At 34.5% G+C, this 63,624-nt stretch overlaps 1 protein-coding gene across 1 annotated transcript; it reads left to right on the top strand.

The window, feature by feature from the left end:
* The first annotated feature begins 30,372 nt into the window (after window positions 1-30,372).
* On the top strand, window positions 30,373-30,897 carry LOC139871500 (uncharacterized). The gene has a single exon (XM_071859203.1). The coding sequence runs from the start codon at window positions 30,373-30,375 to the stop codon at window positions 30,895-30,897; it is 525 nt and encodes a 174-aa protein (XP_071715304.1).
* The last annotated feature ends 32,727 nt before the right edge of the window (window positions 30,898-63,624 follow it).

A 63,624-nucleotide genomic window follows, 5' to 3' on the forward strand; every position in this document is an offset into this window, starting at 1 on the left:
TTATTATTATTATTATTACTATTACTACTACTATTACTTTAACATATTATTATTATTATTTAAAAGATTTAAATATAAAGTTAAACATCATAAAAATAAAAAAACAATTAATTGTATAAATCAGCCCAACTAATATAGAATAAAAGAAAGCTCGATTATTATTATTTTCTAGTAAAGCTCAATTATTTTAAAAAAATCAACTACACATCTTCTTATATGTAAAAGAAAAGTCTTTCATTAAGTCATTTTTTGTCGAAAGAAGATTAGATATTGACATTTAAAATACGTTCATAACCAAGATTTTCAGTCATTGATTTTGGCTGATGATGTCACAATTATCTTTCTCTTCAAATCAACTATCTATTTAAATTTTCAATAGTACATTTGAATTTCAACCATTATATAACGCTCGAGGTCTGCCTCTATTTTTGGTCACAATTTACAGTGAAATTGTTAAAAAGTACAATTTCATCCTCTAATTTCAATAAACATTATTAAGTTGGCAATGAGATCGGTCAGTTGAGACCGCCAGATAGTCGGTTTTACCCCTTTTTTCTATAAACATGATCTATATCCATAGATTTTATATCTATTATAAATAAGCTATAAAACATATTAAGTCTCTTATCATTTCTAATGTCTTCTAATTTTTTGGTGTCTTTTACTTTACTTTGAACATTGAACCTGAAATATACTTAGTAAATCTGTAAGCTCAAAACTTTGTGAGCACGTGCATTTTTCTATTAAAATATCACATACACTATCATGACATGCTCTTTCATATATAAATACGTAGCATGATCTCTACGTTAACGTGTCACCGCGTCGTAACAATTTCTCTATATTTGGATCTAATTTTATAGATATGGATCCGGTTCACTAAACAACTTTAGATCAACAAGTAACTTTAGATTCATATGTAAAATTATCAATATACTTTAGGGACCAATCACATAACTTTGTCAATAATTAATTTGATATTCTTTATGTGATAAATTAAACATTTAATGTCACTTTTTCTATTGAAAAATGAAATAAAAAAAAACACTTTATAATCTATTTTTCTTTATTTATTATAATCATAATAAATAAATAAATAGTTAAGTCATTGTATGTATCAAGTAGGAACAAATATATGTAAGTGTGGTATAAAGCTACTCATAAGTACCACTACAACAAATGAGCCTTTTCCAGACGACATTTTGCGACGACATGTCGTCTGGAAAGCCCTATCCCGACGACATGTCATCGCTTATGTGTCGTCCCTAAAGCCTCGTCGCGAAAAGGTTTTCCCGACGCCTATTTTACGTCTATCCCGACGACGATGGGACCCACTTTGACTGACATAGTCAAAGATCAAGTGGCTCCTTTCGCGACGACTTTTTGCGACGGCATGTCGTCAGACATGAAAAAGTCAATTGTTGACTGATTTTGACATTTTTGGTCAAAATCAACTTTCGCGACGACCCTTTTGCGACGACATGTCGTCTGGAAAGCCTGTATTAATTTTTTTTACAGCAGCTTCAAAAAAGCTGCTGTCCAGCCGAATTCGTCACACAAAATACAATTTCTGCCCAGATGTTCAAAACAAAAAACATACCATAATATAATAAATATAAATAAATGTAAATGATAAACATTTAAAATAAAATCACAAATTTCCTGCGATTACCACGATGGCTATTCATTACACACATTATTTACATGATCATCATCATGTTTGGGAGTTACAAAATACGATAGCGGCAGAATTAGCAAAAGCTATACACAAAAACTATACTCAAAAACTATAAGGTTGTTATAATTGAGTGCCTTTAACTACATAGCAAAAAATATACACTCAACCGGTTGTAAGTTGCTAGCAGCTATAGCTAACCTCGCTTCCTCTTTGTTCATGCACCTCCTTTGGCGGAATCCTGGGGAAGTGGTCAAAGTACAACATGTATGTTCAATAATATAACATAAGAATAAAATATATTGTTGTACAAAACGAAAACATAACCAAAATCAATGATTTCATAAGATAAGGAAATTGTTACAAATGAAATAAGGATGAACTCATTACCATATCTGCCTCCTATGCTCGAATGTCTTTTTATCAGTTAACAAAGCTACACAATGAGGCACAAAAAAAGAAACTACTAATCTTACACAACGAATGAATATGAAGAAATCACACAATCAGCTGTAAAAAAATTGATTAACAACTTTGTGCTTCTCAACGTTATCAGTTAAACGCTTTAAAGGGCTGCAATTGTTTTATCATAAAAATAAAACAAAATGTTTCAGTTTGAAGTAAAAACTTACTTTGAATGGTAGCAGGCCGAAGATAGTCTGCTTTATCGTCATCTTTATCATAAAATAAAATCTATCCATTAAACCAATAAACAAAATGAATCTTAAAATCTGAAACAACAATCTTCAACAAAAAAAAGGTGGACAATATATCATAAGTAAAATCTTTGTAAAATATCAAAATTACCTTTTCTTTCAATGGCATGCTTCCGTTCTGTTTTCATGCCATAAACATCTTAACCAAATATTTCAATCTTTCTAGTTCATAAACCTGCACATTTGAACATACCCACTTATAATTAACAGTGAAGAGATTACATGTGTGAACAACAATTATGAAACAACTATAAATGATAAACACAAACACTCATAAATCTGCAAAATCTAACAATTCTCTAACTTTAATCTATAATAAATTAACTAAACACAATTCCTAACTTTAATCTATAACAAATTAACTAAATAAAGACCTAACTTCATAGATCTAACAATTAAACACATCCCCTAACTTTAATCTTTAATAAATTTACTAAACACAAATCCTAACTTCATAAATCATCACAAAACCGCAAGAAACAAGTTAAAGCATATGGATTAAGCCTCAATTGCAAAAAAAAATTCGGATTGAGCAACAATATCTCAAAAAGAAAAATAATAAAGAAAAGAAAACGATAGAAAAATCATACCTTGGAGCGGATTAGAGGAGAAATTGGTGGTGGAAAGCTAAAAAATTGAAGAAACCTTCGAATTTTGATGAAAACCGCCGAAGTGTTAGAGGATTTGTAGGTTTTTGTTTGTGTGAAGTGAAGGAGCAGAAGGCAGTAAAGGGGATTTGATTCCAGTACTTTTCCCGACGACCCTTTCCCGACGACAAGTCGTCTGGATCGGAAATTTAATGAATTGAATTTCGTTGACCGGGCATCTAGAGGGAAACGAAAATTACCTGGAGGGAAACGAAAATTTATTGTACCTTCTATCCAGACGACATGTCGTCGGGATAGAGCTAACTAATTATAAATTAATTTTAAATAATATAAATTAAAGATATACTCCGTATAAAATATAAATAATATATAAATATAAAATAAATATTTTAAACTAATTATATTTAAAATTATATTATTATTATTATTATATATTATTATATAATAATCATTTATATAAAACCTATATATATATATATATATATATATATATATATATATATATATGATTTTGTGGTTAAATTTTTCATATATTTCGTCGTACAATTTCCCGTTACATCGTTGTTGTCGTTAAATTTTATTGACATTTCGTCATTATATTAAACCGTCACATATCATCATTATATCGGGATTACGTATAGGGTTTAGGGATCACTGCTAAATTACACCATCACTTTCCACTGTTACATTACACCATTAATTACACTCCACTATTACATCGAGTTTACGGTTTAGAGATCACTATTACATTCTACCGGTATATCGTGTTTAGGGTTTAGAGATCACCCTTACATTACACCGTAACATTATATCATTATATTACACTCCTACATTAATACTCTATCATTACATTACATGGGCTTTAAAGTTAAGGTTCATTGTTACATTACACCATCACATATCACCATCACATTACAACGTGGACATTCTACCATTACATTACACCGTAACTTCCTACCATTGCATTACACCTTCACTTTCTACCATTACATAACACCGTTACATTCTACTATTATATTACACCATCACATTCCACTACTACATTCCACCGTTATACTACACCATAACTTCTACCGTTACATTACACTGTAACATTCTACCATTACATTACACAAAATCATTACACCATTACATTACACAGTCACATTCTACCGTTACATTACACAGTCACATTCTACCATTACATTACACCGTTACATTCTACCATTATATTACACCGTTACATTATACTATTAATTTAATAACCATTACATTACGCATTACACCGTAATATTATACCATTATATTACACCGTTACATTCTACCATTACATTACACCGTTACATTACACCGTTAATTTAATAACCATTACATTACACATTACACCGCAATATTATACTATTATATTACACTCCTACATTAATACTCTATCATTACATTATCTTACATTGGGTTTAAGGTTAGGGTTGACTTTTACATTGCACAATCACATACCACCATTACATTACTACGTGGACATTCTTCCATTACATTACACTGTAACTTTCTACCATTGCATTACACCTTCACTTTCTACCACTGTATTACACCGTTATATTCCACTTTTATATTACACTGACACATTCATGACTACTACATTCCACCGTTATACTACACCATCACATTCTATCATTACATTACACCGTTACATTCCACTGTTATATTACACCGTCATATTCCACTACTACATTCCACCGTTATACTACACCATAACTTCTACTGTTACATTACACCGTAACATTCTACCATTACATTACACCATTACATTACACAGTCACATTGTACCATTACATTACACATTTACATTCTACCATTACATTACATCGTTACATTCTACCATTACATTACACCGTTAATTTAATAACCATTACATTACACATTATACCGCAATATTATACCATTATATTACACTCCTACATTGATACTCTATCATTACATTACATTGGGTTTAAGATTAGGGTTCATTGTTACATTACACCATCACATACCACCATTACATTACAATGTGAATATTTTGACCATTACATTACACCGCAACTTCCTACCATTGCATTATACCTTCATTTTCTACCATTACATTACACCCTTACATTCCACTGTTATATTGCACTGTCACATTGTACCATTACAATACGCAGTCATATTCTACCATTACATTACAGCGTTACATTACATCGTTAAATTCCACATGTAACTTCTATCATTACATTACACGATTACATTTTGTCATTACCTTTCGTCGAGATTAGTATCCTTTTGGCGGGTAACTTTTCGTTGAAAATCTTTGGTTGAATATTCTTGGCGCGAATATTTTTGGAGGGAAACAAATGGCTTGATTTTTTGGTGCCAAAATCCAACAAATTCGATCTATTTATACAACTGCAACCCTCACCATTTACATCTACTCAATTTGTAATGGTAGAATGAAAAATAATTTTCCTTTTCTTAATTCATAATGATGAACTACTGTGGATGTGGCGAACATGCAATTATCCGAACATCTTGTGTCCCGTAACCAAATTTCTTTTTTCTAAATGTTGTTTTAAATTAATTTATCTTCATTAAAAAGGAAAAAAAATGAATTGGATCAATGCCGACGACATGTCGTCGGTAAGTTGGGCGGGAATTATTTTCCTGGTAAGCGCCAAAACATAAAAAGGAAAAATAAAAAATGGTTGGCATTCCCGACGACATGTCGTCTGGAATGGTTGGCGGGAAATTTTTTTTATGTTTGCCGCCAAGACATAAAATTGAAAAAGAAATCGGTATATTAATAGCGACGACTTTCCGACGACATGTCGTCGGGATAGGTCGGTCAACAAAAAACTACGAAAAGTCTGACAAAGAAGTGAATTTTTTGTCGTTTTGCGGTATTAATCCCAACGACACATGTCGTCGGGAAAAGTGTCGTCGGGAATGTTCACTTTTCTTGTAGTGTACAAACACTATGTTTTCAAATCTAAAAAAACACATGAGAACTTATAAACTTTTTGATTTATTTATAGGTCGCGATAAGTAACCACATTATGGGATCCAAAATCATGAACATCAGTTATTTATATATGAAAGAACTGATTCACCTGACATTCATAATAGCTAATACTACTCACTATAACTACTTAGGGTTTTAATTAATCAATCGTTGGGTTATCGGCGCGTGATAAACTCTTTCGTCCCCACGTTGGGCGAACATTTTGGTGTGGCATACACCAACAACCATGTTTTATGCAGATGCCGATCCCAAAACAAGGATCGTTGCATTCTGGGTCGCTGTGACAACGCGCTCTGAACTTCGAAGAATAAGGAGGAGCGTCTGAAACGGCAACAAAATCCCAATCACAGTCTTCATTTTCATGACACTCAACTGAAGGTAGAGTGGCCGAAGGTACAACAATGTTAACAAGACCTGTACGTCAAAATTATAAAACAAATGTCATAATCAACCATTGGTTTTTTTTAATTGATAATCAACCCGACCTTATATATAAATACATATAACGGACTTATCAACATATAAAAGATATGAATTACCTGAAATAAAGATTAGAAGAAACACAAAGATTGCTCGTACCATTCTTAATATTTGGCAATTTTATTAAATTTATGTTTATTGTGTATGAAGATTGCATGTGTTAAGATGAGTATATATATACTAGTATATTGAATATGAAAGTTTGCTCTCATTAAATGCATATTTATTGAATTGGGTATTTATTCAAAGAACTACTATAGTTAGTGACATTATGATATATAAACATCTATCTACCTAACTATATATATCTTCAATCTTCTATACATAATAAGCATCTATCTACCTATCTCTATCAATTATCTACCTAGGGATGACAATAAATCAAATATGGATCAGGTGTTCTCATATTCATTATTATATTTATTTAATTTTTTAAATTCGTATTCATTTAAATATAATTTATCCATCCATATCTATATCCTTATGTGTTAGATTAAGCTAGTTAACCGATATCAATTGGATGTTAAATAATTTTGAGATATTCCTATTATAAATAAAGTAATCAAAGTATTTAAAACAATTAAGGGTGTGCTTGGTTAGGGATTTTAGGAGGTAAGTAATGATAATTATAATCATTGATATAGCTTGATTAACTATAATGCAATTTATCATTATAGAGTATGGTGGTTGATCATATAAATACATATGTATATGTTTATTTTTAGTGCGAAAATCCACTTAAAGGTAAAGATACAAGACACGTAAACCGCGGTAAATCTTAATGAATGAGGTAGGATTACGCGAAATATTAAAGAGTGCGTAGGGTTCTCGCAGTACTTGTGCGGAATGCCTAAGTGCCCGCACATCTTACTTTCGCGTAAGTCCCAAACCTATAAATAGGGAGCTTGGCCTGTCATTTGAGTTTGTTGATTCTGGAAGAATTGCTCTAGCCATATTGATCTCTCTCGTGAATTTGCCCGAGACTTGATCTTTATTGGTTAAGGTAATTTACGAAGACCGGGACATGGTTGTTGATCGTTTAGCACTTTACGAAATATGACAATAAGGTCCCAAAACCATAATCGACATCCATTATACCCCCTCATTGCACTCAATACTTGATTAGCCTTAATTGGATAATCTAGGATTGATCAATTGGCGCCATCCGTGGGACGCGAATAGAATTGAAATGAGAAATTCATGTTCGTTTTAGTCGAGCTATTAAACTCATTTTCCAATTCTAATCGTGTTATTTTCTTTATTACATTGCAGGAAAACATAATTTCTCTAATAAAAGTTGTGAGCTACGCAAAATGACGAAGCAACGAAAGTTTTTAGCTACCAAAAAGGTGGTAAATGAGTGGAATATGAATTTGAAGGTGCATAAAGTATGCAAAGCTTTTCTGAATAAAAATTCGCAAAAAGAGCTGCAAAAGTGCATGATACGAAAACAATAAGCACAATACACAAGAAGAAAGGTTTTAAAAAGCGAAAAGCAGCAGAAATGCTTGAAAAATGGCAACTCGCGCCCATTACTTTCCCATTTGAGCAAAACCGCGACATGTATGACACACCTCTAGTTATATCATGTAAAATCGCGAATACTGGAATAACAATTATGAAAATACATGTGGACACTGGTAGTAGTATAGATTTGATATACGAGCAGTATTTTCATCAATTACCGGAATGTATTAAGGAAGAATTGAAGCCAACCACAATATCTTTGTCAGGTGAAACTAACAAGGCAAGCGCAGTTAGACTTTTATGTCATACGCGCTGCCTCACGTTATAACATGTTATTGGGAAGATCTGCTTTGCGTAGGCTTGGCATAGTGCCATCTACAATACATGGAATGGTTAAATTTACTACGTACAAGGGTGTGGCAACAATAAACTCTATGGCTATGCAGTCAATTTGTGCGGCTATAAGCACGCAAGATGCCGGTGTTGCGCACAAGATTGCAGAAGATGACATGGTTGTTGTGAACACTAGTTACCCAGATCAAAAAGTAAAAATCGACATCGAGTTAGATGAAGAAATAAGAAAAAAAGATTGTGCAAATGCTTGTTGCGTACAAGGACGTGTTCGCTTGGAGTGAGCATGACATGACTGGAGTTTCGCGTAATGTCGCAGAGCATCGATTAAATGTTAATCCTGCACTAAAACCCATTGTGCAAAAGCATAGAGGAATGGCTCCTGATCGCATAAAATGGTTGAGTGCGGAAGTGGCCAAGTTAGTCAATGCAGGCATTTTGCGTGAAGTAAAGTATCAAACATGGGTTGCAAACCCAGTATTGGTAAAAAAAAGCCTGATGGTTCATGGAGGATGTGCATAGAGTTTAAAGACATAAACAAAGCTTGTCCAAAAGACAACTACCCGCTTCCTGAAATAGATCTCAAAGTGGAATCCTTGCATGCTTATCCTTATAAATGTTTTTTGGATGCCGCAAAAGGATATCATCAAATACCAATGGCGCTAGAAGACGAAGATAAAACCGCATTCCATACTGGAAAAGGCATTTATTGTTATATTAAAATGCCTTTTGGCCTCAAGAATGCGAGAGCAACTTATCAGCGATTAATTGATAAAGCGTTTAAGGGCCAAATAGGCCATAACCTTGAGGCGTATGTTGATGATCTTGTTATAAAAAGCAAAACGCAAGAAAATATTTTGCTTGATATGAAGGAGACATTTGAAAATTTGCGAAAGATCAATATGAAGTTGAATCCGTCTAAATGCAGTTTTGGGGAAAGGGAAGGCAAATTTCTAGGGTACTATGTAACTGAGCAAGGCATACAAGAAAATCCTAAGAAAATCGCCGCAATTGAAAACATGACCGCGCCTAAAACAGTTAAAGAAGTACAAAGTTTAATTGGAAAGATTGCGGCTTTAGCCAGATTCCTTTCAAAGGCTGCGGAAAGGCAGTTACCTTTCTTTCGCACACTTAAAGGGTGTTTGAAACAGAAGAACTTTGTATGGACAGAAGAGGCAGACAAGGCATTTCAAGAATTGAAGCAATTGCTTGCTACGTTACCTACATTGATTGCGCCTGTGGATGGTGAAATATTATACCTTTATATTTCGATTGCGAATGAGGCAGTTGGTTCAGTACTTATCGCGGAAAGGAATAAAGTTCAGAAGCCAGTTTATTTTGTTAGCAAGGCACTTGCGGGAAGTGAAATAAACTATGCGCCAATTGAAAATTTTTTATACGCGTTAGTTTTGACATCAAGAAGGTTGTGTAGATACTTTCAAGGTCATCCAATACATGTTTTAACTGATTTGCCCGTTAAACATGTTTTGAGCACACCTGCGATATCAGGAAGACTCGCAAAATGGGCGATCGAGCTTGGAGCATTTGAAATATCATATTTACCGCGTACATCGATAAAAGGTCAGGTTTTAGCAGATTACCTTGCAGAAATGACGGGTGAACTGGAGGTTATCCATGAAAGAACGCAATTAAAACCACTTCAACACGAAATCTGGGATTTGTATACAGATGGTGCATCGTGTATTGAAGGTGCAGGTGCGGGATTGGTATTGGCAGGTCTGAGTAGATAAGAGCACACATACGCGCTAGCTTTAATTTTGATGTGACAAATAAAGAGGCTGAATATGAAGCACTGCTTGCAGGATTAAATATGGCGCATAAAATGCATATCTCGCAGTTGCGCGCATATGTTGATTCGTAGTTAGTGGCAAATCAATTCAATGGCTCTTTTGAAGCTCACGAGTTGTCTATGCGGAAGTATTTAAAACTTGTGCAAGAGTCCGCAGAAAAATTTGAATTTTTCGAGTTATCACAAGTATCAAGAAGTCAAAACAAAAAGGCGGATGCGTTAAGCAAGCTTGCTGCATTAACATTTTCGCACTTTCAAAAGTAGGTTTGGGTAGAAGAACTTCCCAATAAGTCCATTGATGGAAGTTTGGTTGTTGCGGCTATAGAAGAAGTTGAACCAAATTGGATGGATCCTATTGTGAATTATTTACGAAATAGTGCATTACCAGAAGATAAAAAGGAAGCTCGATTGGTACGCTAAAGATCACCTATGTATGTGATTGAAAATGATGTGTTATATCACAAATCATATCTGGGACCATTAATGCGGTGTGCAGGACCCGCGGAGGCTGCAACAATTGTTGAATAAGTACATAGTAGATCCTGCGCTCTTCATTCAGGTTATAAAACTATTGTAGCGAAAATAATGCGAATGAGTTACTTTTGGCCTACCCTATACCGCGATGTTGCACAAATTGTTAAAAGGTGCAAAAATTGTCAAAGGAACGCACCGCAGAACAGAAAACCAAGACATGATATGATTCCAATTGATTCGCCATGGCCATTTTATAAATGGGCCATTGATATTGTGAGACCATTTCCACCAGGTGCAGGGAATGTAAAGTTTCTGATTGTAGCAATTGATTATTTCACTAAATGGGTGGAAGCAAAAGCTTTACGTACAATAACTGGCGTACAAGTGCGGAATTTTGTATGGGAATACATTGTGTGCAGATTTGGCATTCTGCGAGAACTTGTAAGTGATAATGGGGCGCAGATTGCAAAAGATCCATTTCTAAGCTGGTGTGCGGTGTAGTGACCCGAACTTTTCCATGTTTATATATATTAAATGAAATTGATATTTATATGATTAAGTGTTTCCAACATGTTAAGCAATCAAACTTGTTAAGACTTGATTAATTGAAATAGGTTTTATATAGACAATTGACCGCCCAAGTTGACCGGTGATTCACGAACGTTAAAACTTGTAAAAACTATATGATGTCATATATATTGATATATATATATATATATATATATATATATATATATATATATATATATGTATATATATATATATATATATATATGTATATATATATATATATATATATATATATATATATATATATAGTTAACATGGTATTATGATAAGTAAACATATCATTAAGTATATTAACAATGAACTACATATGTAAAAACAAGACTACTAACTTAAGGATTTCGAAACGAGGCATATATGTAACGATTATCGTTGTAACGACATTTAATTGTATATATATCATATTAAGATATATTAATACATCATGATATCATGATAATGTAATAATTTAACATCTCTTTAGATATAATAACCAATGGGTTAACAACATTTAACATGATCGTTAACCTAAAGGTTTCAAAACAACACTTACATGTAACGACTAACGATGACTTAACGACTCAGTTAAAATGTATATACATGTAGTGTTTTAATATGTATTTATACACTTTTGAAAGACTTCAAGACACTTATCAAAGTACTTTTACTTAACAAAAATGCTTACAATTACATCCTCATTCATTTTCATCAACAATTCTACTCGTATGCACTCGTATTCGTACTCATACAATACCTAGCTTCTAAATGTATTTACTATTGGTATATACACTCCAATAATCAGCTCTTAGCAGCCCATGTGAGTCACCTAACCATGTGGGAACCATCATTTAATATCTAGCATGAAATATCTCACAAAATAACAAACTTATGGAGCCTATATGGAGACCCATTTTTCACGTGAACTACACCTACCACAAACACATTTCCATTTCAATTTTTATGCATCAAACTACTCTCTCTCAAGTGTTCTTCCTTTGTTCTAAGTGTTCTTCATCATCTTCAACAAAATCTAGCTCAATCTAGTTCATAAATCCATACATAAATCAAGTTATAAAACAACTACTCAAGAACACACCAACAACACTTCCAAGTTTGCTAGCTTACTTCCAATCTTGCAAATCCACTTTGAGTGATCATCCAACCTCAAGAAATCTTTCTTATTTATAGTAATATATCTTTCTAATATATGGTAATACTCATATTCAAACTTTGATTCAATTTCTATAACTTTAACAATCTTATTTCGAGTGGAAATCTTACTTGAACTTGTTTTCGTGTCATGATTTTGCTTCAAGAACTTTCAAGCCATCCAAGGATCCTTTGAAGCTAGATCTATTTTTCTCATTTTCAGTAGGTTTATCCACAAAACCTGAGGTAGTAATGATGTTCATAACATCATTCGATTCATATATATAAAACTACCTTATTCGAAGGTTTAAACTTGAAATCACTAGAACATAGTTTAGTTAATTCTAAACTTGTTCGCAAACAAAAGTTAATCCTTCTAACTTGACTTTTAAAATCAACTAAACACATGTTCTATATCTATATGATATGCTAACTTAACGATTTAAAATCAGAAAACACGAAAACACCGTAAAACCGGATATACGCCGTCGTAGTAACACCGCGGGATGTTTTGGGTTAGTTAATTAAAAACTATGATAAACTTTGATTTAAAAGTTGTTCTTCTGGGAAAATGATTTTTCTTATGAACATGAAACTATATCCAAAAATTATGGTTAAACTCAAAGTGAAAGTATGTTTTCCAAAATGGTCATCTAGATGTTGTTCTTTCGACTGAAATGACTACCTTTACAAAAATGACTTGTAACCTGTATTTCCGACTATAAACTTATACTTTTTATGTTTAGATTCATAAACTTAAGTTCAATATGAAACCATAGCAACTTGAAACACTCAAACGGATTTAAAACGAAGAAGTTATGGGTAAAACAAGATTGGATATTTTTGCTTGTTGTAGCTACGTGAAAATTGGTAACAAATCTATATTAATCATATCCTAGCTAACTTATATTGTATTATACATGTATTCTAATATATTATGTAATCTTGGGATACCATAGACACGTATGCAAATGTTTTGACATATCATATCGACCCATCTATATATATTATTTGGAACAACCATAGACACTCTATATGCAGTAATGTTGGAGTTAGCTATACAGGGTTGAGGTTGATTCCAAAAATATATATACTTTGATTTGTGATCTAGCCTGAGACGTGTATACACTGGGTCGTGGATTGATTCAAGATAATATATATCGATTTATTTCTGTACATCTAACTATGGACAACTAGATGTAGGTTACTAACGAGGACAACTGACTTAATAAACTTAAAACAGTACAATGTATTAAAAATGTTGTAAATATATTTTGAACATACTTTGATATATATATGTACATATTTGTTATAGGTTCGTGAATCTACCAGTGGCCAAGTCTTACTTCCCAACGAAGTAAAAATCTGTGAAAGTGAGTTATAGTCCTACTTTTAAAAATCTAATATTTTGGGATGAGAATACATGCAATTTTATAAATGTTTTACGAGATAGACACAAGTAAATGAAACTACATTATATGGGTGAATGATCGAAGCCGAATATGCCCCTTTTTAGCTTGGTAGCCTAAGATTTTGGGAACAGACCCCCAAATTGACGCGAATTCTAAAGATAGATCTATCGGGCCCAACAAGCCCCATTCTAGAATTTGGAATGCTTTAATACTTCGATTTTATCATGTCCGATGGGTGTCCCAGAATGATGAGGATATTCTATATGCATCTTGTTAATGTCGGTTACCAGGTGTTCACCATATGAATGATTTTTATCTCTATGTATGGGATGTATATTGAAATATGAAATCTTGTGGTCTATTACTATGATTTGATAATATATAGGTTAAACCTATAACTCACCAACATTTTTGTTGACGTTTTAAGCATGTTTATTCTCAGGTGATTATTAAGAGCTTCCACTGTTGCATACTAAAATAAGGACAAGATTTGGAGTCCATGCTTGTATGATATTATGTAAAAACTGCATTCAAGAAACTTATTTTTGATGTAATATATTCTTATTGTAAACCATTATGTAATGGTCGTGTGTAAACGGTATATTTTAGATTATCATTATTTGATAATCTACGTAATGATTTTTAAACCTTTATCGATAAAATAAAGGTTATGGTTGTTTTAAAAATGAATGCAGTCTTTGAAAAACGTCTCATATAGAGGTCAAAACCTCGCGACGAAATCAATTAATATGGAACGTTTATAATCAATATGAATGGGACATTTCAGTTGGTATCAAAGCATTGTGTGATGACCCGGAAATTTATGACCAAATTTAAACTTAATCTTTGTATGATTAACATTTCCGACACGATAAGCAAAGTCTGTAAAACTGAATCTCAAAATTTTTGAACTACTTTTATATATTTAAATACCCTTCGGTTGTTTTTGACGATTCGCGAATAATTATATGTAAATAGATACATATATACTATAACTTGAAAAGGTAACAACGTATTAATTGTTTGATACCGTACATTAAACTTATTGGTTTAAATATCTATTTGAATATATATGATAAGTTGAAATATTTATTATTAAAATTTATTTATAGATAACTTTCAATGTGTATTTAAAAACTGATTTATATATTAAAAAGATATATACATATATATAATTTCAAGTTATTTAGTAAACGATAGTAACATTCGTTTATTGATTCGATTGATATTTAGATAAGTTAACTAAAGAATTTAAGATGAACCAGTAAAACACTAATTTGCTACAGTATTTTCAAATTGCTACAGTACCCAAAAATGCTACAGTGTTTTCGAAAATCACTATTTGCTACAGTGGTACAGTAAACCCATTTTTGATATGAATTAAATGACCAAAACACTTAAATGTATAAGTTATACCTCGAGTGGTATAGTTTATGGATGATTTAAGACTATATTTTGACAAAGGTACGATTCACGAAACGTAAAGTACAAGTTTTCTCAGTATACGATAGGACGTTCGAAAAACCGGAACCGGGACATAAGTCGAATGACGACGTACGACTATTCGAAACAAAAATTACAAATCAACTATGCACGGGAATAAAATATAATATATAATTAATTAATTTAAATTATATATATTATATATTATTATATTATGTCGACAAGCTAGGAGTTAAAAACATGTGAGCTGGAAAAAGAGGCCATGCGATCGCATGGCCAGATAGCCTAAAATTCATGCGATCGCATGGAAGGAGAAATCAGGCCACACTATAAAAGCTCGACCACTTCCACTTTTAATTAAAATCATTTTACTCCGTATTATTATTATTATTATTATTATTATTATTATTATTATTAAGATTAATATTATTATTAATATTATTATTATTAGTATTATTAATAATTAGTATTATACATAAAATACTACGACGAGGTTATGAGCGTGTCACTTTCAAAAATGAGTTTTACGAGCGGGATAGAGCTAAGGAAATTATGGGTTATTACTAAGGAGGTTATGGGTAATGTTCAAGAGTATTGTTCGCAAGTCAAACTTAGTGTTTATCATCTCTGTTGCGTCTACTTACTTTTCTGAAATATTGAATCACAATATTGATACGTTGAGATCTACGATTATTTGGTAATCCGAGTTTCGGTCACATTACGATGAACAACTTTATGTGCTGCTAAGGTGAGTTTCATATGATCCCTTTTACTCAATATATTTTTGGGCTGAGAATACATGCGACTGTTTATAAATACTAAAAATACTAGATTTATATGCGTGAGTTTCATATGATCCCTTTTACTCAATATATTTTTGGGCTGAGAATACATGCACTTTATTTTAAATACAATGGATACAAGTACATACTAAATTCTACACTGAGTTTGAACCAAAAATCCCTTAGCTTTGGTAACTAGTAACTGTCAGTTATAAGAACTGGTGGGCGCGAGCAGTAGTATATGGATCCATAGGGCTTGATATCCCCGTCCGAGCTAGAGCACTAGCCTTTTAACGGACGTATGCTATTTGAGAAGCGTACACGTTGGTTTGTGTGTACTATTAAGATGATTATACAAAGGGTACAAATTATTAAACGTTAAGTTTAGTTACCAGGGTGCTCAATCTTGTAGAATATTTTGATAAACGTTTTTGGATGAAACAACTGAAATCTTGTGATCCACCTTTATATACCGATTATACGAAACATTAAAACTATGAACTCACCAACCTTTGTGTTGACACTTGTTAGCATGTTTATTCTCAGGTTTCCTAGAAGTATTCCGCTGTTTGCTTAGATGTTAGACAAGCTATGTGCATGGAGTCGTACATGACATATTTTTCAAGGAAACGTTGCATTCATCAAATCATCACCATGTATCTTATTTTGACTGTATTGTCAACGGAAGTACTGTTGTAAACTATTATTTATGGTGATTGTCTATATGTAGAAATCATCATATGTCGAAAACCTTTGATTTAAATATTCATTTATGGTGTACCTTTTCAAAAGAATGCAATGTTTACAAAACGTATCATATAGAGGTCAAATACCTCGCAATGAAATCAATGAATGACGTGTTCGTCCATATGGATTTGGAGCGATCGTCAAACATTGGTCTTAGAGAACCAGAAATTTGCATTAGTGTGTCTTATCGAGTTTGTTAGGATACATTAGTGAGTCTGGACTTCGACCGTGTTTTCTTTAAAAACGATTGCTTAACACTTTTGTTGGAAACTATATATTATTAACATGTAAATATTATGTGATATATTAACCTCTTAATGTGTTTGATATTGTGGGATAGATGTCTACCACTAGTACAAATCCCATCGACTCACCTAATAATAATGAAGAGTCGAATATAATTTGAGAAGATTCACAAATTCCCGAAGAGGAACCGGAAGAAGAGGAACCGGAAGAAGAGGAATCAGAAGAGGAGGAACCGGAAGAGGAGAAACCGGAAGAGGAGGAACCGGAAGAGGAGGAACCGGAAGAAGAAGAGGTTTCGGAGGAAGAAATATTGATACCTACAGTAAATCGATTAAATAAAAGAAAATCATCAACCAACGGACCAAAGTTAAAAATGGTCAATGGTGTTTCCGCCGAGGAAGCAAAATATTGGGAAGATTACCAATTTTTCGATGAATCGGATCCCGATGAGGATTCCGATGATGTTATAGAAATTACCTTGACCCAATTTAATATGGCAAAAGAAAATAATAAGGGAAAAGGTATAAAAATGGAGAAACCTGATTCCAACCCCGATGAACTTTATATGTATCGGCAACGTCCGTATTTCCTAAATTGTAACAATAACCCGAGAACCTCCAAACCACCAGGTTTTTCTAAACCATTGTGGAAAATGATGGCTCGTATTAAACGAACACCATATATCCCTAGAAAATTAGGAAAACGAACCAAGTCCGAAGAAGAAGAAACCAGTGATTCAGATTAGAGGGTTGTAATCATGTTGTGTATTATATGTATTGTAGTGTGCTTGTACTTTGTTAATTATCTTTTACGAATCTAATCCTTGTCTATTTTACAGTATAAAAACAAAATGGACGTTAAGGGTAGACAACCGAATATTTTAGAAGACCTACCAGAGGATATGATTGATGAAATCTTGTCTAGAGTCGGTCGAAATTCATCAGCACATTTAGTTATGGTGAAATTAACTTGTCAAACATTTGAAAGACTTTCCAGAAATGCCTTAGTTTATAAAAGGCTTTCCTTTGATAGGTGGGGTATATCACATTGGGGAGACTATAAGTTACGCCGTGTTTTATTTAAAGCGTTAAATGCGGGGAACCCAAATGCAATTTTACTCTACGGGTTAAGAACCTATTTTGACTCAACATATCCCAACATAGGATTTCATGAGTTAGAAAGAGCTTCTAACATGCAACATATAGAAACATGTTATACTTACGGGTTAGTGATGTTCGCTTCTTACCAAAGTGAGAAAAATAATATCGGGTTACAACTTTTAAATAAAACCTTCCCACAAGTGATGGATTCGGTAGTTGGGGTGCGAAACAAGGTTTTTAGATTATTGCGAGGCTGTTGGACATTACGAAACCCTCGTCCTTTTGACGACATTACAACATGCTTCCTAGCCAATGGTCATAACGGTTACTTTCCACAAGACCAAGGATGGGAAGTCTTCTTAGTAAAACCTGAATGCATGACTTGTTTATGGACTTATGAATTACGTGTCTTTATTTCTTTTGCTGAACAACTTGCGTATTAACTAGAATTGCCTTTATAGCTGCTGAATAGCAAAGATATTATGTGCTATATTTCATCCTATATGTATAATAATGGTATTGTAAGTTTGTAAGATATTGTATAAAGGTTTGAACGCGAAATATTATTGTAATAAGTTTTTCATATAGAAGCGTAGTAGTTGAGTTGTATAGTAGCTAGTAAGTATGAACTTAACGGGTAGGTACTACCCGAATTAAAACTATAAAATGCTAATATGAAGAAAAAGCTTTTATAAATAAGTTCATATAATGCTACGAGATACTATTGACTACTCTTAAATTCTATATGATTAACTCAATTCTTTTGGCTATTTTTGAAGGAAATGGCACCGACGACTCGTCAGAATTTGAACATGAGTGAGGAAGACTTCCGTGTTTTCCTTGCAGCAAACATAGCCGCAGTACAGGCTGCGATGCAAAATAACAATAACTCTGGATCTAGCAGTGGAACTAATTCCACAAGAAATCGAGTAGGATGCTCCTACAAAGAATTCACTGCCTGCAAACCTTTGGAATTTGATGGAACTGAAGGACCAATTGGATTGAAACGGTAGACCGAGAAAGTTGAATCGGTGTTTGCCATAAGTAAGTGTACTAAAGAGGAAAAAGTTAAGTACGCTACTGTGACGATCGCTCTAAATCCATATGGACGAACACGTCATTCATCGATTTCATTGCGAGGTATTTGACCTCTATATGATACGTTTTGTAAACATTGCATTCTTTTGAAAAGGCTCACCATAAATGAATATTTAAATCAAAGGTTTTCGATATCTGATGATTTCTACATATAGACAATCACCGTAAATAATAGTTTACAATAGTACTTCCGTTGACAATGCAGTCAAAATAAGATACATGGTGATGATTTGGTGAATGCAACGTTTCCTTGAAAAATATGCCATGTAAGACTCCATGCACATAGCTTGTCTAACATATAAGCAAACAGCGGAAGACTTCTAGAGAACCTGAGAATAAACATGCTAACAAGTGTCAACACAAAGGTTGGTGAGTTCATAGTTTTAATGTTTTGCATAATCTGTACATAAATGTGGATCACAAGATTTCAGTTGTTTCATCCAGAAACGTTTATCAAAATATTCTACGAAATTGAGCACCCTGGTAACTAAACTTAACGTATATATAATTTATACCCTTTGTATAATCATCTTAATAATATACGCAAATCAACGTGTACGCTTCTCAATAGCATACGTCCGTTAAAAGGCTAGTGCTCTAGCTCGGACGGGGATATCAAGCCCTATGGATCCATATATAACTACTCGCGCCCAATAGTTCTTATAACCGACAGTTACTAGTTACCAAAGCTAAGGGATTCTCGGTTCAAACTCGGTGTAGAATTTAGTATGTACTTTTATCCATTACGTTTAAAATAAAGTGCATGTATTCTCAGCCCAAAATATAGATTGCAAAAGCAATTAAAAAGGGAGCAAATGAAACTCACCTTAGCAGCATATAAAGTCATTCACCAAAATATGACTGAAACTCGGATTACCAAATAACCGTAGATCTCAACCTAGAGAACATATGTTGGTCAATAAATGTCTATCAAGCTAGGTCTGGTCATAGTGTATCACAATCCTAATGCTCGAGATTGACATACAAAAGTTATCCAACGTCATTTCAAAAAGTCAATTTTGACAATAGTTCAACAAAACGAGACGTGCCTTATATAAGGATTCATTTACTCGGTTAGTAATATTTAAAAATTCACTTTATCAATTTCGTAAATAAGTTGTTTAAATCTTAATTGCAGATTCAAAAGCAATTTCAATTAACGTCAATCATAATTCAGTTGATCATATCTTTTAATCCGTTCATCGAAACTATTCGATATCTAAATAAAAAGTTATTGGTTTTTCACCAGCTTTCCAAAAACATGTATATCATATACCTTTTACAAGTAATATATGTACTTAATTCGTGATTTATTATAAACTGTTTAACGATGAAATTTAGCATACAAGCATGTATAAATATATATACTCGAGCACTAGACATGGATACACAATTAATATATAAAAAATAAGATATGAATGCTCACGTATCAATATTGTGATTCAATATTGCAGGAAAGTACGTAGACGTAACAGAGATGATAAACACTAGGTTTGACTTGCAAAATAATACCCACGAACATTACCCATAACCTCCATAGCTATAACCCATAGTTTCCTTAGCTCTATCCCGCTCGAAAACCATTTTGAAAGTGACACGCTCATGACCTCGTCGTAGTATTTTATGTATAATACTAATTCATAATACTAATAATAATAAGATTAATAATAATATTAATCTTAATAATAATAATAATAATAATAATAATAATAATAATAATAATAATAATAATAATAATAATATAAATAAAATAAATAAATACTTACGGAGTAATATTAAGAACAGTGTGAGAAAAACAGAACCGAAGTCGAGCAATTTATAGTATCTCTCCTGTCACCAGCCCCCATGCGATCGCATGGGGTTTGTGCTGGTTATCCATGCGATCGCATGGATGTATTTTCCAGCTCACAATGTTTTGGTTTCTTCCTCGTCGACATAATTTTATATTAATTTTATAATATATAATTTATATAATTAATTATATATTATATTAAATTCACGTGCATAGTTGAATTGTAATTTTTGTTCCGATAAGTCGTACGTCATCACGCGACTTATGTCCCGGTTCCAGTTTTTCGAGTGTCCCTTCGTACGCTGAGAAAACTTGCATTTTACGTTTCGTGACACGTACATTTGTCAAAATATAGCCTTAAATTATCCATAAACTATATCACTCAAAGTGTATCTTAAACTTTCGAGTGTTTTGGTCATTTACTTCTATAAATTATTGTCTCGTAGTATATACATATACATATATACATTTTCATTTTAAAATAGTGTTTTACTGTAGCAATTAGTGATTTTTAAAAACACTGTAGCTTTTCGGGTACTGTAGCAATTCGAAAATACTGTAGCAAATTAGTGTTTTACTGGTTCATCTTAAACGTTTTAGTTAACTTATCTAAATATTAATCGAATGTTAATATCGATTACTAAATAACTTGAAATCATATATATATATATATATATATATATATATATATATATATATATATATATATATATATATATATATATATATATATATATATATATATATATATATGCACATTAAGCTATATATATTGTTCGTGAATCTTCGAGAACAGTCAAAGAATAATTGATTACATGAATATAGTTCTAAAACATTAAGACTCCATTATAGACTTTGCTTATTGTGTTGAAAACATTAAATCATTTAACGATAAAGTTTTAATTTGGTGAGAAATTTTTGGGTCATCACAGTACCTACCCGTTAAAGAAATTTCGTCCCGAAATTTAAGTGAGGTCGTCATGGCTAACAATAAAAGTGTTTTCATGACGAATATAAGTTGATAAATAGAATTTTATCACCGTTGAATAATATGGATAAAACAATCCGATTTCTCGAAGCGTATGAGAGAAGTTATCGTAAAAGAGTGAAATGAAGGAATAGAGATTCGTCTTAATTTTTGACGTAGTAACGATTGATTTCCGGAATTTAAGGAATAGAAAATCTTCATAATCTAAATAAGATTTGATTCTTCAGAATTTGCAGAAATTAGGATTTTCTTTGATTAAATGCGTAATCTGCCTCGATTGCTATGTCTAATATTTCGCTATAAATTGACCTCTTCCGTTTCATTTATTTTCACCACTCCTATAATCTTCTTTCTTATTTCATACATCCCAATAGATTGTGAAAATGCTTAATCCAGTTCTGATTCTTGATATTTTCCTGGCTATCGTATCCTTCATTCTTCTTTTTCATCTGCCACCAGAGGAAGTTATTTTCTTCTACTATTACCTTGGGGTTATAGTGTTTTTCATTCTCCCGTGTCTTTATATTGCTATACGCATTGATATACACGGTTTGTAATTTCGGGGTTGTTATCGGGATTTATATTCTCCATTATATTTCGAAGCTTCATGCTTTCGTTTTATCTTCCCGACCTTAAGTCAAGCGGATAATGGTCCAGAATTCGTAGGTATGAAGTTTCAGATGAACATAACTAATGTTCTAAGAAAGAAATGGTAATAGCACAATCTGACTTGTCAAATTACCAGAATACCTCGAAAAAGACCGAATCATTAAGAAAATATTTTCTTGATATTTTTAGAGATTATATAGAATGAAAGAGTTATGTAACATGGTTCATGATGAGGGTATGATCTGTGAACCTTTATCACGTTCTATTAGAAACTCAGCATGACTTACTGTAATATAATCACGTTGATCAAGTGTCATTATATTATACTAATTCATGCTTCAGTTCCCGATACTACTTCAAAACATTCATATTTTAAACTTGAAGGTTTCAGAATTTAGAAACTAAAATAGTTTCTTTTATGATCTAATACAGATAGCGCGAAGAGATGAATGATTTCAGATAAGAATAGTTATGAAGATATCTCCAGAAATATCGAGGATATTTATAATGAAAGATACGATGATATCTTAGAATTTCTAATATCAGAGGATGATGCGTAAAATCTGTCTATGAAGGTTTAGAATAAGAATTAAAGTTCTTACTAATGGTTTCAGCAGACACTGAATCATTTGGATTCTTTGAAGGCATGTTTAGTCTTTGTGATTTGTCCACAGCCTCCTTCATGGTTTGCTCAATCCGTTTTCCAGTTCCAAACCTTCTCTTTTTCTGAGTTTTGCCAACACACTATTCTATATCAACAAACTTTTGGCTGTTAAGATCGTTTACAGTTTTTTCTGCTTCATCAGCATTCAAAGTTATCATAACCGAATCGTCGGTTATCAATCCGAGGTGTTTTCAAAAGTTTGAAGGGTTTGCATATGATGTTCTAAATTTTTTTTTTTTTTGAATGATACAAATTTTTTTTTTTTCAGGGTTCCACATTAGAAATAATTGCCCGAATCAGGGGAATACTAATGGGCAGGGCCGCGAAAGAGTTTTCAATATTAATACGGCAGAAGCGCAGGAAGACCCGGAGCTTGTTACGGGTACGTTTCTTATTGATAATAAATCTGCTTATGTTTTATTTGATTCGGATGTGGATAGAAGCTATATGAGTAGAGATTTTTGTGCTAAGTTAAGTTGCCCATTGACACCTTTGGATAGTAAATTTTTACTCGAATTAGCAAACGGTAAATTAATTTCAGCAGATAATATATGTCGGGATAGATAAATTAAACTGGGGGATGAAACGTTTAAAATTGATTTAATACCAGTCGAGTTAGGGAGTTTTGATGTAATAATTGGTATGGACTGGTTGAAAAAGGTGAGAGCAGAGGTCGTTTGTTACAAAAATGCGATTCGCATTATGCGTGAAAAGGGAAAACCTTTAATGGTGTATGGAGAAAAGAACAATGCAAAATTAAATCTTATTAGTAGTTTGAAGGCACAAAAACTAATAAGAAAAGGTTGTTACGTCATTCTAGCAAACATCAAGGAAATTAAACCTGAAGAAAAGAACATCAGTGATGTTCCTGTCGCAAAAGAATTTCCCGATGTATTTCCGAAAGAATTACCGGGATTACCCCCACATCGATCCGTTGAATTTCAAATAGACCTTGTACTAGGAGCTGCACCAATAGCTCGTACTCCATACAGACTCGCACCCTGTGAAATGAAAGAATTACAAAGTCAGTTACAGGAAGTTTTAGAGCATGGTTTCATTCGACCAAGCACATCACCATGGGAAGCTCCTGTTTTGTTTGTCAAGAAGAAGGATGGTACATTTAGGTTGTGTATCACCTACCGAGAGTTGGATAAACTTACCGTCAAGAACCGTTATCCACTACCAAGAATCGATGACTTATTTGATCAACTAAAAGGCTCGTCAGTTTATTCGAAGATTGATTTACGTTCTGGGTATCATCAAATGCGGGTGAAGGAGGATGATATTCCAAAGACTGCTTTTAGGACGCGTTACGGTCATTACGAGTTTATGGCTATGCCGTTTGGGTTGACTAACGCACCAGCTGTGTTCATAGACCTCATGAACCGAGTGTGTAGACCATACCTTGACAAGTTTGTCATTGTTTTCATCGATGACATACTTATTTACTCAAAGAATGACCAAAAGCATGAAGAACATTTGAGAAAAGTGCTAGAGTTGTTAAGAAAAGAAAAAATGTACGCTAAGTTTACAAAGTGTGCATTTTGGATGGAAGAAGTTCAATTCCTCGGTCATATGGTGAACAAAGAAGGTATTCAAGTGGATCCAGCAAAGATTGAAACCGTTGAAAAGTGGAAAACGTCGAAAACTCCGAGACACATACGCCAATTTTTAGGGCTAGCTGGTTATTACAGGAGATTCATCCAAGATTTTTCCAAAATAGCAAAACCCTTGACTGCGTTAACGCATAAATGGAGAAAATTTGAATGGAAGGATGAACAAGAAAAAGCGTTTCAATTGTTGAAGAAAAAGTTAACTACGGCACCTATATTGTCATTACCTGAAGGGAATGATGATTTTGTGATATATTGTGATGCCTCAAAGCAAGGTCTCGGTTGTGTATTAATGCACCGAATGAAAGTAATTGCTTATGCGTCTAGACAATTTAAGATTCACGAGCAGAATTATACGACGCATGATTTGGAATTAGGCGCGATTGTTTTTGCATTAAAGACTTGGAGGCACTACTTATATGGGGTCAAAAGTATTATATATACCGACCACAAAAGTCTTCAACACATATTTAATCAGAAACAGCTGAACATGAGGCAGCGCAGATGGATTGAATTATTGAATGATTACGACTTTGAGATTCATTACCACCCGGGGAAGGCAAATGTGGTAGCCGACGCCTTGAGAAGAAAGGACAGAGAACCTATTCGAGTAAAAGCTATGAATATAATGATTCACACTAACCTTACTACTCAAATAAAGGAGGCGCAACAAGGAGTTTTAAAAGAGGGAAACTTAAGGGATGAAATACCCAAAGGATCGAAGAAGCATCTTAATATTCGGGAAGACGGAACCCGGTATAGGGCTGAAAGAATTTGGGTACCAAAATTTGGAGATATGAGAGAAATGGTACTTAGAGAAGCTCATAAAACTAGATACTCAATACATCCTGGAATGGGAAAGATGTACAAGGATCTTAAGAAATATTTTTGGTGGCCAGGTATGAAAGCCGATGTTGCTAAATATGTAGGAGAATATTTGACGTGTTCTAAGGTCAAAGCTGAGCATCATAAACCATCAGGTTTACTTCAACAACCCGAAATCTCGAAATGGAAATGGAAAAACATTACCATGGATTTCATCACTAAATTTCCAAGGACTGCAAGTGGTTTTGATACTATTTGGGTAATAGTTGATCGTCTCACCAAATCAGCACACTTCCTGCCAATAAGAGAAGATGACAAGATGGAGAAGTTAGCACGACTGTATTTGAAGAAAGTCATCTCCATACATGGAATACCAATCTCTATTATCTCTGATAGGGATGGCAGATTTATTTCAAGATTCTGGCAGACATTACAGCAAGCATTAGGAACTCGTCTAGACATGAGTACTGCCTATCATCCACAAACTGATGGGCAGAGCGAAAGGACGATACAAACGCTTGAAGACATGCTACGAGCATGTTTTATTGATTTCGGAAACAGTTGGGATCGACATCTACCGTTACCAGAATTTTCCTACAACAACAGCTACCATTCAAGCATTGAGATGGCACCGTTTGAAGCACTTTATGGTAGAAAGTGCAGGTCTCTGATTTGTTGGAGTGAAGTGGGGGATAGACAGATTACGGGTCCGGAGATAATACAAGAAACTACCGAGAAGATCATCCAAATTCAACAATGGTTGAAAACTGCCCAAAGCCGACAAAAGAGCTACGCGGACATTAAAAGAAAAGATATAGAATTTGAAATTGGAGAGATGGTCATGCTTAAAGTTGCACCTTGGAAAGGCGTTGTTCGATTTGGTAAATGGGAGAAATTAAATCCAAGGTATATTGGACCATTCAAGATTATTGATCATGTCGGACCAGTTGCTTACCGACTTGAATTACCACAACAACTCGCGGCTGTACATAACACTTTCCACGTCTCAAATTTGAAGAAATGTTTTGCTAAAGAAGATCTCACTATTCCGTTAAATGAAATCCAAATCAACGAAAAACTTTAATTCATCGAAGAACCCGTCGAAATAATGGATCGTGAGGTTAAAAGACTTAAGCAAAACAAGATATCAATTGTTAAAGTTTGATGGAATGCTCGTAGAGGACCCGAGTTCACCTGGGAACAAGAAAATCAGATGAAGTAGAAGTACCCGCACTTATTTCCAGAAGATACGTCAACACCTCCAATTACTTAAAATTTTGGGACGAAATTTATTTAACGGGTAGGTACTGTAGTGACCCGAACTTTTCCATGTTTATATATATTAAATGAAATTGATATTTATATGATTAAGTGTTTCCAAAATGTTAAGCAATCAAAATTTTTAAGACTTGATTAATTGAAATAGGTTTTATATAGACAATTGATCACCCAAGTTGACCGGTGATTCACGAACGTTAAAACTTGTAAAAACTATATGATGTCATATATATGGATATATATATATATATATATATATATATATATATATATATGTATATATATATATATATATATATATGTATATATATATATATATATATATATATATATATATATATATATATATATATATATATATATAGTTAACATGGTATTATGATAAGTAAACATATCATTAAGTATATTAACAATGAACTACATATGTAAAAACAAGACTACTAACTTAAGGATTTCGAAACGAGGCATATATGTAACGATTATCGTTGTAACGACATTTAATTGTATATATATCATATTAAGATATATTAATACATCATGATATCATGATAATGTAATAATTTAACATCTCTTTAGATATAATAACCAATGGGTTAACAACATTTAACATGATCGTTAACCTAAAGGTTTCAAAACAACACTTACATGTAACGACTAACGATGACTTAACGACTCAGTTAAAATGTATATACATGTAGTGTTTTAATATGTATTTATACACTTTTGAAAGACTTCAAGACACTTATCAAAGTACTTTTACTTAACAAAAATTCTTACAATTACATCTTCATTCATTTTCATCAACAATTCTACTCTTATGCACTCGTATTCGTACTCGTACAATACCAAGCTTCTAAATGTATTTACTATTGGTATATACACTCTAATGATCAGCTCTTAGCAGCCCATATGAGTCACCTAACCATGTAGGAACCATCATTTAACATCTAGCATGAAATATCTCACAAAATAACAAACTTATGGAGCCTATATGGAGACCCATTTTTCACGTGAACTACACCTACCACAAACACATTTCCATTTCAATTTTTATGCATCAAACTACTCTCTCTCGAGTGTTCTTCCTTTTTTCTAAGTGTTCTTCATCATCTTCAACAAAATCTAGCTCAATCTAGTTCATAAATCCATACATAAACCAAGTTATAAAACAACTACTCAAGAACACACCAACAACACTTCCAAGTTTGCTAGCTTACTTCCAATCTTGCAAATCCACTTTGAGTGATCATCCAACCTCAAGAAATCTTTCTTATTTACAGTAAGATATCTTTATAATATAAGGTAATACTCATATTCAAACTTTGATTCAATTTCTATAACTTTAACAATCTTATTTCGAGTGTAAATCTTACTTGAACTTGTTTTCGTGTCATGATTTTGCTTCAAGAACTTTCAAGCCATCCAAGGATCCTTTAAAGCTAGATCTATTTTTCACATTTCCAGTAGGTTTATCCACAAAACCTGAGATAGTAATGATGTTCATAACATCATTCGATTCATATATATAAAACTACCTTATTCGAAGATTTAAACTTGAAATCACTAGAACATAGTTTAGTTAATTCTAAACTTGTTCGCAAACAAAAGTTAATCCTTCTAACTTGACTTTTAAAATCAACTAAACACATGTTATATATCTATATGATATGCTAACTTAATGATTTAAAATCGAAAAACACGAAAAACACAGTAAAACCGGATATACGCCGTCGTAGTAACACCGCGGGCTGTTTTGGGTTAGTTAATTAAAAAATATGATAAATTTTGAGTTAAAATTTGTTCTTCTGGGAAAATGATTTTTCTTATGAACATGAAAGTATATCCAAAAATCATGGTTAAACTCAAAGTGGAAGTATGTTTTCCAAAATGGTCATCTAGACGTTGTTCTTTCGACTGAAATGACTACCTTTACAAAAATGACTTGTAACCTGTATTTCCGACTATAAACTTATACTTTTTCTGTTTAGATTCATAAACTTAAGTTCAATATGAAACATAGCAACTTGAAACACTCAAAACGGATTTAAAACGAAGAAGTTATGGGTAAAACAAGATTGGATATTTTTGCTTGTTGTAGCTACGTGAAAATTGGTAACAAATCTATATTAATCATATCCTAGCTAACTTATATTGTATTATACATGTATTCTAATATATTATGTAATCTTGGGATACCATAGACACGTATGCAAATGTTTTGACATATCATATCGACCCATCTATATATATTATTTGGAACAACAATAGACACTCTATATGCAGTAATGTTGGAGTTAGCTATACAGGGTTGAGGTTGATTCCAAAAATATATATACTTTGATTTGTGATCTAGCCTGAGACGTGAATACACTGGGTCATGGATTGAATCAAGATAATATATATCGATTTATTTTTGTACATCTAACTATGGACAACTAGATGTAGGTTACTAACGAGGACAGCTGACTTAATAAACTTAAAACAGTAAAACGTATTAAAAATGTTGTTAATATATTTTGAACGTACTTTGATATATATGTACATATTTGTTATAGGTTCGTGAATCGACCAGTGGCCAAGTCTTACTTCCCGAGAAGTAAAAATCTGTGAAAGTGAGTTATAGTCCCACTTTTAAAAATCTAATATTTTGGGATGAGAATACATGCAATTTTATAAATGTTCAACGAAATAGACACAAGTAAATGAAACTACATTATATGGGTGAATGATCGAAGCCGAATATGCCCCTTTTTAGCTTGGTAGCCTAAGATTTTGGGAACAGACCCCCAAATTGACGCGAATCCTAAAGATAGATCTATCGGGCCCAACAAGCCCCATTCTGGAATTTGGAATGCTTTAGTACTTCGATTTTATCATGTCCGATGGGTGTCCCGGAATGATGGGGATATTCTATATGCATCTCGTTAATGTAGGTTACCAGGTGTTCACCATATGAATGATTTTTATCTCTATGTATGGGATGTATATTGAAATATGAAATCTTGTGGTCTATTACTATGATTTGATAATATATAGGTTAAACCTATAACTCACCAACATTTTTGTTGATGTTTTAAGCATGTTTATTCTCAGGTGATTATTAAGAGCTTCCGCTGTTGCATACTAAAATAAGGACAAGATTTGGAGTCCTTGCTTGTATGATATTATGTAAAAACTGCATTCAAGAAAATTATTTTTGATGTAATATATTCTTATTGTAAACCATTATGTAATGGTCGTGTGTAAACGGCATATTTTAGATTATCATTATTTGATAATCTACGTAATGCTTTTTAAACCTTTATCGATAAAATAAAGGTTATGGTTGTTTTAAAATGAATGCAGTCTTTGAAAAACGTCTCATATAGAGGTCAAAACCTCGCGACGAAATCAATTAATATGGAACGTTTATAATCAATATGAACGGGACATTTCATGCGGAATTGAATATAATTCAAAATTTTACATCAGTTGCACATCCACAAGCAAATGGGCTATGTGAGGTCACTAATCGTCGATATTGTCAGTGGTATTAGGAAGTGTTTGAATGAAAAGCGGAATGGATGGGTTGATGAACTGTCGAATGTACTATGGGCTCATCGCACTACTTTCAAGAAAAGTACGGGTGAAACACCATTTAGCCTGGTATATGGTTCAGAGGCAATGATCCCCGCGGAAGTCTTTGTTGAGACGCATAGAGTTGCTAATTTTGATGAAAGTGCGAATGCATATGGCATTTGTGAAAATCTAAATTTCACTGAGGAACGCAGGCTTATGGCCGCGATACGTGAGACAAATAATAAGCAACAAATTGCCAAGTATTACAACAAGAAAGTACGCGCATTAGCCTTCGATGTTGGAGAGTGGGTTTTGCGGAATAATGAAGCAAGCCGTGCTGAAAAGCTTGGAAAGTTGGGACCCAATTGGGAAGGTCCATACCAAATAGTACGAATCAATGCGGCAGGATCTTATAAACTCCAGGACATTGAAGGGCGTAATATACCTAACGCGTGACATGCTACTTTGTTGAAGAGATATTACATATAATGAAAGAAATATGCGTTATTCTATTTGGAATTTAGTAATTTGGGCCTATGTGTGATGACCCAGAAATTTCGACTAAATTTAAACTTAATCTTTGTATGATTAACATTTCCGACACGATAAGCAAAGTCTGTAAAACTGAATCTCAAAATTTTTGAATTACTTTTATATATTTAAATACCCTTCGGTTGTTTTCGACGATTCGCGAACAATTATATGTAAATAGATACATATATACTATAACATGAAAAGGTAACAATGTATTAATTGTTTGATACCGTACATTAAACTTATTGGTTTAAATATCTATTCGAATGTATATGATAAGTTGAAATATTTATTATTAAAATTTATTTATAAATAACTTCCAATGTGTATTTAAAAACTGATTTATGTATATTAAAAAGATATATACATATATATAATAAACGATAGTAACATTCGTTTATTGATTCAATTGATATTTAGTTAAGTTAACTAAAGCGTTTAAGATGAACCAGTTAAACACTAATTTGTTACAGTGTTTTCAAATTGCCACATTACTCAAAATGCTACAGTGTTTTCGAAAATCACTATTTGCTACAGTGAAATTGACTTTGCTACAGTGAATTGCTACAGTGAATTGCTACAGTAAAACACTATTATAAAAATGTGTTTTAACAACTAGCGAGACGATGATTTATAGAAGTAAATGACCAAAACACTCGAAAGTTTAAGATACACTTTGAGTGATATAATTAAGGGATAATTTAAGGCTATATTTTGACAAAGGTACGTGTCACGAAATGTAAAATGCAAGTTTTCTAAGCGTACGAAAATGCGTTCGAGAAACCGGAACCGGGACATAAGTCGAGTGATGACGTACGACTTATCGGAACAAAAATTACAAGTCTACTATGCACAAGAATAAAATATAATATATAAATAATTATATTAATTATTTATATATTTATATTTATTTTATATTATGTCGACAAGCTAGGAGCCAAAAGAATGTGAGCTGTCCCTGGTCCTCATGCGAGTCGCATGGCCAGAAGGCCATTTCCATGCGAGTCGCATGACTCCAGATTCCAGGCCAGGTACTATAAATTCAGGTGTTTTGCTCGAATGAAAAATCAAACACACATACACAAATATATATTACTCCGTATAATATTTATTATTATTATTATTATTATTATTATTATTATTATTATTATTATTATTATTATTAAGATTATTATTAATCTTATTAATCTTATTATTAGTATTATTATTTTTGCGATACAAAAATAATAATGTACATAAAATATTACGACGGAGTACTGTCCAAGTAATTTTCAAAACGAGTTTCCGAGCGAGCTAGAGCTAAGGAAAATATGGGTTATTGCCAAGGAGGTTATGGGTAATGTTCGGGGGTATTTTTGTGAATCAAACCTCGTGTTTATTATCTCCGATGCGTCTACATGCTTTCCTACAATATTGTATATCAATATTAAACAGTGAGTTTCATGAGATCCCTTTTACTCTCTACGTTTTTGGGCTGAGAATACATGCAAATGTTTTATTAACCGATATACAATATTTATATGTGTGAGTTTCATTTGCTCCCTTTTTAATTGCTTTTGCAATCTATATTTTTGGGCTGAGAATATATGCACTTTATTTTAAACGCAATGGATACAAGTACATACTAAATTCTACACCGAGTTTGAACCGAAAATCCCTTAGCTTTGGTAACTAGTAACTGCCGGTTATAAGAACTGGTGGGCGCGAGTAGTAGTATATGGATCCATAGGGCTTGATATCCCCGTCCGAGCTAGAGCGCTAGCCTTTTAACGGACGTATGCTATTTGAGAAGCGTACACGTTGGTTTGCGTGTATTATTAAGATGATTATACAAAGGGTACAAATTATATAAACGTTAAAGTTTAGTTACCAGGGTGCTCAATTTTGTAGAACCGATTGATAAACGTTTCGGATGAAACAACTGAAATCTTGTGGTCCACCTTTTATTTAAAACATAATGATAAACGTTTTGAATGAAACAACTGAACTTTTGTAATCCACATTGATATACGGATTATGTGTAATATTAAAACTATGAACTCACCAACCTTTGTGTTGACACTTGAAGCCTGTTTATTCTCAGGTTTCTAGAAGTCTTCCGCTGTTTGCTCATACGTGATACAAGTTATGTGCTTGGAGTCATACATGCTATATACAAGAAACTTGCATTCACCAAACCATTACCATGTATCTTATTTTGACTGTATTGTCAACAGATGTATTATTGTAAACCATTTAAATGGTGATTGTCTATACCTAGGAATCATCAGATGTTAAAAACCTGGAATTTATATATTCATTTATGAAATACCTTTTCAAACGAATGCAATGTTACAAAACGTATCACATAGAGGTCAAATACCTCGCAATGAAATCAATGAATGACGTGTTCATCCATATGGATTTGGAGCGATCGTCACACTATGTGTAGCAAAATTAAGTTTGTACTACTATGCGAGATGAATGAATTTCAAGTTTTTCTTCATAGCAGCAATTGCGCATTTATGCGTAATTTGTAAATATAACGCAAAGAATAAAATAACAAGTTCGAAATTATATAAGTGATGGTAAAGACCACTTGACAGTTAGCAAAAGCAATTTAAAGTGCATGCGAAAAGAATGAGACTTGTAAAATTTTGCCCAACGTATTAGATCTAGCCATACTTGGATGCTTCGCAATAAGCACAAATTTTTTTTACCTAAGGATCGTTTCGGCGGACTTAGAAGATTCATAATGTGCAGAAAAGCGCGCGCATACAGGTTGTTTCGCATAAAGTAATTGTTTGTTATATGCACAATAATAAACAATGAAATTGCAAAAGACAATGCTAGTAATTATGAATAATATTCTCAAAGCGCTATATATAAAAGCAATTGCAAATGATAAATAAAATTTTTTTTATGATACTGCGGAAAGTACAACAAATTGAAACATAATAAATGCGTTTACAGACGCGCTTATGATTACGAAATTCTATTCCTTACTGGTTAAGTCTAATTTAATAATGTCTTCGACGGGAGCATCTTTATTTTGACTTATGGCCTCCAGTTTTGGAATAGGAATAACGCGAATTCCTTCTCTTGCCAGCGTGACTATCTCTTCTGCCTCTTCAAGAGGACTAATTAGCTTTTCAATGTATTCCGGCATGGGTTCTGGCAATACAGTCACCTTACTAATTTCTTGCAAAAACTTCACTTGCTCAAGCTGTTAAAGTGCAGTAACATATGTATCAAATCGTTGAGAAACACCAGCTGAATCCATAATTTTTTGCCCAAGTTCAGGCAAATGTTCGCGAAGTTTCGCGAAGCTAGATTCCGCATTTGTTTTCGCGGATAAAACTGTGGATAGGTCGGTTTGCGTTTGAAGGAGTTTATTTTTCATAGTATCATGAGTTGCTTGAAGATTGTCCTTTTCAATTGCTTTCTCGGACAGTTGTCTCTTCAAATCATCTGCGGAATTTTTTGCTGTTTGTAACTCTGCGGTGGTGGAAGAAAGCTGGGATTGAGTGATTGTGTGACGACCCGGAAATTTCCGACCAAATTTAAACTTTAATCTTTATATTATTCCGACAAGATAAGCAAAGTTTGTTAAGTTAAATCTCAAGAATTTTAAACTGTGTTCATACATTCATTATAACCTCGACCAAATTCCGACGATTCACGAACCGTTATATATAAATAAATATGTATATGTATATATATATTATAACTTGAGAATATTAATAAAGTATTAAACGTATAATACTTTACACGAACGTATTTGTTTCAATATGATTTTTGACGAAAAAAAATATATATTAAATGATTGAATTATCAGAAACATTGAATTATGATTACAAGTCTCTGTTGAGAGGTCCACTATGATTTGAGAAAATATATTCCTCTTAACGATATTCAGAATAATTTGTAAAGCTATTTATAAATAAAAACAAAAAGTGTCATTTACGAAAGTTAGACAAAAGTTAGTGGAGAATTGGTTTCCATAATATTCTATTAATCTATTTTCAAACGTACAAAGACGTTTTTAGTTTAAAAAGAACTTTATTATTAAAACGTATATAACTTTTATAAATATCTAGAATCACTTTTGACAACTCATTACTTAACCAGTATAATAAATATAACGATATTTATATTTTATTTCATTAAATATATATAACGATTTAAATTAATATTATATATATTTATACGCGTATTATACATACATAGTTTTTTATACTTTTACTATACTTTAACTTTACCTTTACTTTACTTTTACTTTACTTTAACTTTAATAATTCACTTTAATAATTCACTTTAATAATTCACTTTAATAATTCACTTTAATAATTCATACTTTAATAATTCATATTTTAATAATTCACTTTAATAATTCATACTTTAATAATTCACTTTTATAATTTAAAAATCTATTATAAATAGAATTCAATAGGTTTCATTATTTCATAGAAACTTGAAAATATATTTCTCTAAACTCTCTCAATTGATTTATATATATATATATATATTTGCTCTGTATTATTTCAAGATATTATTAGTATACATAAAATATTACGACGGAGTGCTGTCCGAGTGATTTCAAAATAGTTTTTTTTGAATGAGTCGAAGCTAAGGAAATTATGGGTTATAGCTATGGAGGTGATGGGTATGGTTCATGGGTATGCTCGTGAGGTCAATCTAGTGTTTATCATCTCCGTTGCGTCTACGTACTTTCCTGCAATATTAAATCTCAATATTGATACGTTCGTGAATCCGAGGCCAACCTTGCACTTATTAAATGACGTTATATGTATTTTTACTACGAAATACAGTATTGTGAGTTTCATTTGCTCCCTTTTATATATATTTTTGGGACTGAGAATACATGCGCTGTTTTTATAAATGTTTTACGAAATAGGCACAAGTACTAAAACTAATTCTACGTGGGTTTAAACCAGAAATATACCCTTAGCTTGGTAACATTAAACTACTTGTCTATGTACGGTAGGCGCGAATCCTAAAGATAGATCTATTGGGCCTGACAAACCCCATCCTGACTATGGGATGCTTTAGTACTTCGAGGTTATTTTAAACACACCTGATCTGGTGTACTTCAGAGGGTAAAACATGAACGTTAAGGCTTGTTACCGGGTGCCTACAACTTATAGAATACTTTTATACACTTGCGAGTGTACATATATTTATAAACGGAAATCTTGTGGTCTATTAATATATTGAAATGATTGTTATGATAAACCTGTGAACTCACCAACCTTTTGGTTGACACTTTAAAGCATGTTTATTCTCAGGTATTAAAGAAATCTTCCGCTGTGCATTAGCTCATTTTAAGGATATTACTTGGAGTCATTCATGGCATATTTTGAAAGACGTTGCATTCGAGTTATTGAGTTCATCAAGATTATTATTAAGCCAATTATAGTTGGATGTATTATGAAATGGTGTTCATGCCGTCAACTTTCGTTGTAAAGAAAGTTTGTCTTCTAAAAACGAATGCAATGTTTGTAAAATGTATCATATAGAGGTCAAATACCTCGCGATGTAATCAACTATTGTGAATCGTTTATAATGTATATGAACGGGTCCTTTCAGTTGGTATCAGAGCGGTGGTCTTAGCGAACCAGGTCTGCATTAGTGTGTCTAACTGATAGTCGTTAGGATGCATTAGTAAGTCTGGACTTCGACCATGTCTGTATTTCAAAAGTTTTGCTCATCATTCTTGTCAGAAATTACCTGCTTATCATTCTTAGTCTAGACACATCTTATTGCATTGATTGCATGAATAGTGTATAGACAAAATTCATATCTTAGCGTATTTGCTAATTCATATCTTAGCGTATCTGTTACTGTAAACTTTGCCTGACATATTCCGTAAATTCCTCCGTAATCTACGAAACATTTTGCTCTATATAATTAGAATACCACCCGATAGCCGGAAAATCATTTCATATCGAAAAATTCTTTATTCAATTGTACGAAATGGAATTCGTCATTAGTTCAAGTCCCTCGGATTCCGAATTGGAATCCCACTCAAGTTCCGAAAGCAGTGTGACCGGAATGGATCAACCAATTAGTCATCATCTATTCTGGATGAATTGGGGATGGGTTCGTAGCCTCCTTAATCATTGGAGACAAGAAGAAGGTGATCCCTTCCATCCACCACATTGCCCTCTTGGCGAAGAACCTGAAGCACTTACCGGCGAACCTATCCGAAACACCATTTTCTCTTTTATTTCTAGAGTATCTCGTCACGATTACATACTACACCAAATTCTAGATTTTATTTATCCGCTCGTCCGAACCGACAATCACCCCGGTGTAATAGAAGAAGTCAACGAGCTTCGCGCTCGGGTAGTGGCTTTGGAGAATATGGTGCAAAGGTTACAAACACCAGCAGCAGCACCAGCAGCATAAACAGTACCACCATCAGCAACACCAACAGTACCATCACCAAAAACCAACAACAACATCCACATCCCACACCGCAACATCACAATATGTATCTCAAACATTAACGTCATACGCCCTGTAAATATCCAGGAATATCAACAACAAATGATGAAGTATTAATTCATAAACTTCATTGAAGAGATATCTCTGCGGCAGTTATGTAATCTCCAAAATCTTAGAGATTATTTAATTCTGACCGTAAATCGGATGAGTGAACGGAGATGGTAGAGTAGAAACTTTGATCGAAAATGGTGTACGATTTACAAGCTAGAATTGTTTTACCAACAGCATCAACAGGACCGTAGCATCATCAACATAGTCAGTGCCGTCAGTATCGTCAGAATCAACAGCACCTGTAACATCACAAACTCTGTCAGTTCAAGAATCATTGTGGACATCATTACGAATCAACAACAAATATATTGTATCAACGAGTTATGAAGTATTAACTCATTTCCAATCGAAAGATTTATATGTAAATTTTATATGTATAAATTTTTAAACCATAATAAATCTTCCCGTACTGAGCTATTATGTGTGAATCTTAACTACTCAGTTAATTCATATTACAAATATGCAATGATGTACGTCCTTCGTCTGCAACTTAACCATCGTTAATTACAATCTCTGTCTCAATTCAATAAAAAAATCCAATTCATAATAAATCAAGTGTATTATTCGAATATATATTTGATTTTACACTTTCATCATCGATGTACTCGAAACTTTTCAAATAACATCATTCGTACCTTGCGAAGTTCACAAGAATTTCACGAAAACCAACAAATAACAAAGTAATGATTCATAATTTCAATATTATTGAAGAAATACTTATGCAATTTATAAAGTTTTAGGGATTACTCAATTCTAGTTCCAACCATAAAACAAATGAGTTTAATTTAATATTAACTCATTAAATCTATATTACATCTAAAGAAAATATACACATATATTTTCATATTTTCATAAAGACTGTAATAAACTTCTTTTGTACAAAATATTAATTGTGAAAATTTGTTTAACGGGTAGGTAATACCCGAGAGATATATAAATTCACAATTAATATATTACATTTTTCGAAACTGATTCAGCAATCATCAACTATACTCCCTACTTTCATAACAATATCCATTCTTTCATATAAATCAAAACAATCATACTCATTCAAATTCAATTACATATTCTGATTTTGAAATTTCATAATTCAATTCGAAATATAACCAGTATCATCACTCTTAGATTCCTATATCTTTCAAAGCTATACTTTGACTTCAAAACTGTGTTAGAACTTCATATGTATTAACGATTACAATATGTGCTCAAACCCTTCGAAATTCCTGAAGACACTTCAACTAAGGAACAATCGAGATGATGATCCAACCACATGTTACCCACAGTTATACACCTGAAAAACTCTCAAAACCCAAGTCATAGTTCGACACGTATCCGTGTTAGACCCTTTGGCATTTACTAACTAAAATAACTTTTCAATTCCGTTTCAAAATAGACAGTTTTGTCACAGCTCCAGCAAGTCATCTTCGACTTCTCAATCAAAACAGTCTTATTATAACCTCGATAGATACGTTGCCCTTTCGCCAACGTTACCGGGGAATCGTTTATATTCACCACATTAGCAATAAACTTACCAACAACTTCATTGATCTTTGACTTTCCAAAAAAAAAAAAAAAATCATTATAATTATCGAAACCCTATCATATACTCATTCGTACCTTATAACAAGAATTGCCATACCAATTATTGAGAATCAGCAATCAGTATTTTGAAACCTCGCAGCATGTCTACATCAACAATTACAAATACACACAACGTCTACCTCCAAGACTTACATTCTTTGAATGAGAAATTTCTGAAAAACACCCTAAACTGCGAACCAGTTCTCGAAATTTTGAAAAATGCTGATGAAGCAGCAAAAACTGTAAACGACCTTAACAGTAAAAAGTTGGATGATAAAGGATAGTATATTGGCAAAGCTCAGAAAAAAAGAAGCTTTGGAATTGGAAAACGGATTGAGCAAAATATGAAGGAGGCTGTGGACAAATCATAAAGGCTGAACCTGCCTTCAAAGAATCCAAATGATTCAGTACTTGCTGAAGTCATTAACGAATACCTTGCTCCTGACTCTAAACCCCTGCGGACAATATCCTTCATCATCCTCTGATATTAGACATTCTAAGATATCATCGTATCTTTCATTATAAATATCATCCATACTTCTGAAGATATTTTTATAATTATTCTTATCTGAAATCATTTACCTCTTCGCGCTATCTGTATTATATCATAAAAGAAACTATTTTAGTTTCTAAATTCTGAAACATTCGAGTTTAAAATAGGAATATTCTTGAAGAAGTGTTGGGAGCTGAAGCATGAGTTAGTATAATATAATGACACTTGATCAACGTGATTATATTACAGTAATTCATGCTGAGTTTCTAAATGGAACATGATGATTCACAGATCATAACGTCATTATGTGCTATGTTACACGACTCTTGTATTCTCTTTGATCTCTAAATATCAAGAAAATATTTCTTGATGATTCGGCCTTTTCCGAGGTATTCTGGTAATTTGACAAGTCAAGATCGTGTCATTACAATTTCCTTCCTAGAACATTAACAATGTTCATTCCGAAATTTATGTCTGCGAATTCTGGACCATTACAAGCGGTGCTTAATCGCAAGAAGAAGAAACGAAAGGACAAAGCTCCGAACTAGAAATGGGAGTATAAATCATAGCAAATAGAAGAGAGCATTAACTATGGATGACAATGATTATAGAAGAAGCAAGGACTTTGAAATATAAGGGAAGATATAAAACCCAACAACAACCCAGAAATCACAAACCGTATATATCAATGCATATAGCAATATAAAGATACGGGAGAACTAAAAACACTATAAAACCAAGAGTATAGTAGAAGTAAATAGATTCTTCCGGAGACAGATGAAAAAGAAGAGCGACAGATATGAAAGTGAGGAGTATATCAAGAATCAGCACTGGATGAAGCATATTGACAAATACTTTAAAATATGAGTTGAGAAGGTGTGAGTTGTAAGAAAACAAATGAGGTGGATTTATAGTGAAATATCCGACAGAGAAATCAAAATGGATTATCGCATTAATTCGAAGAGGATTATAATTTCCTTAATCGTCGAATAATCAAATCCAATATAGATTACAAAGATTTTCTTTTCGGAGATCAATCGTGATGACGTCAAAAGATACGACGAATCACTATTATCTTATTTCATTCATTTACGATAACTTCACTCATACGCTTCGAGTAATCGAATTATTTTATCCATTCTTCTTGAACATGATAAAACTCTATAATCGTTATAATAACATTCTCATTGTTAGTCATGACGACCTCTATCAAATTTCGGGGACGAAATTTCTTTAACGGGTAGGTACTGTGACGACCCGGAAATTTCCGACCAAATTTAAACTTTAATCTTTATATTATTCCGACAAGATAAGCAAAGTTTGTTAAGTTAAATCTCAAGAATTTTAAACTGTGTTCATACATTCATTATAACCTCGACCAAATTCCGACGATTCACGAACCGTTATATATAAATAAATATGTATATGTATATATATATTATAACTTGAGAATATTAATAAAGTATTAAACGTATAATACTTTACACGAACGTATTTGTTTCAATATGATTTTCGACAAAAAAAAATATATATTAAATGATTGAATTATCAGAAACATTGAATTATGATTACAAGTCTCTGTTGAGAGGTCCACTATGATTTGAGAAAATCTATTCCTCTTAACGATATTCAGAATAATTTGTAAAGCTATTTATAAATAAAAACAAAAAGTGTCATTTACGAAAGTTAGACAAAAGTTAGTGGAGAATTGGTTTCCATAATATTCTATTAATCTATTTTCAAACGTACAAAGACGTTTTTAGTTTAAAAAGAACTTTATTATTAAAACGTATATAACTTTTATAAATATCTAGAATCACTTTTGACAACTCATTACTTAACCAGTATAATAAATATAACGATATTTATATTTTATTTCATTAAATATATATAACGATTTAAATTAATATTATATATATTTATACGCGTATTATACATACATAGTTTTTTATACTTTTACTATACTTTAACTTTACCTTTACTTTACTTTTACTTTACTTTAACTTTAATAATTCACTTTAATAATTCACTTTAATAATTCACTTTAATAATTCACTTTAATAATTCATACTTTAATAATTCACTTTAATAATTCATACTTTAATAATTCACTTTAATAATTCATACTTTAATAATTCACTTTTATAATTTAAAAATCTATTATAAATAGAATTCAATAGGTTTTATTATTTCATAGAAACTTGAAAATATATTTCTCTAAACTCTCTCAATTGATTTATATATATATATATATATATATATATATATATATATATATATATATATATATATATATATATATATATTTGCTCTGTATTATTTCAAGATATTATTAGTATACATAAAATATTACGACGGAGTGCTGTCCGAGTGATTTCAAAATAGTTTTTTTTGAATGAGTCGAAGCTAAGGAAATTATGGGTTATAGCTATGGAGGTGATGGGTATGGTTCATGGGTATGCTCGTGAGGTCAATCTAGTGTTTATCATCTCCGTTGCGTCTACGTACTTTCCTGCAATATTGAATCTCAATATTGATACGTTCGTGAATCCGAGGCCAACCTTGCACTTATTAAATGACGTTATATGTATTTTTACTACGAAATACAGTATTGTGAGTTTCATTTGCTCCCTTTTATATATATTTTTGGGACTGAGAATACATGCGCTGTTTTTATAAATGTTTTACGAAATAGGCACAAGTACTAAAACTAACTCTACGTGGGTTTAAACCAGAAATATACCCTTAGCTTGGTAACATTAAACTACTTGTCTATGTACGGTAGGCGCGAATCCTAAAGATAGATCTATTGGGCCTGACAAACCCCATCCTGACTATGGGATGCTTTAGTACTTCGAGGTTATTTTAAACACACCTGATCTGGTGTACTTCAGAGGGTAAAACATGAACGTTAAGGCTTGTTACCGGGTGCCTACAACTTATAGAATACTTTTATACACTTGCGAGTGTACATATATTTATAAACGGAAATCTTGTGGTCTATTAATATATTGAAATGATTGTTATGATAAACCTGTGAACTCACCAACCTTTTGGTTGACACTTTAAAGCATGTTTATTCTCAGGTATTAAAGAAATCTTCCGCTGTGCATTAGCTCATTTTAAGGATATTACTTGGAGTCATTCATGGCATATTTTGAAAGACGTTGCATTCGAGTTATTGAGTTCATCAAGATTATTATTAAGCCAATTATAGTTGGATGTATTATGAAATGGTGTGCATGCCGTCAACTTTCGTTGTAAAGAAAGTTTGTCTTCTAAAAACGAATGCAATGTTTGTAAAATGTATCATATAGAGGTCAAATACCTCGCGATGTAATCAACTATTGTGAATCGTTTATAATGTATATGAACGGGTCCTTTCAGATTGCATGCTTGGTTTGTTCTTTTTTCAAAAATTCAAGAAATTTTTCTTGACGAGACATTGCATCAAATGCGGATGCAAATGTCATGAAGAAATTTTGGGAAAAGCAGTTGAATGCGTCGCTATGAGAGAGTTTGCTAAACTCAGCGCGCAGATCATGTGGGAGGGCTAGCTTCATGTGTTGCCGTTGATCCAGTACAGCTTCTGGAGATGCGCATAAATAGCCTTGAAGGCCATCCACTTTAATGGATTTTAAAGCGCTGGGGGGAGTGCGCCAAATGTCTTCGTACTTAGATAGATCAAATGTTCGTGGAGAGCTTGTTTGCGTTGTTGGTGGTGGAGTAATGAATGTTTCTGCTGAAAAAATATAATAAAAAGATATGTTAGCATAAAAGAACACTATAGGTGTCACTTCAAGCAAAAATAATAATATGCACAATGTGAACATTACCAGTCTCGGATTCAGTAGGAATAACCGAGCTGGAACGCGTAGGAGATGTAGCGGGTCGTTTGCTTGGAGTTGCAGTTGTTGCGCTGGCGGTCGGAGATTTCTGTGCAGGTTTTGATGATCTTGATTCAGGACTTTTGAGCCTCTCCGCAAGAAATTGCTTTGTGTCGTTCTTCTTTTCAATCTCCGAAACCCTCATGATGATGATGAATGAATGAGAAGGTTGTTCGTGCAAAATAAAAGATTATAAAGAGAAGACCGTGTTAATGGTTAATATGAAGTGAGAGATAAAGTGTGTTGGTTGAAATGATAATCAAACTCTATATATATTGAGAGAATAAATTCCAACAACAATTTTACCTAATGGCTATATACGCAACAAAAATCAACGAATATAAAAATAGCCGTTGTGATAGACCCCATAACGTCGATCAAGCAAAAGAATTAAACATTAGCTTAGTGCGGAAACGAAGAACAAAAGAAGTTTCTCAAAGTTTAACATTTTATTGAATAAATGAAGAACATAAACAATGAAAAACAGAGGATAGACGATCTCAAAGTTATGAGATCGGTTCTTGCTGCAGGCAAAGACAACTAACCTCAACCCAAGACCTCTTTATTTATAGAGTCTTGGGGATAAGAATTCGGAAACTAAATCCCCTAGATAAATGCAAATCCCACTAATTAAGGGATTTATACAAACTACCGATTTTATCCAATCAATTCTAATAAATAGGAAATCTTTTCCTAACACGTTGTGAAAATAAAAAAATACCTCTGCGCATAAACATTGTGCGTAAGTTGTTCGCATAAAAAGACAAACTACAATTTTTATTTTTTAGAGTTTATTGTATTATATTTTCTGCAAAAATGTAACACAATAAACTGGGGGGACTTGATCATATACATACATATGTATATGTATATTTTTAGTGCAAAAAGCCACTTAAAGGTAAAGATACAAGACACGTAAACCGCGGTAAATCTTAATGAATGCGGTAGGATTACGCGGAATATTAAAGAGTGCCTAGGGTTCTCGCAGTACTTGTGCGGAATGCCTAAGTGCCAGCACATCTTACTTCCGCGTAAGTCCCAAACCTATAAATAGGGAGTTTGGCCTCTCATTTGAGTTTGTTGATTCTGGAAGAATTGCTCTAGCCATATTGATCTCTCTCGTGAATTTGCCCGAGACTTGATCCTTGTTGGTTAAGGTAATTTACGAAGACCAGGACATGGTTGTTGATCGTTTAGCACTTAACGAAATATGACAATAAGGTCCCAAAACCATAATCGACATCCATTATACCCCCTCATTGCACTCAATCCTTTATTAACCTTAATTGGATAATCTAGGATTGATCAGGGGTGATAAAGCATTACGCGCACCCCAAAAGTAAAACGTAATTTAATAAAATTCACTTGCAAAAACATGTAACCGTTATCATCAATTGAGAAAAATTTATATGTATTAACTAACGTTACGTGTAATTTCTAAGATTATTATTTATCTCAATGCTTTGAGATAATTTGGATAGATAATATAGTGTATATGTATAAAGATATGTAAATATATATGCATATATTTAGTAGATATGTATATATGTATTTAGTAAATATGTATATATGTATTTCAGGTGATAAATTGATATATCCATGGTTGATAAATTGTCATTAATATCTTATTCACTAACTTTTCGCATCATCTATATCCATATTCATATTCATTTATCATCCATTTAAATTATCTATATCCAGTTTAATGGATCGGATCATCGGATAGATATCCGATGGATCGGATGGATATCCGATAGATTAGATATCCATTGCCATCTCTACTTCTACCTACTATATAATTATATACAAGGACACCGCTTTTTAGTGACAGGGAGGGGTTGTGGCCCCCGTAGTAAATTTAAACTTGTATTCCCTTGAGTTGACCTAAAAAGTAAAATTCTCATTTGTTCGAATCTGATCTTTTTGTGATTTAATTGCTAAGTGCTGTTTGATTTTGATTTTTTGTTTACTAAATCTTGAATGTCTGAATCCGATATGATCATTACATGAATTTTGAGATGACAAGTCAAATGCTCAACATTTCATAAGGATAAATGGACTTCATGATTTATGTATACTTGTGTATATTTTGGAATAAAAGTTTTTGAAATTTAGAAAATCTATAAACACTTGTAAATTTGAAAAAATCATAAAAAGAACTTCAAGGAAATAATAAGAATAAAGACATTGTTTATTCATAACATCTTGTGGTCTTATATTCTTATCAAGCAACAAATGGCGAACAATTACTTCATTACTTTAGCAACAAACATCTCAGGCAACTACTGGTTGGCCATACTTGAATGACATCAAATCTGAGGTGCTTTGAACTATTCAGTCAATATACCACAGGAAGATATGAGAATTCTCAATGAATCTATCAGATCTGTTGAGGAAACTCTTCCATCGCCTGCAAACCCATAAGGAATACCTGCGCATTTCTCCTTCAATCTAAGAGGTGTTCAAGGAAGAAGGACAATCACCATAGCTGACTTCAGAAGGATCTTCAATCTTCCTGTTGCTAACAATCCTCCAGCATTCCCATCAAATTCTGCAATGCTCAATTCTATCTTTGATTTGGGGTACAACGGTGATACAAATATTACCTTAAGGTTCTTCCAAAAGAAGTTCCTTCACTATAGGTGGTATGTGATCTTCTCGATCATCAATCGATGCTTTCCGATGACACCTAGGGGTACTAATAGCATGACGATCCCGATGCTGAAGCTACTCTACTTATTTACAAGGGTTGAAAATGCTACTTTGGGGAGTTGACATGGGATCTGCTTAAAGCTCAAGTGGACAAGCCACGACCCAAGTATATTCCTTATGAAAGGTTTTATTGTTTATTTATATATGATGCACTAACCTCTTATAGGAATGCCAATATACCAATCACTTCTGCTCATGGACTTAGAATGGTGGTATTTTCTGAGGTGAAAATGAATACGCCTAACATACCTGACAACAGATTTACTGCTACAATACCTGAATGGTTGTTGAGAATAGTTGATCCAATGGATACTCGAATATATCGATACCTTAAAGCTGTAGGTTTAACTTTAATGAACCGGGTACAACAAGAACAAGTTGAACCAGCCGCGGTTCCAACTCGAGAGATTAGAGAAGAACCTAGAATCCAACCTGGACCAGCTGAACCTTCACCTAGGGCAAACCTGAAAAGACTTAAGGCTACCAGGTCATCACAACCTATGAGGATCAGTGAGCCTAGTCCAACTGGGATTACACCTAACACCTGAGGGTAGTGGAAACGATACGTCAGCAACTGAATCATATCCCGAACCATTGAAGAAGAAGATGCGATATAAACCTGATGAGATGCTTCAGACGCCACCAAAAATTCGAATGACTAGGTCTAGGACTTCGACTCTTATCATTCAAAACCTATCCGACACTGTTATTAGTACGGACCAAGACCTAGAGCCTTCTAAGACACCCTCACTGATCTCCGTATCAATTCCAATAATAACAGTAAGCCCTACACTAAATGAGGCGCAAGCTTCGATAGGCAAGAGAGCTAAACGCACGGATGGTAAAAAGGCCAACAAGCCCATACAATCTAAATAGGATCTAAGAATAAATCCCACCCAGAAAGATGTTTCTACATCTTCGAAGGAAGTAAAGTCTTCCTATGAAGTAAAGTCTTCACGGACTCAATCGATTGAGAAAACTTAGTCATTGAAGACCAGAATGGCCGAAGGGGAGCCCAAAAACCTTGAAAAGGCACCCTGCGTATCGGCTAGAAATCCTCTCGATATACATCGTCCAAGTGACGACAGGGCCTGGAGGTCCGACTTATCTCGATAAGAGAGATCTGTGCGCACCACGAAAATGAGTCAACATGACATTCCTACAAAAAATTTATCAGACTTCCAGCAGACTGATCCTTTGGGTCAAGCAATTGATCCATTGGACCAAACCACTTCTCATCATGATCTTGAAACTCAGGGTCAGGTCAGGGTGATAAGTCTGTAACTGAAAGAGATCTGTTACCTCATGATACATCAATGACTTCAGGAGTCGGGTATATTAATATACCTGCGAGATAAAACGATGTGCAGCTCTTTTATCTTGTCAGAGTCCCATGAGACATATATCATGGAGGCGAATGACCTGAAATGGTCCTCGCCGGCTATAACTCCGGTTGTTAGTCAACCTGCATCAAAAGGGGACAATCTGACTAGTAGTAAGTATCCACCTACATATACAAATATTCTCACAATCCCTCACCTGCCCTCACGGCAAATCAAACACTTCCATCGACATCACCGACATCATCAGCGGCGGTTCCAATGTTGGAAATTCTTCCACCATCTCCTGATTACACTGTTGTTTCACCACCACAGTCACCTTCTTGATCATCAGAAACATATGGTTCTGAATATCTTTCTTCTGATGAGTTGGAGGTATTATACCTTGCTGAATTTTATAGACGTCCTGATCTTGACAAAATTCGTGAGACAATGCTGCTTTAGACTGCACAAGTAAAGGTAATGTTTCCTAATTCACCATGCACGTCACCTTGTAACAGCCCAAACCAATATCCAACCGAATACGCGAATAAATTTTTTTTATATCAGCACGGGTGTGCGGTGCGCAACACCCTAAGGTGCGCGGCGCGCACGAGCCTCAGCAGCTTCTTTCCGATTTTGTCAAATTTCAATTAAAGATCTCCCACTTCCCGACATATTTAGACGAAACGCTTTTCACAACATGTTATAATAGTTAAAACTCACACGATTCAATAATAAAATAAGTTTTACGAAACTGGGCCCACATATGTCGTAATACGAGTTTCGTACGAAATATGAGTTTCGACCACACTAATTTAAATTCCAAACGACACTATGAGCATGGTGTTTGGGGGTTAAACTACCCAAATCTCGGTCAAACTCCAAAAGCTATATGCCAAAAGCGTCCTCTATCAAAACAAAGCGGGATCACTAATCCAAATGAACGCCCTTACCCTTGTCCACGCCAGAGCCTATAAAAAGGTAAACAACGAGAGGGTAAGTTAAAGCTTAGTGAATGCAATAATTATACGCATACATATATAATACACCTACTTGCAAACACTTACTCAAATACCTCATACCCGCTAGCATTTTTAAATTAGCATACCATTTCAAGTAAAATGCTAAATCCACGATATCACAAGCTAGCACAAACAATAGCACATAACACGAATGATATAATATGCTATTCTACAACACATAACCATGGTTAACCAATCGTACGAGGAATGGTACTTAAATTTCCCATCGGTGTTCATAACAACCATTAAAGTACTTAACACGTCGTACACTAATCCCAAGGGTGGCATCTTAACACGTCGATGCTTCACCCCGAGTGGTGTCTTAACACGTTGACACTTCACTCATCAACTTACTTGGAGCGGTATCTTAACACGTCGATACTTCACCCCGAATGGCGTCTTAACACGTCGACACTTCATCTGTTACTTTCTTGGAGTGGCATCTTAGCACATCGATGCTTCACTCCGAGTGGTGTCTTAACACGTTGACACTTCACCTGTCATATTACTTTGAGTGGTATCTTAGCACATCGACACTTCACTCATCACGTGAAAAGTGGTGTCTTAGCACATCGACACTACACATCTCACGCTACAACAAATAAATACATTATATACCTACGCATATAATTATTCCACTCACCTTAACGATTCGGTGACGGTTTTATACTTCTGCAAGCTTCAAAGCAAAGTACCTAATACAATAAGTACTCGATCAACACACAAACTAGTTGGACTAAACGCCAACAACTTACTCATGTGCATTTAATGACTTAAATGCATTAAATGCCCCATTTTCACCAAAACCGTCCATTTAATCTAGTGACTAAGGTCCAACAACACTAACTAATACACAATTAGGGTATTTCATACCCATCTTTCCCAACTAGGTCAATTATTACCCATTTAACCATTTTAAAGTCACACACCCCTTTCGGGTCATCCACTAACACCATTAACACCCATTTGCTTAATAACTAGGTGTGCTAGTAATTAACTAACCAATTATGACTCATAAGTCCATTTGACATTTCCAAAACCCTAGGTTAGTCATCCTTGGGTCCTCATGACCCAATCTTACCCAAGAACACCCAAAATCACCAAATATGGGTTTTATGTTCATCACTAACCCAAACCCTAACCCTTAAACAATTTAAAATAAGGAAATCAAATTAGAGCTTGCCACCACAATCACAACGTAGCTAGTGATTAGATGAACAACTTTAACACACACGGTTTGGCCCGAAATCAACTTCTTCCTCCTTGATTTGAGCTTTCTCTCTCTCAAAAGGGGTTTCTCTCTCTAAACTTGAAGTAGAAATATGAAGTGGTTGAAAGTGGAGTTATGACACTCCATCCACTGATCTTGTGGCCCTTAACTTGGCCCTAAGTGAATTTACCAAAAAGCCCTTCCAAAATATCAATTAAAAGAAACAGAATCTGGCTACAGTGGTAGTGCGCCACGCACACCCTTAAGTTTGGCTGAGCGCACCCTGGTCTGGACAGCTTCTGACTTATGTTTAACAACACAATATTTCCCACACTTCAAGTACCCTATTTACACCACTGTACAATAATTATTCGGGTCTTACAACTCTCCCCACTTGAATCGGAGCGCGTCCTCGCGATCCAAGCCGCATGACAAGAGGGAAGATACACCCACACAAACTCTTCGGGCTTCCACGTAAACTCGGAACCTTTACTATGACGCCATTGAACTTTATAAGTTCTCACTTCTTTATTCCTCAATCGTTTGACTTTCTCATCAAGTATAGCAATTGGCTCCTCAACATAATCTAACTTGTTGTTTAGTTCAATTTCGTCTAATGGCACCCATGAAGAATCATCCGCAAGACACTTACGGAGATGGGAAACATAAAATGTATTATGGATCCCCGCAAGCTCTTCGGGTAATTCCAACCGATACGCAACTTCACCAACACGAGCTAAAATTTTAAATGGCCCAATAAACCGAGGAGCTAACTTTCCTCGTTTTCGAAACCGAATAACACCTTTCCACGGCGAAACTTTAAGCATCGCCATGTCACCTTCTTGGAACTCAATTTGTCGTCTACGCTTATCGGCTTAAGTTTTTTGTCTATCTTGAGCCTTTTTCAAATGAGTCCGAATCATATCGATCTTGCTATTCGTCTCTAAAACCAAATCGGTACTCCCGATTTCTCTTTGACCCACTTCACCCCAACAAATCGGAGTTCGACACCTCCGCCCATAAAGCATCTCATAAGGTGGCATCCCAATACTAGTATGATAACTATTATTGTACGAGAATTCTACCAATGGTAAGTGCTCATCTCAACTACCGCCGAAATCAATAATACACGCCCGTAACATATCCTCCAATGTTTGATTCGTACATTCGGTTTGACCTTCCATTTGAGGATGGTACGCCGTGTTCAATTTCAATTGAGTACCCATATCTTCATGAAACTTTTCCCAAAACCGAGATGTGAAACGAGTATCTCGATCCGAAATAATAGATATAGGAACCCCGTGTCTCGATATCACCTCCTTGATAAACAACTTAGCCAAGGTCTCCGACGATATCGCTTCCCGAATGGGAAGAAACAAAGCATTTTTCGTCAATCGATCAACTATTACCCAAATCGAGTCAAATTGGGTTCTCGCCGTCTTTGGTAACTTTGTGATGAAATTCATGTTAATGTGCTCCCATTTCCATTTTGAAATTTCTAACGGTTGTAACATACCATACGGCTTTTGGTGTTCGGCTTTAACTTGCAAACACGTGACGAATTGTTGAACATACTTTACAACATCACGTTTCATGCCCGACCACCAATATTCCTTCTTTAAATCAAGATACATTTTTGTCGCGCCCGGATGAATGGAATACTTTGACTTATGTGCTTCATCAAGTAGCACTCGTCGGAAATCTCCCATTCTAGGCACCCACACTCGTCCTTGAAAGGACAACAAACCATGCGAACCTAAGGTAATAAACTCCGTTTGCCCCACGATTCGTTCCTCATGCTTATTGTTAACAAAAGCCTCAATTTGAACCTCACCGAGCTTTACAAGAAAATCGTTAGTAATAATCATGTGTAACGACCCTACTCGTATTGCCGGATGTTGACTCTTCTGACTTAACGCATTCGCGACCACATTCGCCTTACCCGGATGATAAAGTATTTCACAATCATAGTCCTTCACCACATCCATCCATCTACGTTGATGATAATTCAATTCTCTTTGATCAAAAAGATGTTTCAAACTCTTATGATCCAAATATATCGTACACTTAACACCATACAAGTAATGGCGCCAAATTTTCAACACATGTACAACCGCCGCCAACTCAAGATCATGAGTCGGATATCTCGTTCGTGTTCCTTTAATTGTCAAGAGGCGTAAGCGATAACTTTACCTCTTTGCATTAGAACACACCGAGCCCATTTAATGAAGCATCACAATAGACCGTCATGTCTTCTACACCTTCCGGCAACACTAACACCGGAGCTTGACACAACTTCTCTTTTAACAATTGGAAAGCGATCTCTTGCTCATTCTCCCAATTAAATTTAGAATTCTTTCTCGTCAATTTCGTCAATGGAGAAGTGATTTTAGAAAAGTCTTGGATAAACCGACGATAATAACCGGCCAATTCGAGAAAACTTCGGATTTTCGTAGGTGTAGTCGGTCGTCCCCAACTCTTTACCGTCTCAATCTTTCCCGGATCTACTTGATTCCCCTCTTTATTAACAATATGGCCAAGGAATTGAACTTCCCTTAGCCAAAATTCACATTTGGAGAATTTAGCATACAACTTCTCCTTTCGCAACGTCTTCAATACTTCACACAAATGATGTTCATGTTCCTTCATACTCTTCGAATAGACAAGTATGTCGTCAATGAACATAATTACCGACTTGTCCAACATAGGTTGGCACACTCGGTTCATAAGATCCATGAATGCCGTCGGTGCACTCGTAAGACCAAAAGGCATAACTACAAACTCAAAATGCCCATAACGCGTTCGAAAGGCCGTTTTCTCAATATCTTCCTCACGGACCCGCATTTGGTGATAGCCGGACCGTAAGTCGATTTTAGAAAAGTAAGTCGCGCCTTGGAGTTGATAAAAAAAATCGTCAATCCGAGGCAATGGATAACGATTCTTGATTGTCACCTTGTTCAACTCATGATAATCAATGCACATCCGCATGCTACCATTCTTCTTCTTCACGAATAAAACCGGAGCACCCCATGGAGAAGCACTCGGTCGAATAAAACCCTTTTCAAGTAATTCTTGGGTTTGTGTTGACCCGTCAAAATTGCTATTGACGCGGCACGTTAATCATTGATTCCACAGTGAGGTTTTGACCTCTATATGATACGTTTTGATAAAATATTGCATTCATTAAAATAAGTGACTTTCTAAACATAGAAAGTTATAAACATGTGGGCAAGTGCTTAGGTATAAGCAAAACCCCGAAATACATAAGTCTTTAATTTACAGGTTGACATCACAGTCCAATTGTTTATTACACAACGCAGTTTTATTTTGAATGCAATAAACTTTGTACAAAGCATGAGAGACTCCATGCAGGCAACAAGCACATCACAGCGGAAGCATTCTAAGGACCTGAGAATAAAACATGCTAAAAAGTCAACACGAATGTTGGTGAGTTATAGGTTTAATTGCTCGAGTCATAAACATATATAAAGATAGACCACAAGATTTCATCAAAAGTTTATCAATAGATTCTACGTAACAGAGCACCCTGGTAACTAAACTTAACGCTATAGTGATAATTACCCCATTCTTTTTAATACACGCAAACCAACGTGTCTTAAACTCAAATAACATACGCCCGTTAAAAGGCTAGCGCTCTAGCTCGGACGGGGATGTCAAGCCCTATGGATCCATATACAATTATTCGCGCCCACCAGTCCATATCCTATGTACTGGCAGCTACTAGTTACCAAAGCTAAGGGATTTTCGGTTTAACTCAGTGTAGAATTTAGTATGTACTTGTGTCTTATCGCGTTTAAAATAAATTGCATGTATTCTCAGCCCAAAAATATTTAAAGTATTTAAAAAGGGAGACTATAAACTCACAGTTCAATATTGCGATTCAATATTGTAGGCAAATTGCGTAGACGTAATGATGGTAGACGACTGTATGGTTGGCCTTGGATTCAAGAACAATACCCCGAATAATACCTAATATTTCCTTAGCTTAAAGCGGTTTGAAACCCGAATTAAAAATACCCTCGTATATACCTTATTATTATTAAACTTAAATTTAAAATTATAATTATAATATAAATATAAATATTGAGAGTTAATGTGAAAAACTTCGTCGAACCAACTGCGTATTTATATTACTTTTCGATTTACTGTAGCTCATGCGATCGCATGAGTTTTCAGTGTTTTTTCCATGCGATCGCATGGCCTCCTTTTCCGTTTTTGTTTGCTAGTTCGTCGACATCAAATAGTGTTTACTGTAGCAAATAGTGTACTGTAGCACTGTGTGTTTACTGTAGCAAATAGTGTTTACTGTAGCAAATAGTGTTTACTGTAGTACTGTAGCAAAAACTATTTTACTGTAGCAAATAGTGTTTTACTGTAGCACTGTAGCAAGTCGTTTTCACTGTAGCACTGTAGCAAAATACGGTTTCACTGTAGCAAATAGTGTTTTACTGTAGCAAATAGTGTTTTACTGTAGCAAAGTAATTTTTACTGTAGCAACTAGGGTTTTACTGTAGGAAAGTCGTTTTTACTTGTACACATATATATATATATATATATATATATATATATATATATATATATATATATACATACATATAATTATTCATGAATCGTTGAGAGTAGTCAAAGGTAATTGTATGTATGAAACAGTTCTAAAATTTTGAGACTCAATCTAACAGACTTTGTTTAACGTGCCAAAATAATAAATCGTATAGAGAATTGGTTTAAATTAGTCGAAATTTTTCGGGTCATCACAGTACCTCCCCGTTAAAGAAAATTTCGTCCCGAAATTTTGAGTAGTACCTGTTTCATGAGCGATATCAGTGAACAAATGTGGATACTTTTGCTTCATTTGATCTTCACGTTCCCAAGTAAACTCGGGTCCTCGTCTTGCGTTCCAACGAACTCTAACTATCGGTATTTTGCTTTGTTTTAATTGTTTGACCTCACGGTCCATGATTTCAACAGGTTCTTCGACAAAATGGAGTTTATCATTAATTCGTATTTCGTCAAGAGGAATTACGACATCCTCTTCAGCTAAACATTTCTTCAAATTTGACACGTGAAATGTGTCGTGAACACTACTAAGTTCTTGCGGTAGCTTTAATCGATAAGCAACTGCTCCAATTCTTTCGGTGATTTCAAAGGGTCCTACGTACCTAGGACTTAGCTTTCCTCGTTTACCGAATCGTACAACGCCTTTCCAGGGTGACACTTTCAACATGACTTTGTCGCCCACTTGAAATTCTAGCGGTTTTCTTCTTACATCAGCATAACTCTTTTGGCGACTCATGGCCGTTTTCAATCGCTGTTGTATTTGAATGATCTTTTCGGTGGTTTCGTGAATAATTTCTGGTCCAGTAAGTTGTCTTTCTCCTACTTCACTCCAACAGATAGGAGATCTGCACTTTCTACCGTAAAGTGCTTCAAATGGTGCTGCGTTGATGCTCGTATGATAGCTGTTATTGTATGAAAATTCTGCCAACGGTAAGTGTCGATCCCAACTGGTTCCAAAGTCAATCACGCATGCCCGTAACATGTCTTCCAATGTTTGTATTGTTCTTTCACTTTGACCATCTGTCTGTGGGTGATAAGCGGTGCTCATATCTAATCGAGTTCCCAATGCTTTTTGTAATGATTGCCAAAAACGTGATGTGAATCGGGTGTCGCGATCAGATATGATGGAGATGGGTACACCATGCCTGGAAACTACTTCCTTCAAATATAGGCGTGCTAATTTCTCCATACTGTCTGTCTCCTTTATTGGTAGGAAGTGAGCTGATTTAGTTAGACGATCAACTATCACCCAAATAGTATCATGACTACTTGCAGTCCTTGGCAATTTCGTAATGAAATCCATGGTTATTCTTTCCCATTTTCACTGCGGAATTTCTGGTTGTTGCAGTAATCCTGACGGCTTTTGGTGCTCAGCTTTAACCTTTGCACACGTCAAACATTTGCTTACATAAGTAGCAATTTCTGTCTTCATATTAGGCCACCAATAGAACTTCTTGAGATCGTGGTACATTTTCCCATTTCCTGGGTGAATTGAGTACCTCGTTTTGTGTGCTTCATCTAGTACTAGTTGCCTTAGGTTACCATGTCTTGGTACCCATATCCTACCAGCAAAATACAGGGTTCCATCGGCTTTTACTTCAAGTTGTTTTTCTAACCCTTTGCTCATTTCACCTTTTTCGTTTTCTTCTTTTAAAGCTTCTAACTGTGCTGCTTGAATTTGCTTTGTGAGATCAGTACGAATTGTAATATTCAAAGCTCGGACCCTAAGAGGTTTTACTCTTTCTTTTCGACTTAGGGCATCAGCTACAACATTAGCTTTTCCGGGGTGGTAACGGATTTCACAATCGTAATCGTTTAACAACTCTACCCAGCGACGTTGCCTCATATTGAGTTGTTTTTGATCAAAAATATGCTGAAGACTCTTATGGTCGGTGTACACTGTACACTTGGTGCCATATAGATAGTGTCTCCATATTTTGAGTGCAAAAACTACTGCTCCAAGTTCCAAATCGTGCGTCGTATAGTTCTTTTCATGAATTTTTAGTTGTCGTGAGGCATATGCGATAACTTTTGTGCGTTGCATTAATACACATCCTAAACCTTGGCGCGAAGCATCACAATAGATCACGAAATCATCATTTCCTTCCGGTAATGACAAAATGGGTGCAGGCGTTAACTTCTTCTTTAATAACTGGAATGAGGATTCCTGTTCCGTGGACCAATCATACTTCTTTCCCTTTTGAGTCAATGCAGTTAAGGGTTTGGCGATTCTAGAGAAATCTTGAATGAATCTTCGGTAGTAACCAGCAAGACCTAAGAATTGGCGGATTTGTGTTGGAGTCTTCGGTGTTTCCCATTTACTAATGGCTTCGATCTTGGCGGGGTCAACTTTAATTCCATGTTTACTGACAACATGGCCCAAAAATTGTACTTCTTGTAACCAGAAATCACACTTCGAAAATTTTGCGTACAATTCTTCTTTCTTGAGTATCTCTAGTACCAGTCTTAAGTGTTGCTCATGTTCTTCCTTGTTCTTCGAGTAAATCAATATGTCATCGATAAAAACAATGACAAATTTGTCTAAATACGGTCTACAGATGCGATTCATTAGATCCATGAATACTGCTGGAGCATTAGTCAATCCAAAAGGCATGACTAAAAATTCATAGTGACCGTAACGGGTTCTGAACGCTGTTTTAGGAACATCTTCTTCCTTCACTCTCAGCTGATGATATCCGGAGGATAGATCAATCTTAGAATAAACACTTGATCCTTGCAATTGATCAAACAAATCATCAATCCTCGGTAATGGGTACCGATTCTTGATCGTTAATTTATTTAATTCTCGGTAATCTATGCACATTCTCATAGATCCATCCTTCTTCTTGACGAACAGAATAGGAGCACCCCAAGGTGAAAAACTAGGACGAATAAATCCACGGTCCGATAATTCTTGCAACTGGTCTTGTAATTCTTGCATTTCTGAAGGTGCAAGTCTATATGGAGATCGGGCTACAGGTGCAGCTCCTGGTATGAGATCAATCTGGAATTCTACACATCTGTGTGGAGGTAGCCCCGGTAATTCTTAGAGAAATACTCCGGGATATTCTCTTACAACCGGCATGTCATCAATGCTTCTTTCTTCAGTATCGATCTTCTTTACGTGTGCCAGAATAGCATAACAACCTTTTCTTATAAGTTTCTGGGCCTTCATACAGCTGATAAAGTTCAGTTTTGAGTTGTTCTTCTCCCCATAAATCATTAATGACGTTTCATCCTTACGAGGGATGCGGATTGCTTTCTCAGCGCAAACAACTTCCGCTCTTGTTTTGGACATCCAGTCCATGCCAACGATTACATCAAAACTTCCTAATTCTACGGGTATCAAATCAATTTTGAAGGTTTCACCAGCGAGATTCATTTCACAACCATGGCAAATTTTATCGGCTTTTATCAGTTTACCATTAGCTAATTCAATAGTATATTTATCGTCTAGAGGTAATGATGCACATTTTAGTTTAAAACTAAAGTCTTTACACATATAACTTCTATCAGCACCCGTATCAAACATAATAGAAGCTAGTTGATTATTAACGGTAAACGTACCCGTGACAAGATTAGGATCCTCACGTGCTTTACTGGCACTAACATTAAATGCCCTCCCACGTGCGGGTTCTTTGTTCTTCTCCTTATCAGGGCATTGATTTATAAAGTGACCAGACTTCCCGCATCCATAACATTTCTTGACATCGGTCAATTTTGTCTTTACTTCAGAAACGGTGGCATAACAATCTTTCGCCACATGTCCTTTCTTGTTGCACTTATCACAGACCACTTGGCAATAGCCTGCATGATGTGTGTAACACCTTTTGCAGAACGGATGAGGTCCCTTATAGTTTGGACTTGCAGTTGCCCCATCTTGTTTACCTTTAAAAGTTTCTTGTTTCTTCAGGTGAGTACTTTTGCCCTTATAGTCTTCCCATTTCTTTCCTTCAGTTGTCTTGACTTCGGTAATTGGTGCCTTAATTGAACTCTCTGTGATCTGGTCCATGAGTTGGTGTGCCATTGTCATGGCTTCCTGCATCGTATTTAGTTTGGACGATGTAACATTTCCTTTGATATTGATCGATAAACCGTCAATATACATTTCTATCTTTCGTTTCTCGTTTGGCACCAATTCGGGACACAACAAGGCTAGTTCCATGAAACGCTTTTCATAGTTATTGAGATTCGCGCCGATAACCTTCAGATTACGTAACTCAGATTCCATTTTTCTGATCTCGTTTCGAGGACAGTACTCCTCGATTAGCATCTTTTTCAGTTCTTCCCAAGAGATATCATATGCCGTATCTATTCCTTCTGCTTTAGCATAATTGTTCCACCAAGTAAGTGCACCATCTTGCAACGTACAAGAAGCATACTTTGACTTGTCTTCGTTCGCACAATTACTGATTTTGAAAACGGACTCCATCTTTTCAAACCATCGGGTTAAACCGACTGGTCCCTCGGTTCCACTAAACGTCTGTGGTTTGCATCCTTGAAAAGTTTTGTATGAGCATCCGTTTCGTGAGTTTGTGTTTACGGCTGCTGCTTTGGCTGCTGCTTCGGCTGTTGCTTTTGCTGCCTCGGCTGCAGCAATTCTTTCATTCACACGTTTCTCGACTAGTTGCTCAAACTCAGCATCTGACATTTGAGACATGTTTCTTCAATAAACACAACAGATATAATTTAATCATATAGAATATTATAGGTAAAATGAGTTGTCAATAGTTAATCGTAGCATATTAATAATATGAACCGATTATTATAAAAGCCTTTTCTTCTTATTAGCATTTTATAATTATTTCTAGGGTATTACCTACCCGTTAAGTTCATACATAATAGTTAGTACAAGGAATTAACTACTAAAATCCTAATAATATTCCACTATGAAAAATTATAGCGAGTTACTACATTATTATGTAATAATAATAATAAGAAGTAGTAATAATACAAATAATCATTCCATGCATTTATTATTAATAAACCAAAATAATACAATACCATACAATACTGATATTTTACATATGCTTATTTTACATAACAAGATAGAGTAGCACACATAAGCAATAGAATAGCGCATGGAAGATTTATGGTTGCGAGGTCGTTTATTCAGAACTATCAGAAACTTCTTCCCATTTGGTTCTCTCTGCCAATTGTTTGTGTGCACATGGTCCGACAGACATTCTGGCAGTGTATTTTATTTTTGGTTGGGGTTTTGAGGTACCCGTTGCCTCAGTGGGTTTAATACAATAAGGGTGGTTACGGATCGAATGGTCATGTTCCTTTTTAATAATTAAGAACTTTTTATTATTGTGGTTGTTTTTATTATCTATAGCAAGTTGGAATTTCTCCTTAGTGATCTCTTTTATTTCATTAGCGAAATCCTCCTCCTTACTGATTTCGTCTGATGACGAACTATCTGAGTCATGTGTAGGAGAATATGATGACGAACTGCGAGAATATGTACCGGTGGTCATGAACCGAAATCTGCCAGGCGTAATCGGCACAACCCGCCCATCGGCGGTATATCTGGACAAATGTCCATATTTGTTTAGAAATGGACGATCCTCGTTTACTCCAGGGATCATGGGTCCATGCCAACGATACTGTGGCTCCGGAAAACTAGAGTTGGGTGGAGCTGGAACCTCCTCTGGGTTTACCGGGAGTTGAGATTCCCCGGCTAACACAATTTCTTCTTTAATAGGTATTGGAACGCCCTTTTCAGTTGTGGATAGAATAGATTCAGTGTCCGATTCCGAGTCGTACAAAATGATAGGATTAGAAGAAGTCATCTATCACATAATTAAAACAACAATTACGTTAGCATATAAATATATTACATATAATGTTTTTGACCAAATGATAAGCAAAAATCAGTAAAAACAAATATGGTCATAGTCCAGACTCACTAATGCATCCTAACAATTATCATTTAAACACACTAATGTAATTTCTGGTTCCCTATGACCTCAAGCTCGGATACCAACTGTAACGACCCGTCAAAATCGCTATTGACGCGGCACGTTAATCATTGATTCCACAGTGAGGTTTTGACCTCTATATGATACGTTTTGATAAAATATTGCATTCATTAAAATAAGTGACTTTCTAAACATAGAAAGTTATAAACATGTGGGCAAGTGCTTAGGTATAAGCAAAACCCCGAAATACATAAGTCTTTAATTTACAGGTTGACATCACAGTCCAATTGTTTATTACACAACGCAGTTTTATTTTGAATGCAATAAACTTTGTACAAAGCATGAGAGACTCCATGCAGGCAACAAGCACATCACAGCGGAAGCATTCTAAGGACCTGAGAATAAAACATGCTAAAAAGTCAACACGAATGTTGGTGAGTTATAGGTTTAATTGCTCGAGTCATAAACATATATAAAGATAGACCACAAGATTTCATCAAAAGTTTATCAATAGATTCTACGTAACAGAGCACCCTGGTAACTAAACTTAACGCTATAGTGATAATTACCCCATTCGTTTTAATACACGCAAACCAACGTGTCTTAAACTCAAATAACATACGTCCGTTAAAAGGCTAGCGCTCTAGCTCGGACGGGGATGTCAAGCCCTATGGATCCATATACAATTATTCGCGCCCACCAGTCCATATCCTATGTACCAGTCCATATCCTATGTACTGGCAGCTACTAGTTACCAAAGCTAAGGGATTTTCGGTTTAACTCAGTGTAGAATTTAGTATGTACTTGTGTCTTATCGCGTTTAAAATAAATTGCATGTATTCTCAGCCCAAAAATATTTAAAGTATTTAAAAAGGGAGACTATAAACTCACAGTTCAATATTGCGATTCAATATTGTAGGCAAATTGCGTAGACGTAATGATGGTAGACGACTGTATGGTTGGCCTTGGATTCAAGAACAATACCCCGAATAATACCTAATATTTCCTTAGCTTAAAGCGGTTTGAAACCCGAATTAAAAATACCATCGTATATACCTTATTATTATTAAACTTAAATTTAAAATTATAATTATAATATAAATATAAATATTGAGAGTTAATGTGAAAAACTTCATCGAACCAACTGCGTATTTATATTACTTTTCGATTTACTGTAGCTCATGCGATCGCATGAGTTTTCAGTGTTTTTGCCATGCGATCGCATGGCCGCCTTTTCCGTTTTTGTTTGCTAGTTCGTCGACATCAAATAGTGTTTACTGTAGCAAATAGTGTTTACTGTAGCACTGTAGCAAAATAGTGTTTTCACTGCAGCACTGTAGCAAATAGTGTTTACATCAAATAGTGTTTTCACTGTAGCACTGTAGCAAAATACGGTTTCACTGTAGCAAATAGTGTTTTACTGTAGCAAATAGTGTTTTACTGTAGCAAAGTAATTTTTACTGTAGCAACTAGGGTTTTACTGTAGGAAAGTCGTTTTTACTTGTACATATATATATATATATATATATATATATATATATATATATATATATACATACATATAATTGTTCATGAATCGTTGAGAGTAGTCGAAATTGGTTTCACTGTAGCAAACAGACTTTGTTTAACGTGCCAAAATAATAAATCGTATAGAGAATTGGTTTAAATTAGTCGAAATTTTTCGGGTCATCACAGTTTGATTTAACAACTCTTGCATTTCCATTGGTGTTAAACGATAAGGAGTTTTAGCAATCGGAGTAGCTCCCGGAACCAACTCAATGCGAAATTCAACTTGTCTTTCCGCCGGAACACCCGGTAATTCATCCGGAAAAACGTCTTCAAATTCACTAACCACCAGAATTTCACGAATGGATGGTGGCTCTTCGCGAGTATCAACTACATAAGCAAGGAAAGCCATGCCACCACTAACGAGAAAACGACGTGCCCGTGCATAAGTGCATAATGGCACAAGTCTTCTCTGTCTTTCGCCATGATTAATTAACTCTCCCCCACTTGGGGTCTTCACACGAATAGATTTTTCATGGCATGCAATATCGGCTCTATAACGATCGAGCCAATCCATACCAACGACAATATCAAATTCACCCAAGGTCATCGGGATAAGATCAATTTTAAACGTTTCAGAACCAAACACAATATCCCAATCATTACACACATCAACCCCTAGCACCGTCTTACCATCCGCTATTTCGACTTCTACCGGATAACTTAACTTAGCTAGCGGTTTATCAAGCTTAACACAAAACTTGGAGAAACAAACGATAAATTAGCACCGCTATCAAATAGGATCCTTGTCGGATTAGAGTTAACCATGAAAGTACCTGAGACGACTTCGTTTGATTGCTTGGCCTCATCATGGGTCATTAAGTAATTTCGTCCCCGAGCCGTACCCGCCGTTTTCTCCAACTTCTTAACATGATCACCTCGCAACTCAGGACATTCCGTCCTTCGGTGCCCTTCTTTGTTACAATTAAAACAAGTGAGTTTGTTTGTAGCGGTTTGGTTCGGACAATCGCGAGCCATGTGCCCCTTTTGTCCACAATTGTAGCACGAGTAAGAAAAACCCCCGGAAGCACTCTTCTTCACACTACCAACACTTTCGGAACCCTTCTTGTTCTTCTTGATTGAAAAGTTCGATTGACTCGAACCCTCAAATTTTCTTTTGCCAAAAGCAAAACCACTCTTTCTCAAGACGAGCGCCTCAAAACCTTTGGCCATATCAAACAACTCATCAAATGTCTTCACCGTAGTTACACTAATCTTCTCTTGATAGTGGTCGTTTAAAATTCGATAGAAGTCTTCTTTCAACATTTTATCATTCCCGACATACTCCGGGCAAAATTGGGTCTTCGACAAGAAAACGGATTTGAGAGTGTTCAAATCCATCGACCCTTACCTCAAGGCACGCAACTCGTCCTTAAGCCTAGTAAGATCGGCCGAAGTTCGGTACTCCTTGAAAAATTCCGCCTTGAATTCATCCCAAGTGAATTCCATGCATTGCTCTTCACCATAAAGTTGGATCTTCGCGTCCCACCACAATTTAGCATCGCCTCTTAACATGCTACAACCATACCTTGTCTTTTTATCGAGAGGGCATTCACAAGTACGAAAAGCCCCCTCCATATCGGAGATCCAACGGGCACTCTTAAGTGGATCCCGTTCGCCTTTAAAGGTGGGAGGTTGAGAATCCTTGAAATTCTTATAAAAGAAGTCCCGTCTTCCCGCATTATCCTCTTGTAAAACATGTTTAACTTGTTTCTTTACTGCATTGACTAGTTGCTCGTCAATCGTATCTAGAAACATCTTCTTAACGTCTTCGAGAAACTCCGCTTTTTGAC

This window comes from Rutidosis leptorrhynchoides, chromosome 10 (assembly GCF_046630445.1).
Source record: "Rutidosis leptorrhynchoides isolate AG116_Rl617_1_P2 chromosome 10, CSIRO_AGI_Rlap_v1, whole genome shotgun sequence".
NCBI classification, from domain to species: Eukaryota; Viridiplantae; Streptophyta; class Magnoliopsida; order Asterales; family Asteraceae; genus Rutidosis; species Rutidosis leptorrhynchoides.

Coding starts and splice junctions, on each gene's coding strand:
- LOC139871500 (XM_071859203.1), top strand. CDS start 30,373: ATGGGCTATGTGAGGTCACTAATCGTCGATATTGTCAGTGGTATTAGG.